Raw genomic sequence first — 72,089 nt, 5'->3', positions numbered from 1 at the left:
CGAAAAGGCAAAAAAAAAAAAGAAATGAAACATCATGTTTGTTACAATTTCGCCAATATCAGGAGGGCAAACGAAGAGGCAGCACACACTGTATTCATTTTAATAGAACAGTGAACAGCAGATGGAGTAAGTGAAAACAAAATCGACATGAATACATAAATAAATAAATATAATTTACTTTTCTGGACATAAGTGTCATAATAAACTATTAAGGCCTCCATCCAATGAATTACTATAGTCGTTTAAGGAATGAAACACTGCAGGCAAAAAATAAGCTGGGCTCTGCCATCTATGGAAGAGGTCTCTGTAAATACAAATATTTTGTTTTCAGTTGTCTACAGTCCAAACCTTTGTTTCTTCAAATGGATAAAACTGGAACTGTAATGACCAGCACAGACCGTTTAATGTATTTAATTACTATTTGGGCAAACACGACTTTTGAACGTTTCTGGTTTAGCAGATTTAAGTGGTCCGGCAAATCACCCACACTGCAAATCTGTGCACTTTATACTGCAGGACGATGTTCATAATTTTGAAGAGGCTCTGTGGAAGGAAGAAGAACCGCACTTCTCTATTCCTTCCTCCATTTCCATTTGCGATTCATGAGCAAATGGGCTGGATTGCTTCTGCGCTGGAAGAAAAGACCTCTTTGAATTCTGCCAAAATGGATTTGTTTAGGTTCACAGAGCTCTACTATCTGCTCTGAAACGCTCTGTCTCCTCCCATACGCATTTCCTGTCTGGCTGGTTAGCTGGAGCTGCAGTTTCCATTTAGTGGATCTCGCTGTGGTCAATAGAAACCATTGATGTTAGCTTGACATGACTGGGGGTGACTGATGCAAGACAGCGTGTGCTCCTTCTCATTCATTTACATCCCTTTTTTCTTTAATGTTTCACTTTAAAAACATGCAGTTGCTCTAACAGCACCTCATTCCAATAATGTTTACTTTTCCTTGTTTTATCGCATTGTTTTATGTGCCTCTCCTAATGGAGTTGAACATTAGCAGCAAAGCGCACCGTTAGGGGAAATCAATGTTCGGCTGTCGAGCTCGGTGCTTACTGAGACGGGAGCAATATCCTGCACCAAGTGAGCCCCATGACATTCAGAAGTCCAAATGATTTGTCAAACCACCCTTAAATTGTAACTGAGGACTGTTGTGTTTACAGCACTCTTCATATGTAGCCAAGTACAATCCAATTGCACAGAACACATTACGTTCATTCTAGAAAACGAAGGGGTTTGTTCCAATTCTGATCTGCATCTGGGAAGGGAGTGAAATATCGCAGACCCACCATGACTACACTGTTCACAGTATATCATGTCTAACCTAAACGCATAGTAAAACCATTGCGCAGCAGGCTTACAGATAACCCAAAAAAACATGTCTAGGCTTGAGTAATAATGAAAAACCCTTTGATTTAGAGCAGGTGATAAATCTAGTGGGAATCCACTTTCGTAATTTCCTTTTAAGGATCTGATTTAGTAGAGAATAGGAATACAAAATAAGCCATAAAATCAGCAGATTACCTGCCAACATTTGACAGTATAATCAATCAATCAAGGCTCTCATTACAAGTCAGGTGGAGCAGTGTCGTTGGGGGCATACTGCCCCCTCTGATTCCAAGGAGTTGAGGCAGGGCAGCCCGGGTCCCCACCCAAAACACTACCACAGCCATTTCATGTTGCCCCTAGTCTATGAGAGCCACACCCTCCCCATCTCTGACTAACAACCTCTGGCCCACTGTGGCCTTTCACTCAGATTTACCACCTGCTCAGCGCAGGTAGTACAACTAAATGGTAATGTGTGCCAGGAATCAGGGACGACCAGCACAAAAGGACCTGGGGCCAACACAGCCAATGCAGCAAGACAACTGTGACATGGACAGAGCAGAAATGTGCCATATTTACCATTATATGGTGCATTCCTGCACCCTCCTTGCGCTGGGGCAGTATGTGCTTCCCAGCCCAAATGCAGGGAACAAAGTGCAATGGTGCCAGGGTGCCTGTGTTGCAGACTGGATTTATTTTTGTGCGGGAAGGAACACCTTCCTGCACAAAAACAATCCTTAGAGGATTTTTTCGTCTTTCAAAATGTGCTGTCCAATGCAGCACACTTATAAAGAGGAAAAACACAGAGAAATAAACATATTTCTCCTCATTACACCTCCCCTAGGAAGGTGTAGCATTTTGACAAATTCCCAGGTTTACCAGTCATGGTTAATCTGGGAATGTGCTAAAATTCATGGGGGGATGCGTGAGAACATCCACGCTCCACTCATGGAACACCTTCCCAGGGCAGAGCGACGCAAACCAGAACATGCTAGGACCTGTATACCCCAGTCATAAACCTATTATGCTTGTAAGGAGCCAACAAAGTGATGAAACAATGCTGGTGAACACTGCCCCTTATTCCATTGTTTTTCACTATGGCACACGAAGCAGAGAGCAGCATTAGCCAAATCAGATCAGTCCTCCCCCAATGTGACCAATTCATCCCTAACTACCACGCCAGGTTTCATCCAAATGGGAAAAAAAGTAACCACAGAGTGCTTTCAGCCTACTTTAGGCCTCATCCAGAACAACTAGGTTGACTCCTGTGTCACAGTGAGCACTGGCCCAATCGGGGAAATAAAATGTTTGCTCGCTATTTGGATATCTGAACAAAAACTATAGCCGATTATTCATCCAGTCCTGTTGCCCTATTCAGCTTCATTGAATCACTCTTTGTTTTAAACTATGTTGATGACATTGATTTCTAGTTCTGGTTCTACATAAACGGAGACTAGATAGTTTATGTGGCAGGAATTTGGAATGATGCATTGCAACAAGAAGGACAGTGAGGGTTCAAGTTCGATCCATCTTCTAAAACTGCCTATTATCACCATTTCATATCACTTCTTACAATGTTTTGCAATTTGCAGTTGTGAGCTAGAATCTTTCCCTCTTTAAGGCAGCACTTGAAACTACTCTCAGTTTTATAAATCCTCAAGCCTTTCTCATTGCTGTTTAACATACAGTCATGCAGTTCTATGTGACATCAGAAGTATAGTTAATCTTGCATTCCTGGTTACGTGGTATGCTTATCTGCCCCACTTTACCTTCTGTGAAGCCAGAAACCTCACAAATCACCTACAATCAGGAGCCCACATTGCTCCCCACATTGCAGTAAATTGCTTTTCCTTCAAAAGAACCAATCACTCAGCAAGACACATGGTCTAGCTGCTACACAGGGCACCTAACATTTATTATTTAACCTCCCTTGACAGTTCAGTAGGAGAACTAAACACTCCAGATGGTCTAAGTCAATTACTTAGGACAATTGGTTCCCACACCTAGCAGCTGCAATGCAGCAGGTATTCTACTGGAAGGGAGGCAATGACTCAATTATTTTTTGGGGCATTTGGGTTCATTCACCTCCATGCCTAATGTTATTAGTACGTTTGATTGTTTATTTTCAGATTCCTTCCTCTTAAAGTCATAACCAATCAAATGAAAAAACAGGCAAAGGTCAGGGGATCCCTGATATACACCCCTTGCTCAGGGTATTTTGGAACAATTGAGATCTCTCAAAATGGACACAGTCACCTCATTGCTACAAAGGAGATTGTAAATTATATGTGCAGCCAAGTATTTAGAAACATTTACAAAATTAGATTTGAGTAGAAGACTTTGGAATTTTACAGCATCACCCTGATACAAGGGGCACAGCAGAGACTAGGAAGAAAGTTAAGTGCACATCAGCACAGTGAACAAGAAATCACTGCAGGTTTCAACCTAACACAGTTACAGGAAAGCTAGGTTAAAAAGACAGTTCATCCGTGTAATTAATTATTGTTTGGAGTAGGTGGTAGTCCACCACAGGTAATACAGTCACTAATCTGCTAAATCCAGGTACTAAAACAGTTAAAAAGTCAAAGACGCAACATATTAAATACCCCACACCAGTTTATAAAAATAGCGAAAAAAATAATAAACAAAATTACAATAAAACAATTAAAATGTAATAAGGGTTACTGGAGGCATGATTAATTTTAACATCTAAGTGAAAATAGAGACAAAAAGTGGAAATATGCCGTACGGGACCTAGGCACAATTTGAGGCTGACCCCTGTGGATCCTTGGTCTGATACACCTAGTGATTGGCTCTGGTGTTGTCTGGAAGTCAAAAAGTTTTAAAAAGTGCTTTGAAGTACCACTTTAAAAAGGAACTTTTTGACAAGAAAAATCCTCACTGAAAGGACAGCTGTTGAAATTGTAGCCGCTGCCATGAATCTGAAGCCTAGATAACTTAAGCTGGTTGGTCCAGCTGGAGCTCTGCAGCTTTAGAGATTTCTTCCTGAAAATAGTCTGAGTCCTGATGCAGAGGTGCTGAGAGCCATCTGAAATTCAATCTGATGCAGTGGAACTGCTGTTCGGAAACTTTTTCCTGCAGGTCATTCTGGAGCTCTGGAGGAAAAGTTTTCAAATGTTTCCAAATTTTCTTTTGGTGCCCTTCATAGGACTTCACATAAAGGCAGTTGGAGAATCTCAGGGTGTCAAGAAGAGGCCAACAGCCAAGTCCAGTGTCTAGGTCCAGTTTCCACTGGTCAGCTGGACACTTAACGAAAAAGGCCTCTTGCAACTTGTGTTCCTGTAGCCATCTGACCCTCGAAGTTTTGGTGTGTAATTTTATTAAACATGATATAGTTACTTAAAACTTACATGATATGATAAAACAAAAGTCAAGTTTAAAAACCAACAAGGCAAAAATACAAATGCTTCACTTGTCTAATGTTCTTTCGGATCTCTGAATAAACAAACCAAATTAATGAAATGAGACAGTGCAAGGCTATACAAACAGAGTTATGCTCGACCTTCTTTTCTGGGGAAAATACCCTGAGTCGAGCATATGGCCCGGCACTAAAGCTAATTCTACATTTAGTGATGAGTACGACCAAGGAAATGAAGGCTAAAAACAAATAAGCAGCATAAAATAAATAAATAGCAGCCAAGATCGTGCAAATTGCTACGGTTCCCTGAGACCTTTCAATTTGACTCCCTTGATATTTCTAAGTGCTGGTGCATGTAGAAGCGCTGATATACGCAAGGATAAACTATTTAAAGTGCGCTCCCTCCTGTTGAGAGGGCAGCTGATTTGTACTGCTGTTCTACGATGATGATACATTTTATCAAGCAATCCACTGCCTGGGGTTTTTGACCCCGCAAACAGAATAACATGTCTTGGCAACATGTTTTAACACCATTTGCACTAAACAACTTCCATGGGAGCTTTCTGCTTGTGGTTAGCAACATGGGGCTGTTAGAAATGGGGTCTTTGGTTGACAGCTAGGTTACCCCCTGTTCAAGCAAGGACCCTCACTCTAGTCAGGGTAAAAGAGAATCACCCTCAACTAACCCCTGCTTACCCCCTTGGTAGCTTGGCAGAGCAGTAGGCTTGACTTCAGAGTGCTAGATGTAAAGTATTTGTATCAACACACACAGAAACTTCATGAAAACACTACAAAATGACACACCAGTTTAGAAAAATAGGAAATATTTATCTAAATAAAACAAGACCAAAACGACAAAAATCCATAATACACAAGTCGTTATCAATTAAAAAGCAAAAAGAGTCTTTAAGTAGTTTTAAACACACACTAACACTGTTACTGTGAAAATGTACCTTGGCTGCATCAAAAATAACCCCGCACGGGCGAGTGTGCATAAAAAAAGGCTTGCGATGCGTCGATTCCATTCACGAGCTGGACCTTGTGTCGTTTCTCCTTTCGTCAGGTCGGCGTCATTCCTTCTCTCCGCAGGAGAGCGATGCGTCGATCAGGTCAGCACTCCCGGGTCTGGGCATGCCTTGCCTTGTTTTCACACCCCAGGAGGTACTTGCGTCAGAAATTCAGCCGCTTGATGATTAAAAAACCGCGCAGCACAGGTTTCAATCTCCGAGTCTCTATCATCGATCCTGCACGTTATTTCTCCTGCTCCATGCGTTAATTCTTTGGTCGCATTCCCGGCGAGCGTAGATTTTCAGCAACGGAGCTGGCGGTGCGTCGGTTCTTCAGCTGCAGATCAGAGTTGCGTCAATCTTTTCCCCGCGCGGCGCTCTGTATGTGGATTTCCTTTTCTTTAGGCTGCCAGCTTCTCCTTTCATGGTCACAGGAACTGGATGGGCACCACAGGGCAGAGTAGGAGTATCTCCAGAGTCTCCTTGTGCTGGCAGAGAGAAGTCTTTGCTGTCCCAAAAACTTCACACAACAGGAGGCAACCTCTAAATCAAGCCCTTGGAGAGTTCTTCTCAAGATGGAAGGCACTCAAAGTCCAGTCTTTGCCCTCATCCTCTGACAGAAGCATCAACTGCAGGATAGCTCCACAAAGCACAGTCACAGGCAGGCCAGCTCTTCTTCCTCAGCTCTTCAGCTCTGCTCCAGGCAGAGGTTCCTCTTGTTTCCAGTAGGGTTTCTAAAGTCTGTGGTTTGGGGTGCCCTTCTTATAGCCAATTTCTCCTTTGAAGTATGCCTACTTCAAAGTAAAGTCTCATTTGAATGTGAAATCCTGCCTTGCCCAGGCCAGGCCCCAGACACTCACCAGGGAGTTGGAGACTGCATTGTGTGAGGACCGGCACAGCCCTTTCAGGTGTGAGTGACCACTCCTCCCCTCCCTCCTAGCACAGATGGCTCATCAGGAAATGCAGACTACAACCCAGCTCCCTTTGTGTCACTGTCTAGTGAGAGGTGCAACCAGCCCAACTGTCAAACTGACCCAGACAGGGAATCCACAAACAGGCAGACTCACAGAAATGGTATAAGCAAGAAAATGCTCACTTTCTAAAAGTGGCATTTTCAAACCCACAATCTTAAAATCAACTTTACCAAAAGATGTATTTTTAAATTGTGAGCTCAGAGACCCAAAACTCCACAACCAGAACTGCAGGTCCCCTAGTAGCATTTGATTTACAGGCCCTGGCACCTCCAGTGCACTTTACTAGGGACTTACTAGTAAATCAAAATATGCCAATCATGAATAAGCCAATTACCTACACATTTTGTAAAGGAGCACTTGCACTTTAGCACTGTTTAACAGTGGTAAAGTGCCCAGAGTAACAAAAACAGTAAAATCAGAGTCCAGCACACCTCAACAACCTGCGGAACCGAGGCAAAAGGTTAAGGGAGACCACAAAAGGTATGAAAAGTCTAACAGGGGCAAATGGATATTAAACGGATAAAAGATACCTGTGGCTCATGGCATAACCTGCACGACAAAGAGGCTGGCTTTGGAGTCCATGATGGTATTGTGTCCTTTGTTCGAAACAGGCCGAATATTAATGCTAGAAATTTGGACTTGTAGTAGCCATTAATGCCTTCAAAGAAATAGCTCTGCAGGGTTAGATTTTTATAGGTGTAACCCAGGGCTCTGTTTCCCATAGGAGGTGTTGTGCTAGGGGCAGCCATGCAGGAAAATTGCAGGCCAATTTGGGCATGTGCTCCCAGAGGATATACTGACTGAGAACCAAGTATCAAATCTAGTAGGAACAGTTATTTTGAAGTTTTGTTTTACATTTGTTGTGTTGCTTAGTGGCCCTTTAGTGCCTGTCAGTGTTGAAGTAATTTTTACGGTATCTGGCTTGTTATGAAGCTGGTGCGCTAAGAAGTGAGGATCCTTTTCTGCCACTGGCGTACTTACTTGAAATCCCAATTCCTCCCTCAGAACTCTGTAACAGAGAATGTTGCCCTTAATTTTTGTGTCACTGAGACATATTTCAGAGAGTTCCCTGCACTCCCTGGCCCAGGGGGCAGGAAGTGTACTCGGTCCAGGTCTGAGCTGGTTATTTTATCGAGGCCTGGAATAGACGCACAGATTTTGAGAATATTCGCCCTGTTCAAAATATCCCAGGGTCCCCTAGAATTGTAAGTGGGTTGAAAAATTAGTGTAGCCCTTGAGGCTGATGGTAATTCTGCCTTAATATTCTGCTTCTTATCTTCCTGTAGATAGCTTGTGGCTAAACATCTATGTGCTGATAGCGTTTTTTGCACTAAGGAGAAACTCCTTTCTGTGTCAACTTGAGAACAGCAAACGCCTGCAGCTGAGGCGGGGAAAGAATGAGGCGCTTCCCCTTAAGGTTGCTTCTTTGTCCTGGGTACAAGATGGAGCAGATTCAGTCCTCCAGGGTTCACCTCTGGTGACAGGCAGCAGTTCCAGTCCTCTTCAGATCTTGTGGAGGTCCAGAAGTGTTCAGAGGAAGTTCCTTGGGCTTCCGCATTTATGCCTGGCATCAGTTAGAGGGTGGGGGCGACTACTGAGCACTCCTTAATGAATGAGGTAAAAGTTCCTGGGGACAATCCTACCAACTTTTTTCTGCAGTTCATGTTTACTGTACTGCTAACATTCCCACAGTACCCATCAATCTAAAAATCCAAGATGAAAAAAGTCCTATTCACTTGTGTGAGCCCAATCAGAAGAGTGGCTAGGGTAATAGGCAGTGCCCTCCTTTGTGTTCACTCAAAACCGATTCTGTAGTTACTTTCCCCACTGAGTTTGCTGCCTGGCTGACTAGGGAGAAGAAGAGTAGGGATTTTTCAGGTTTCACTTAACTGTAATTTTTAATTTCCTGGACCCCCCCAATTGGTCATCCTACCAGGGAAAGAAACTACCTCCCCAGTCCCAGACCATTGTTTCTGTTCCGGGATGGTTTTCTCACCTCCTTCACAGCTCATTCATGCCATGTACAGACTGAGAAATAGCTGAGCAGCTAAAGTAAATTAGCCTCCATTATGTTTTAGCCTGGGTAAGGTAACTACCTAAAAGTTACATTCACCATGTAGTTAATAAAATCCGAATTTACAAGCAGGTTAGATTTGTATTACGTATAACAAGTCTTTGACTAAAGTCTGTAGTTGGTGCAGGTCCAAAGTTACAAAGTGTATGATCCATACTTTGACTTTGTGCCAGGTACAGCTGGGACACTTACAATGTTGTTTTGGGCCTAGTCACTGGGGGAACATGCCATTTCTAATGTCACACATGTTCCACTCTTAAATATTATGTGCACTTGCTTGTGGAGCACAAGGTATGCTTAGGAATGACGTATTTAATATTTATAATCAGGTTTTCCTACCTATCAGAAGAGTGCTTTTGGCACATCTGTGAAGCACGGTTCAGGCTGAGCTTGAAGCTATATTTTCATTTTTACACTAGTAGATGGTGCAATATGTGCTGCAGTCCACAAGTGACATTTAACTTTATATGCCATTGCTGTACTTTCTATAATACATACTTTGACTCTACAATAAAGTTATATAAGCCAGTCAGGCACTAGACAATTTGCACATGTTTTAGGGGTCAGAGCATTAGACAGCAGATTCCCGAACCTGCAATAAAAGCCAGCTAAAAAAGGAGGGTATTTTCTCCCAAAAAGCTTATCCTCAAGTTGTTAAGAAGGAATTGCTGTCAAATCCTTAGTCGAGTATGATTACTTTTGATACGTTTTTCTGAGAAAAATACTATGACAATCCTTCCATGGAGGGACCTAATTTTAATTGGTCACAAAACTGATTGCCTCCTTCAGTTCAAGAGGTTTTGGTGGCTGAATAAAAGTTGACTTTGTCATTAACTGGAAAGTACATGATATAAAGAATCTAAGGTGGGATAAAGATAAACAAGGGAGTTGTGCTGCTGTGCAAATACAAAATATGACAGTTAAATACTTTTTGTGAATTAATAAGGGCCTGTTTTTTTATAATCTGCTTTCTTACTAGAAACTAAGCGTGGCATTGGTGTTATATCATTTGCTCTGTGTAGTTGGGGGGGGAGGGGGTGACACAATCATTGATACAGATAATGAGGTATCAATACAAGATGAAGCTAACACCAAGTGCTCTAAAGAAACCCAGTTGGAGAGAAGGGATTAATTATTTAATAAAGAATCGATGTGTGTGCTAATTCCAAACATGCTACAATGCTACAATGTCCAACACATCCCATAGTGCAGTATTTGTTTTTACGTTTGTGCACAATGTCATCCTAAGCATGGACATCCCTCGAGGGTGCGTATTTTGATACTGGTTGTGGACGCATCTTGACAAATGTTACAGATCATACAAAGTGTTTTTTGCTTTTATTGAAAGGCTGGGAACATTTCTTATTGTTTAGGATTAATATGAAGTCTCGCTTTGGGGCGCAGCGAATAGATATTTCAAGGATAAGAATTGGAAAGTACATTTTGTGTGAAGTGACATCACTATTATTGAGACATAGGATGATAATTTGAGACAGGTTGTGTGCAGGAAGAAAGGGTAAATCATAGAAGAAAAGAATTCCAATGTTGGAAAACCAAAACCAGCAGAGCACTGACAGAGTCCGATCCAAGAATATTTGGATATATTAATTATTAACTGAGAATACATTCGAAATAGAGAATAATATTTCTAGATTTTCAGATTACTTTGTAGAAAAAAACATTTACCAAAAAGCGGTGATATGGGGGAAATTAAGTATTCCCAACTTTGAAGCAGGCTTGTCAGGGGTGCTGAACCCTAGATTAAATTGGCTATTTAATGTAATGATCATCTTTTCAAACTAACTAAATTAATGGCACCCAGTGTATTGTCAGTGAACATCTTAAACCCATAGAAAAACCACTCATGTCTGGTACCGCCATGCCTAGAACACCATGTGGAATACGGATGCAGGTTAAGCTTTTGTAGGGATATGTTCCTGTGCAAGGGAGATGAGGGATACTAGAGGAATTACAATGTTTCCTTAAAAAAATGCAAAAAATCTAACAAATGCCATATTCTGTGCATTGTCTGGGCCAGCCAATCAGAATGAGGGAGAAACCTTTGGCTGGTCAGATGTTGAAACTGTATGATTCTGTTAGGTTTCTCTCAGCTGTAACATCTGCAACTGAAAGACAGGTTCCCCAGACTGGCATTTCGCTTTAAATTGTGTTTGAAATTTCACAAACACACTCCACCCTGTATCTCGCATATAAGTACTCCAAATCCATAGAAGACCCCTACACGTCTGGTACCCACATGTTCAGGGGACCCAGTAGAACACAGACAGGGATCTTGTCCTGGTAGGGATATGCTACTATGCTAGGAAGAGTGGAGGACATTACCAAATTCTAGAAGAAATGTGCTAAACATCCGTCAAATTTGATTTTCACCACGTTCCCTGGGACAGACAATCAAAGTAAATGAGGTCTGGGACCCCATGAAAGGAATCTTAGGATGTTTACATCGTGAAACTATGTGATTGTGATACAACAAAATTCTGAAAAACGTCTTTAAAACATTAAATATCCCTACATTTTTCATTGTATCTTCAGGCTGCAATGAAATATTGACAATGGCTTAGCACCAATTAATAGATCTGAATGTACTGAAATAAAAACATATAGAGCCAGATATACAAGGCCCTTGCGCCTGCTAGCGCCACATTTGCGGCAAACAAAATTTCCACTTTCATAGTGCCATATTTACAAGGTGGTGCAAACTAAGTTTGAGCCGCCTTGTAAACCCTTTGCGCCACATCATTAATAATATATGGATGATGAATGCAAAGGGGGCATTCCCTCATTAGAGGGTTGCTACAAATGGCGCAATGGAATCCACAAGATTCCATTGCACCAGTAGTTCTACTGTCATTTTTAATGCCTGCTTAAAGCAGGCATTAAAATGAGGCTCCCATTGATTTTAATGGGCCTCTTAAAACTGTATCAGATTAGCATAATTTTTTTTACTCAAATCCAGTATAGCGTTACAAAAAACCTGATGCTATGGTCTCTAACATGTACCATGGTGCGCCTTATTGTAAATACGGTGCTACCATGGTGGCATTAGGGGACGCAAGGGTCCCGCAAGAAAAGTGGCGCATCACTAGTGTAGTGTAAGAGTTTCGAAAGGGTGATTCACAACTTCCCTGAAGATTCAAATTTGAGCAGAGAAAGCCATTCTACCTTCTTCACTCCAACAAGATTGGGAAATGTTTCATTAATTGTATTTAATTTTCTGTGGATTATGGATAGTTAATTTGCTTAATATGGAGATTGGGAGATTGTTGAAAGATGGCTTATATTAAAACGATGGTAAATATGACATGTTTGTCTCATTTATTAGCTCTGCTGACTTTAGCGACATATACTTGTGCCAGATGTTTAGGGTCTAATTTAGAGTTTGGCAGTGGGTTACTCCATCACAAACATGACAGATACTCTATCTGCCTTATTACAAGTGCCTTAGGATAACAAGCACTTGTAATAAGCTGCACCGGATACCTCTCATGTTTGTGACGGAGTAACCCTCCCCCAAACTCTATATGAGGCCATTGGTTTCTAATTACTTTGGTGTCCAACACCCTGCTCTTGACCTTACTACGCCTGGCACATGTACACATTTTACATAGGTCAGTTAGGTCTTCAGATAGTTATGGTTTCATTCTGCTCATGCAGTGCCTGTAATGCAAGTGACCAGTCCCACTTGGATTATAAAACCCACAGCAAGTCAACAGAATCAGTGCAAATCAATTCGCCAAACCTTTGTAATGGGGAATAATTAAGCCTCTCCTGGAGTTACTGATGCCTGTGATATTGGTATTACTCTTATAATGGCCTCCATCAAGTCAACCAAATAAATGCATATACTTTTAAAAATGCAAATTTATAATTCAGTGGCGAGCATACCTGAGTTTGGTAACATTAAACGTCTACTACCCATCAATAGTTCGAAGAAAAGTTATCATGCTGCAGATACTGTTGTGTTGTGTTGTATTGTGTTGTGTTAGTTACCATCTGCCAAAGGCAGTCAGTGATCCTTTGTCAGACGTTGTCTTGTCTTTCTTCTTGAATAATATTGAGAAGTCTTCTGCACCTCTCATTACACATAGTTCCTGGTTCATGGACCTAATTAACAAATCGCACATAAGGAAAAGCACTGGACCTCTCTCAATGTTGAGTTATGCTAATGATGAACAACACTCCAAGGTAGTCACTTGGGACATTCGGCCCGGAGTAAGGTGGACTGTACCAATATGCTGCTGTAACTGGTTTGACATTTGTCACTTTGCAAGACAATTCCCCATTGACCCACCTATTTCTGACTTAATGAGGAGGATACCAGAATTGTAAACAATAGAGCCTACATTCAATGAAATATTCAGGAGAATAACCTAGTTACAACTAAGCAATTATGCTTTAGAATGTATTCTTGAAGCTTTGAATTCAGTAGATGGAACAACTCAGTGGAATCAAAGAAAATGGCTGCTTTCTGCTACAGTGTTCAACACTGCTGCCCTTGATTAATCTCATTAATCCAATCCTCGCATCCAGTGCACCTACGGACTAATGGTTAATCAATGAGGATTCCAAATGGGCACAATAATCTGTTATTGACTCTTTATTGTTACTTTTCCCCATAGAGGAGCAGGCACATCTATTTCCTGTCCAATATGTGCTGCTACATCAAAAGGTATTGTGCTGACCTAAGAGTAGCCACAGAATGCTTGGTACAACTGTTATTTCTGTTTCAAGTTTCCCTGTGCAAAAAAAAAAAAAGTATAAAACTGTGGATCGAGCGTTTACGTACCTTGCATTTTGTAAAATCCAGAAAAAATTGATTTAAATGTAATAAACAGCAATATCAAGTAAGTTTTATAGGATTAGTCTTGGAGCAGTGTGTGCTTTAAACGCATTCGTGGCCTGTCAGAGACCCTTAAAAATGCTGTTGCTACTTGAAATATACAACGGGTGTGGCCAGGTAGTGATGCTCTGCTCGCGAACTAATCTAATCCGCTTTGGGCTACTGTGAATTTTCCAAAAGATCAGCATCAGGGGAGCCTGGTGCTCGTTCCCTAGCAGGGCATTACTCTATGGGATACTAGTAATCATAACGGCCATTATGGATGTGGTTTGACATGCAGAGGCACAGCCAGGACAACTGGAAGCGGCCGTGCAAGAACCTTTGGGTTGAACGGACAATTCATCCTGTCCCCATCCCCAAAACGGTGGTGCCCTGAAACACTGCTAGTGGAATAAGGGATGCATAATAAGCACCTATCACCGGCAATTTAAACAGAGAAAGTGATATGCCGGAAGAATTCTGCCTTGGAAATGACATGCCATTACAACATGAATATTTGCAGTGGTTTTATTTTCTTAGTGGTGTGAAACCAATTATAAAGTGCAACTTAAAAAAAACGATATACCATCGAGACAAAAGGGACTTGAAGTGCTAGCTAAATGCAATTACAAAATATGCCAAATATGTGAATGTGGATAAAGGTGCCTTTTACGTAGAAGTGGGCGAGTCAGCAAATTACCAGGCAGAGCTGAATCGAGCCAAATGTCTGCTTTGACCCCAAGAGCCTGTCACGATCCAAGCAATGAAAAAGTTTGATCTGTACATCGTGCAGCAAACATCATGTAAATATATGCTAAAGTTATCCAAAATGTAAATGCGGAAGTGTTTCACTCTAGTACAGCAGAATATATCACTTCATTAAGGAGTATTAATTACTAATGATAGCTTTATTTGTAAACTTAATAAACATTCATTCCACCTTCCACCACAACGGCAATGCCAATAGTGAACTAAGGGGCAGGACAAATGTCATGAACACCCTAAATGTGGCCTAGGTTCTTTTATACATGTAGCAGAGTTACAAAAGTCAAACTAAATGTTGTTTTTGTAAAGTACACATACATCCTGAACTCACATATTTCAAGGTGCTGTTATGTGCCATAATGAAATAGAGAAGGCACGGTGAAATTAAACATTGCCTAGGATCACACCATGAGGTCAAGTGGGGAAGAAGGGCTTGATATATTTTTTTTCTGGTTTCACATTGGGAATTTCAGTCATCAGATGGCTATCACCTTCTCTTGTTTTACATCAAAGGTTAATGCTTTATTCTTCATTCTTGCAGCGTGAGGTTAGAGTGGGGCAGGCAGTGTGCAGCCTCATGGGAACTTGGCTCATTTTGGGCTTATAAGTCTCTAAGAGCACCTCGAGTTGATCCAGAACAAGGTAGTTTTACAGAGATCTTAAGTCCACTAGATGTGGATTTGAATTTGAATTGGAACAAGATCATCTTACTCGTTCATCCTTCTGGGATTGATATCACTAGAGAACATTTGAAATCATTTAAAACTATAACACATCCTGAATCTTGTGTAACGTAGAACACAAATTACCTATTTAAATTAAATTGTATTTATTGTAAACAGTTTTCAAGAAATATTACGTTTACAATGTGTTTTATGTTAGAACAACTATAAATAAAAGTCTTAACGATACAGAAAGGCATCAATTATGCTGCTTCTTAAAATCACAGCACTGGACAGATTTCTTACCTTTGTCATGTGCTGTGGAATATTGATGGTCTTTTAGAATTAGCATTATTTCATATGGCCCTATTAATTCTAAAATGTATGATAACAGCTGCTAGAGCACATTGGAATCACAAGTGCCACAACCCAAACGTTTTCCCAAGTATATTTCAACAGGTTTGCCTTGCCAACTTCAGCTGGGAAAAACTTTACTGGGTGATAAATGCCACTTAAATACCAGGTCATGCAGCCTTTGGTGCAAGGAGCACTAAAATCTGTATCTTATATCCAATTTTTCGGACAAAACTCATAATTGATGCTGTTTATCACACCTGATAAATAGAAATCCCCTTGGTATCTAATTTAACATGTGAAATAGATATTGCATTCTCCTCCAGGGCATTCATAATTGTGGCCTAATGAGACTTATGTTGTTAGTGCACAGTACACAATTCTGCCATCCTAATGAGCATAATTTTCAATGTTTGTTTGGAACAAAATATATGCATGCAGTATTGTTTTTTCTAAATGACCATGACCTTTTCATGTTCTACTCATTTCATACTTGTTTAGTTGCCTTATACATTTGTGATGCTCTGCCAGTATTTTCCGGAAGCATAATTTACTCTGAATTTACATTCAATGATCTAAATGTATGTTCTTTTATGTAATTGTACATTCACAGGTTCAAATTTACTTTGTTTTTTCACATGGTCATTACTTTGAATTAATCTATTTACCTTTCCAAATGTGCATTAGTTAGAGCAGACATGTAGCAGAAAAAATGCATTGTATTGTGCCTTAAAGTGGTTCTTTGTGGCTGGGTAGCAAACTACTCAGTTGGTTGTTCTTTGTTGGAAAAATTGTGGTCTGTAGTGTGACATGAACAGAAGTAGTATTGGTGACAACCATGGGGGCTACTAGGGTGTTCCTGCTATCAGGCTGCTTAAATGTATGTGGAGTTAAGCAAATTTTGCATATTTCCTATCTTTGCTGTGTGTGCATTTTCTGAAGGGCTGGATGGTGGGCTGGAGTTTTTATGACCAAAGTAATAGTCTGTGTGCATCATTGAAGCTTTGTTTAGAATAATGAAGAATGCTTTGAAGAAGAACCTCAGACCAATTATTCTGAGAGCAGGAGTAAAGTGATCTTCTAGGTATAGGTGAAGTAATTGCCTTGCTTCTGCTTTTTTGTAGTCTTTTGAGTAGTAAAGTTAGTAAAGTGGTGCATCCATCCCACATCTGTAAGTATCTTGGTTTTAAATTACTAGTTTCAGGTGGCTGATTAGCATTCATTGGTCCATAGCTTTTAGGCAATGGTCTATTTCAGATCACTCTATGTCCACCTGGTTTTCCAGCTTGAGGATTATTTGGATGTTGTCTGTGGAATAGCTTAGATTGAGGGAATTGCTGAGTTCTGGGAATGGGCTGAGGTAATCATTCAAGAGGAGTGGAAAGATGAATGAATCTTGCAACATTCCTGAGTGGGGAATAAACTACCTGAGTGTGGTGGGTGTGAGATGTAGGAGGCCGTTCAGTCTAAAATGATTACTTCCATGCCAACATCTCCTAGCCCTGCGGGGGAGTGGAGCAGCATACTATAGTAAAGGTGGCAGATAGGTACAGAGCCAGTATGTGACCATTTCATTCATATCAGCTGTTTTTTGTGGATAGATACGTGGATGCATTTTGGGTGTATTCTGATACACTGTCAGAATGGAAGTCAGTGTGACAATGAGAGAGTGGGGAAGTTGGACATTTGAGCGAAAGCAGATCTTTCTTCCAGTTAGCACAGGTATGTACTATTGGAGACTGATCAGTAATTGGTAAAATCAACTAGATTAAGGTTCATCTTTTGCATGATTGGCTTTGTCTAAGAAGTACTGAGAGGAAGATGTTTGTGTTTAGGAGTATTGGTTCAGGCCTGGATAGGAGTGTTAGAGGAAAGTTGTATGTCCTCTAAAGTTGCACAAGTATCTGATGGGGGAGTTTCCTGGGTGGCTGGTTTTGAGCAATTCCTAGAACTCAGTGGGAACAAGGTGTTCTCCACCAATACAGATTGCCTTTTGCTTTGTGAACTGAGGATGTGGGTTACTGGGTGACTAATGTCTGAGGCAGTGTTCCAAAAAATCAGTTAGCATGACAAAATGGTCTGCACATGCATCATACAGTTATTGGCATAGTGTGATCTTAGTAACTCTTGAGGCCAGGTTGTGGAGTTTGTCATTGCAGTCATTTGACTTCTTATATTCATTTCTGTTGTCCTTCTTTTACATCCTTACATCTGTATTGAGCCACGGTACCTTTGGACTGTGTATTGGGAATAGGTAAGACTTCTGTGGTTTCTTTAGCAGCCATTGAATAACTATCTCTTTTTGTTATGTAATTTTGATGCCAAGGCTGCAGTGAGGAGAGAGCTGGGTCTGATGAAGTTGAACAAGTCTGCAAAAGGTATTGTTGCTCATTGATATTGAAAACATGGTAATGGCAGCCGGGTTAAATTTGAAGGAGAGGGGTTAATTGTCTTTCATTATGACAGGAAGATTTAGGGGGTCATTCCAACCTCGGCGGTAAAATGCGCTCACCGCCAGACAGAAGACCGCCATAACACCGCCACGGTCGCGGTAAACCGCCATGGTCATTCTGACCCACAACAGGCAAACCGCCAAAATACCGACATCCACAAAAGTCCGCCACACCAAAGGTCAGCGATAAACTGGCGATGACCAAACCTCCACCGTCACGCCAACAGAAATACGCCCATGCCATTACGACCCACGAATCCATGCGGCGGTCTTTCAACCGCGGTATTCTATTGGCGGTACACACCGGCGCGGTCGAAATACACATACTCGTACAAAACACTACCACATTGGCCAATTCGAAATACACACACCTGATACACATACACACACCACTCCCACACACCCAATACAATATAAACACACACCCACATCACCCACAAACTTCCACTCCTAGAGATTCGTGAACACGCACCGAGAAAAGACATCCGAGCACCCAGACGCCCAATTCACTGTCACCCTGCAATATTAGCACGCACTTCACACAACACAACAATACACATCACCACACTTAGCACCACACAATCCATCCCACACATCACCCACACCACCCCTTGGCACCTCAAAGACACCCCAGGTTCTCAGGTGATGAACTCAGGGTCATGGTGGAGGAAATTGTACGAGTAGAGCCCCAGCTGTTCGGGACACAGGTGCAGCACACCACCATTGCCAGGAAGATGGAGCTATGGAGCAGAATAGTCGACAGGGTCAACGCTGTGGGACAGCACCCAAGAAATAGGGACGACATCAGGAAGAGGTGGAACGACTTACGGGGGAAGGTGCGTTCCATGGTATCAAGGCACAACATCGCAGTACAGCGCACTGGCGGCGGACCCCCACCTCCTCCCCCAGAATTTACAACATGGGAGGAGCAACTCTTGAACATCCTGCATCCTGAGGGCCTCGCAGGAGTCGGTGGAGGAATGGACTCTGGTAAGTCTCATCTTCACTACTTTATCCCCCCCACCCCACCTGCATGCCAACTCATACCCCCACCCTCACCCCCACCCCCATCACAACTACCCCTTGCAAATGTCTCACCATCACAACCCACCCATCCCAAAACTTAGCTCTGCATGCGGCCCCAAAGCATGGACACCCATCACCAAAGCATGCCCAATGCATATACCCATCACCCACCCCCCCCAAAACACCGTCACAACAGCCCCCACAAAGGAATGCCAGCACTGGGGTACACAGGCACCCACCCATTGCACGCCATTGGCACACACAGAAGCAATAACCATACTTTTATACCCCTGCAGGACCCGAACGCCAGGTCACCGCGCAGGAGGGTCCACAAATGTCCACTCCACCCCCAGAAGAGGCCCACAGTGATGACAGCAGCTCTGTCTCCCTGGATCTAGATGACCAGCCCGGTCCATCGGGGACCTCGGGACAGTCGGTTCCCCTCAGACAGTCACAGGCCACAGCAGACCTTCCCCCCTCTGGGAACACCAGCACAGCACCCACCCAGCGGGCCCATACCTCTGTCCCCAGGACACGTCAATCAGCGGTGTGTCCACCACTACAGGGAACCCAGGTTAACCCACCACCCCAACAACAACAGGGACCTGGGGGCAGTGGTAGTGGGCACACGGTCCAGGGGACGGAGGCCCAGGGAAACAGGGGAACTGGGAGGGCTGCTGTGCGACAGGGGGGGGACAGGCCAAGGGAACCCACTCTCTACGAGGCCCTCTCCTCCATCATGGGAGCATACCACCGCTCCCAGGAGACGATGGCGACGGTCCTGGCCAGGTTTCAGGAAATCCAGCTTCTGCAGGAGCAACAGTATATGGGGTTCAGGGAGGAACTAAGAAACATCAGTTCCGCCATGGGTACCATCGTAGTGGCCCTGAATGAGTTAATCACCACATTGCTGAACACTGTGGCACCTCAAAGGGCCCCTGTCACTAGCATGGACCAAGAACTGGCTACCACCTCCGCCGGCACTAGTGGACAGGAGGCCCCGACACAAGACCAACAGGCCACCAGAACCCCACCCCCTGCAGAAGGAGAACCACCCCGCAAGCGGGCCCTGAGATCCAGGAAGAAGACAGAGTAAGATGTCAAGACCCCCGCCAGCAAAGGATACCACCCTGATTGTCAACCCACTGTCCCACATTGTCACCCTGTCCAACTTTAAACTGCCCCTGCTCCACTTTCCACAGGCATTTGGACAATGCACCTGTGATACTGATAGTCTGGACTCTGCCATGGACAATCCTCCACCATCACCCCTCACCGATTTGCAACCACCCATCCAAATTAGAGCACTTGAATAAACACACTTATTGCACATAAACAATCTGGAGTCTGTCTGTGATTTTAACAAATGTATTAGACATGACAGTGCCAAAATGTTTATTCACATTGTGATGCCAACAAACCGCTGTCACACAGCTGTAGTCCATGGGGAAACAAAGCAGATGTCACGCAGTGGGGCCCACATCTCTGAAATCGGAAGGGAAAGTCACAACACAGTTACCATACACTGGGGGAAAAAGTCAGACAGTAGAGAGGTAGGAGTCTTTAGGTAAATGTAATATGTCGTTGTCTACTCTTACCTGTGTGTCATTGAAAATACTGCTCTATTACTGTGTTCCTGTTCTCTATGTCGTCCTCTTCGGCTTCCTCCCCTTCACTCTCCACAGGCTCCACAGCTGCTACAACACCACCATCTGGACCATCCTCCTGCAGAAAAGGCACCTGGCGTCGCAAAGCCAGGTTGTGAAGCATACAGCAGGCCACGATGATCTGGCACACCTTCTTTGGTGAGTACATTAGGGATCCACCAGTCATATGGAGGCACCTAAACCTGGCCTTCAGGAGGCCAAAGGTGCGTTCGATCACCCTCCTAGTCCACCCATGGGTCTCATTGTAGCGTTACTCTGCACTGGTCCTGGGATTCCTCACTGGTGTCAGTAGCCAGGACAGGTTGGGGTAACCAGAGTCCCCTAATAGCCACACCCGGTGCCTCTGGAGTTGACCCATCACATACGGGATGCTGCTGTTCCGCAGGATGTAGGCGTCATGCACTGACCCAGGGAACTTGGCATTAACATGGGAGATGTACTGGTCAGCCAAACACACCATCTGTACATTCATGGAATGATAACTTTTCCTGTTCCTGTACACCTGTTCACTCCTGCTGGGGGGTACCAAAGCCACATGTCTCCCATCAATGGCACCTATGATGTTGGGGATATGTCCAAGGGCATAGAAATCACCCTTCACTGTAGGCAAATCCCCCACCTCAGGGAACATGTGTTTGAGCAGGGCAGACAACACTCTGGACAACACCTTGGAAAACATGGGCTGGGACATCCCTGATGCTATGGCCACTGTTGTTTGAAATGACCCACTTGCTAAGAAATGGGGTACTGACAGCACCTGCACTAGAGGGGGGATCCCTGTGGGTTGGCGGATGGGTGACATCAGGTCTGCCTCCAGCTGGGCACACAGTTCATGTATAGTGGCTCGGTCAAGCATGTATGTCAGAATGACATGTCGTTCCTCCATTGTCGACAGGTCCACCAGCGGTCTGTACACGGGAAGATTCCTCCATCTCCTCGCATGTCCTAGCGGACGGTGCCTAGGAAGGACAACAGCGAGCACAGAGTCAATCAACCCACAGGTACGTTCCCACAGCTTGCACACAACACGATTCACTATGCATTGAATGGTTTGTATCAGTGTTGAGGAAAGGCCTAGGTATATGTGACGCAGTAGAAATTAAGCCATGTGGGCCCTTGAAATGGCGGCTGCCTGACCTGTGAAGTGTGACAATGGGATGTGAGGTCAATGCACTGGTGTGGCACACCGTGGCGGTAGGCGGTCGAAGACCGCGCCGCAAAGCCGCATTGGTTAACAATGAAGCCTATGGGTTTCATGAGCCAATGACGTTGTGCGCCGGCGGTCGCGGTACGCACTGCCGCGGTACGCACCGCCGCGGGCGTGACCGCCATTTTCTATCAGCTTAATCACTCGATACCTGATCTTCCACAGGAGAGGACCTACACTGCAAGTGCTGCTGTGACCTCGGTCTGGAAGAGACAATGGCTGTTGCGACTGGGGAAAGGGCCCCTGCCTTCACTTCTGAAGAATTGGAGAAACTCATGGATGGGGTCCTCCCCCAGTATGCGCTACTCTACGGTCCTCCAGACCAACAGGTAAGTACACTGGGACCATGCTTTGTGGCCAATGCCTGGGTTGAGTCGGGTGGATGAAAGATGGTGGGGAGGGGAGCGATTGAGGCATGCATCAGACGACAGATGAGAGCATGTGCCACATGGCAAGGGTGGGGATGGGGGGCCACTCACATCGAGCATGCAGAAGGTGATGACAATTTTTCTCTCCCTGTACATGTCACATAGGTCAGCGCCCACCAGAAAGTCGCGATTTGGCGTGCCATCGCCAAGGACGTCCGGACCCTGGGGGTCCACAACAGACGGGGCACCCACTGCCGGAAGAGGTGGGAGGACATGCGACGCGGGAGCAGGAAGACGGCGGGGGCTCTGCTGGGGATGGCCTCCCAACGTAGGAGGGGTGCCAGTCGTCAATTGACCCCCCTGATGTCCCGGATCCTGGCGGTGGCCTACCCCGATTTGGATGGGCGCGTGAGGACATCACAGCAGACACAAGGGGGTGAGTACAAATACATTCTGCTGACCTTGCGCGCAGTGGAGGTGTCTGGGTGAGGGAGGAGGGCTGTGGGTATCCCTAGGCCAGGGCGATTTCTGTAGGCTAGGCCCCTCCGTAAGGCATGGCCCTGTGCCCCCGCCCCCCACCTCTGTAGGGTGCCAAGTACAGGTATCCATGGCCCTGTGTCATCTATGTGTGCAGTTGTCATCCATAGGCTTGTAGGCCATGTCCCACGGATTGCGTAGTGGACCCCAAGTGCGCGGCATAGTGCAGGGGGCTTCTGTGTCTGTCTTGTTCGCCAACGGTAGCGGTAATCCATGCACTCAACATGTCTTTATTTCTCCTCCCCCCCTTTTTTGTGGTCTTCCTGTTCATGTGTGCATTAGCATCATCAGGCGGAGGAGCGCGAGGGAGCTGCATCTCACATGGCCATGGCGGGCCATGCAACTGACTCGGGTTTCACCAGTGAGACGGAGGGCGACGGGAGCTCCACAGCGGGGACTCGTGCTGATGTCAGTGACAGCGACTCGTCCTCTGAAGGGAGCTCCCTTGTGGTAGCGGCAACATCCGTGCTCCCCGCAACAACAGGTACAGCCGCCACCCAGCGCACCAGCACCGCCCTCCCAGCAGCCCCTCAGCGTTTGCCCCCTGCCCGCTCGCCCAGGAAGGTGGGCATCTCCTTCGCCCCAGGCACCTCAGGCCCTGCCCCTGTCACCCCTGCTGCCCTCAGTGAGGAGGTCATTGACCTCCTAAGGACCATCATTGTTGGGCAGTCTACCCTTTTGAATGCCATCCAGGGTGTACAAAGAGAGGTGCACCAGAGTAATGCATACCTGGAGGGCATTCATTCGGGTCAGGCTGCCCATCAGCGATCGTTCAACGCTCTGGCCTCAGCACTGACGGCAGCAATTGTCCCTGTCTCTAGCCTCCCCCCTCCAACTTCCTCCATCCAGACCCAATCCCCTGTACCTCTGCCTATCCCAGACACACCATCAGACCAGCCTGCACACACCTCAACACCCAAGGGAAGCTCATCAAGACATAAGCACCACACATCACACAAGCATTCACACAAGCAACATCCACATGCAGACATACCAACACCCACTGCCTCCACTGTGTCCCCCTCCTCCTCATCTCCCTCCTCCCTCCCTGTGACGTCTCCACTCACACTTGCATGCACAACATCTTCAGCCACTACGTCCATCACCAGCACACCCACCAGAACACTCCGCACACGTGCAGTCACCACCCCCACTACCATTTACACGTCCCCTGTGTCCTCTCCAAGTGTGTCTGTCACCCCCTCCTCCAAACTACACAAACGCAGGCAGCCACCCACCCAACAGCCATCCACCTCACGACAGCCTCCAGCCCAAGCACCTGCACCTGCACCCAAAGACACCAGACTTCACACTCCAACAACCACATCCTCTTCCTCCACTCCCATACCCACTACACCTACCCGTCCCTCTCTTTCCAAATTGATTTTCCTTTCCAAACTTGACCTCTTTCCTACAACTCCCCCACCCCGTCCGTCTCATAAGACTCCAATCAGCACCTCAGCCACCACAAAACCGGGACCAGTTACGACTGTTGTCCATGGACTGTGGAGTCCCCCACCCTCAAGGGCATCCAGTTCAGCTAGGAGCCAAGGCACGGCCAGCCCACCACCGGAAAAGCATCCTAAGATTGCCAGTGCCCGGCTCGAGCGACCAAAGACTCCAGGGACCAAAATCCCTACATTGTCACGTCAGGAAGTGAGGTGCCACCTGGCACACCGCCAAAGGTGGGAAAGGGCCACAAGCGTGCAGGGAAGGGTGGGAAGGGCAGCACGCCCGACAAGTCCGGCAGCAGGCCAGCTGGCCAGGAGGGCCCCACCAGCCCCATCCCAAGGTGTGCAGGAGGACACACACAGGCCCGGTACTGCAGCCCAGGAGGGCCCCGCCAGCCACAGCCCAGCTGCCCAGGAGGGCCCCGCCAGCCACAGCCCAGCTGCCCAGGAGGGCCCCGCCAGCCACAGCCCAGCTGGGCAATGAAGGACCGCCAGCCACAGCCCAGCTGGGCAATGAAGGACCGCCAACTCAAGCACCGCTGAACATGGCAAGGACTGCCAAGGCAAGCACCGCTGAACAGGGCAAGGACCACCAAGGCAAGCACCGCTGAACAGGGCAAGGACCGCTGAACAGGGCAAGGACCGCTGAACAGGGCAAGGACCGCCAAGGCAAGCACCGCTGAACAGGGCAAGGACCGCTGAACAGGGCAAGGACCGCCAAGGCAAGCACCGCTGAACAGGGCAAGGACCGCCAAGGCAAGCACCGCTGAACAGGGCAAGGACCGCAGAACAGGGCAAGGACCGCCAAGGCAAGCACCGCTGAACAGGGCAAGCACCGCTGAACTGGGCCCTTCATATCAAGCACCGCTCCGCTGGGCCCTTCATCTCAAGCACCGCTCCGCTGGGCACCGCCATCTCAAGCACCGCTGCACTGGGCCCTACATCTCAAGCACCGCTCCGCTGGGCCCTTCATCTCAAGCACCGCTCCGCTGGGCACCGCCGTCTCAAGCACCGCTGAACTGGGCCCTTCATCTCAAGCACCGCTGAACTGGGCCCTTAATCTCAAGCACCGCTGAACTGGGCCCTTCATCTCAAGCACCGCTCCGCTGAGCACCGCCGTCTCAAGAACCGCTGCACTGGGCCCTTCATCTCAAGCACCGCTCCGCTGGGCCCTTCATCTCAAGCACCGCTCTGCTGGGCACCGCCGTCTCAAGCACCGCTGAACTGGGCCCTTCATCTCAAGCACCGCTGGCCCATTGGCGGAAGGGGCAGGCCCGCATCTGTGTCGGGCAGGGCTGCACGAAGCACTCTGGGCACTAGTCCCCCTCCAGTACCAGTGGAGACTGTTATCCACTTGAGAGACTGTGGCTTTGCACTCCCCAGGATTGAACAGTGGGCAAACCACCCACTGTAGAGACTTGAGAGACTGTGGCTTTGCACTCCCCAGGATGGCACAGTGGGCAACCCACCCACTGTAGAGACTTGAGAGACTGTGGCTTTGAACTCCCCAGGATATGGCAGTGGGCAAGCCACCCACTGTAGAGACTTGAGAGACTGTGGCTTTGCACTCCCCAGGATGGCACAGTGGCCATGGACGCCCCTCGTGGATCTGGCGTCGTGGACTCATCAGGCTGAGGTTCCCCCCCTTCCCTTCCCTTCCCCCTGAGGTGCCTGTAGGTTTCCTATCTGATGCCCCTGCAGTGTTCTCTCCGTTGGAGGCAGGTATCCTGTGTGGGCTTTGCCCATGTGTTTTGGCCCAGTGGCCCACGAATAATGGCTGATGGACATATCGGACTGGACAATTTATGTATATGAAGTTATAGATGTGTGATATATTTTATACTCAGTCTTACAATATAATTCTATATTTATAATCATTACCTTTTGCCTTTGCATTCTTCCGGGGGTTTTGGGGGTGTAACTGTGATGTGTTGCTATGCATTGATGTGTGTGTTGTAGTGGTTGAGGGTGAGGGTGGGTGTGTCGCATATGTGTGTCCCCGTAATTTTTTGCCTCCCCTCCCCTGTGTCGCAGGTGCAGTACTCACCGTTGTCTTCTGCGCCGGCGTTCGTGCTCCTGGTAGAGGAGCAGGAAGACAATGGCTGGTAGGATGTGTAGTTCGGGTTCCATGCTGTCCAGATTCCTCGTGGGGTGTATGGAGGCGAACGATTTCCGTTTGAAATGTCTGTTTCCGCCGTGTTTTTATCGGCGGGGCTACTGCCCCGGAAAAGGTTGCGGATTGGTGGGTTGTGATAGGGTGGGCGGTACATTGTCTCCCGCCTGTCTGTTGGCGGTGACCGCCGCGCTGTTTGTTTGTCCCGCCGTGGCGGGCGGTGTGTTAAAGTGGCGGTCTCTGTTGGCGGTTTCCGCCAGGGTCGGAATTGCATTTTTTTTACCGCCAGCCTGTTGGCGGTTTGACCGCCGCTTTAACACCGACCGCCAGGGTTGGAATGACCCCCTTAATGTCCAGTCACTGAGCCTTTGTGGGTAAATAGCTCAACATGTTGTTCTGAAGACAAAATGAAAGATGGTGAATCTTTAGTTTGACATAAAGCATTGTGTTTGATTGAGTTTTGGCTGGACATACTATATGCTCAAGCTTCTCAGGATGTAGAGGCAGTTGTATGCAGTCATATTGAAGGATGGCACCTGTGTATGTGGCATTGTTTGGTAGGGGACTCTACATCACTAGGACTGAGCAAGAGAAGTTGTGGTAGATGAGGGGCAGCTGAGAAGATAAGAGTATTCAGTAGCAGCAACATCTTGTAAACCATACAAAAGGGCACCTGGATTAAAGAAGCAGCTTAGTGCCGTAGTAATAGTAAAATTAACTACTCATGTACTGATAACAACATTTTATGATGATTGGATGAAAGCAGGTCGTAGAGCTAAGATGTGCATCCCATTATACCCATGGTTTCATCCAATTATACCTCAGGAGTTCAACAGAAGGTCAACCCACTGAGAAACTTCATGGCAAAACCCAGTTACCTTTAGACCTTTTCATGTGTCTTTAAAGTAATATTTAATGAATATGCTTAAGTTGGATGCAATTGCTAGATCTACAACCAGCTTCAATACTGTTTAATCGACCGGCCCAGTCTTTAGAGATTACTTAAAGAACACCTTTATAACAGTAACATTGTTAAGACTGATTGTTTCTTGTAAACCTTAAAAGTATTCTCATTGCTTCCCTGAATCATTACTTATTATCCTTGAAGTGTCTTGATGACTATTAAGATCAAAAAATGTATTGGGACTGCTTGGAAGTTGTTTTTCAACAAAGAGCCCTGGAAAAAGTGACAGGGTTACGAAACACGCATTGTTCAAAGCAATTACCATTAATAATTCCCTGTGTCACTAATCAAAAAATTATTTAAATCTTGAGTAATAATACAATTTTGGAAATGCTGTGGGTTCATCCCAATTTGAAACTGAATTAATAAATTAAGACTCCAAAACTAACTGCAGATTTAGGCCCTGATTTAGGGTTTGGTGGATGGATTACTCTATGAAACCCTTGACCGATATCCTGTTGTATTACAAGTGCATTATGTCTAATGACACTTGTTTTACGGCAAACTGGGTATCCATCACATTTGTGATGGAGTAACCAGTCCTCCAAACTCTACATCAGGCCCTTAGGGCCATATTTATACTTTTTGAGGCACAACTGCGCCAACGCAGTTGTGCGTCAAAAATTTGAACGCCGGCTAACGCCATTCCAAAGCGCCATGCGGGCGCCTTATTTATGGAATGACGTTAGCCGGCGCAGCTGACTGGTGTGCGTAAAAAAAAATGACCCACACCAGGCAGCACCGGCGTAGGGGAAAATGGAGCTTGGGCGTCAAAAAATGGGGCAAGTCAGGTCTGAGGCAAAATATTGGCCTCAACCCAATTTGCGCCATTTTTTTGGACTCCCAACCCCCATTGAAATGACTCCTGTCTTAGCACAGACAGGAGTCATGCCCCCTTGCCCAATGGCCATCCCCAGAGGACTTAAGTCCCCTGGGCATGGTCATTGGGCATAGTGGCATGTAGGGGGGCACAAATCAGGCCCCCCTATGCCACCAAAAAAAAAATACTTACCTGAACTTAGCTTAAGATCCCTGGGATGGGTCCCTCCATCCTTGGGCGTCCTCCTGGGGTGGGCAAGGGTGGCAGGGGGTGTCCCTGGGGGCATGGGAGGGCACCTCTGGGCTCCTTCCGAGCCCACAGGTCCCTTAACGCCTGCCAGGCATTAAAAAATGATGCAAAAGCGGTTGGACGTCATTTTTTTTTACCCGCCCACTCCTGTGCGTCATTTTTGCACAGGAGTTTAAATAAGGCGCACATGCCTTGGAGTCATTTTTTAGACGGGAACGCCTACCTTGCATATCATTAACGCAAGGTAGGTGTCCACGCTAAAAAATGACGCAAACTCCAAGATCTTTGGCGCTAGACGGGTCTAACGCCAAAGTATAAATATGGAGTTAGCTTTGCGTCTGATTTGCGTAAAAAAAAACTAAGCAATTCCGGCGCAAACAGAGTATAAATATGCCCCTTAGTTTCTACTTTGTTGAATCCTATCTTAAGGATCCTCAAATATATGTTTAACTTTTGCAGTATTGTTCAGTGCCTGAAATGTACGGCAATGAAGTAAACCTAGCCCTCGGCAAAAATCTCCTATATTATCTCTATTTTTCTGAAATGTAGTTTGTGTTTGCTTGAACTTTGCTGAAATTTGTATCTTACCTTTTAATACAAAATAGAAAGGTTGCATAGAGACATCGGATAGGGATTCAGCCTTACCTTCCTTCACGGTCTCGCTAGAATTTTTGCCTTTTTGGGTGCTGTTTCTACTGGTATTAGGACTCAGTACCACGGTGCATGTGCTGTCACTTTTATATTGTTACTGATAAAGATGCCTTTCTCTAATAAGTTGGTTTAAATATAGTGCAAAACTATGAAGATGGAAAGTGTGCCTTGTAAATTCACAGGACAGCGTGATTGTTATATAAAAAGTGTGACAATACATTTTTGAAATAGGGTCCCTCACAGTGTCAGGATGACCAAAAGCTGTTTTCAGTATTAAGGCTGGAGTCTCCAGGAACAGACCTAGTATAATTAACACTCAATTTGTATATTGCTTGGGAAAATGCAAGTAAAACTATTTAGACTTATTTTTCACTTAGTTGTCAAGATTACTACTGGGAGGATATTTAATTCCAGAGCAGAGTTAGAGAACTTTGGTGACTCTGCAATACTCTTGTAATGTGTAGTTCCTGCAAGAAACCACCAATCACCGTGTCCGGTTCGAGCAATGCAATAACAAGAACAAAGCAAGTTTTCTGGTTGCTAGGAGGACTTCCAGCTGGATTTTACGGACATGAGTGGTCAAAAGGCTGCTTCCCGAGCTGATTTTCTGCTCGAGCAGCAGCAAAATCAACTCAAAAATAGTTTTTTAGTAGATATTCCACCTGAATGGACAGTTCAGGTAGTTTTTTTTTAGCGTGAAGGAAGTCCCAGAGATTCCAACTTCATTTTCCTGTCTAGAAGGGTCTCATATTGTTTTGTCCATCCCTTGGTCACGACTTTTCATTAGGATGCAAATGGAAAGGATTTCTTTCATTGTCTGATATAGTGATACATTCATTGAAAAAAACAAAGGTTACAGGGACATTATAGTTAGGAAATAGAATTTTAAAAAAGCATAGAAATTCACTTAAAAAACAAAAGGTTACAGGGATTTTATAGTTAGGCTCACATTTTAAATGTACAAATCCATGGAAATTCACCAATTATAGTTAGAGTTACCTCAACTAACTATAACTCGTGCCCTAAGGAAATTATAACCCACACCCGCCTCTAGGTGTGAGAGTAGGTGTGGGAGCCTTCATCTGGGGGTGAGTGGGGCTGCGAGAGTGTCTGGCTGGGTGTGAGAGTGCATACATTAGTGTTTTACTGGGTGCGTCACTGTGTGCAAGGGTCTGTGAGTGGGTGCGTGAGGCTGTTAATGGGTCTGTGAGTGGGTGTGTGGAAGTCTGAGTGGGTCTTTGAATGGGTGTGTGAGGATCTGACTGGGGCTGTGAGTGGGTGTATGAGGGTCTGAGTGGGTCTATGAGTGGGTGCATGAGTGCCTGAGTAGATCTGTGCGTGGGTGCGTAAGTGTCTGAGTGGGTGTGTGAGTGGGGGAAATTGATTGAATGAGAGACAGAGAGAGAGAGAGAGAGAGAGAGAGAGAGAGAGAGAGAAAGAGGAAGTGAGAGGGAAAGAGATAGCAAGTTTTTTAGTCTTTGATGTATGATATATTTAGAATGAGATATTGATGCACAATTTAAAATAAAAATAAAAAAAAAATTTAAGGACTTGAACCCTCTATGCTCAGTGTAAAAGAGGGTGACTTTCACACAGAACTAGAGTTTTTTTCAGACCGTTATGGGCTATCCGGGACCATGAGGGAGCCCTCAAGGGCTCCCCCGTAGTCCCTCCTTATTTTTTTATTTAATTAAAAAAAAAATGTAAATGCCCTTAAGGCTTCCCTCGCTATGACATTGCTTCAGCAAGCACAGAGCTGCTTTAACAGCATCTCCCTTCTTGTTGAAGCATTTAATCTTTGTCCCCTTCATGCGTACAGGGAAAAGAGATGCAAGCTCCCCTGTTTGAAAGCGAGACCCCTCCAATATGTACATAGCTGTGGGGAGGTGGTGGTTCCCAGGGCTAATGGGTGCCTGAAACAAACCCCCTTCACATTATTTAGTATGTGCACCCTAGGTGGTGAGCTGCGCCCCCTGCTCATAATTCTTTGTAGCACCGGGGAGGTGGTGGTTCCCGGGACTGTCGGGGAAGCCATCGGGCCTTCCCCACATATAAAAAGCATTTTTGCCCTGGGGGTGCTGGTCCCTGTGGTGTGGGGGGCCTGAGCAGCCCCCCCTGCTCAAATGTTATTATTCGCCTCGGGCTGAGGGGGGACAGGAGGAAACCTGTTAAAAATTAAACAGTGCACCCGGCCCACCCAGGGGCTTTTTTAAAAACAAGCACAGGAGTTCGCACTTGTCTTTGTTTTTTAAACTTTTACCGTGGATTTGCGACCCTGTCCAATTCTGTAATAAAAAACAAATGCTTTTTAGCTCTGGGCGGGACCCTCTGGGACCCCAGCACCAGACCTAAGGGGTCAAGGTGTTCGTACTCTGGCCCCTTTTGTATTTTTTATTCTTTTTTTCTGGGACTCGGCTCAAGCTGAGTCCCAAGACGGCTGCCAATACTTCCTGGTTTGAAGTGAGGGCAGCCAATCAGATCTCAGCACAAGATCGGGAGGCGCTGCAAATCCTTTGTTTCCCTATATATTTGTATCTCCTTGATTTTCTCGAAAACTATTCAATGGATTTACACCAAATAACAAAAAGGGCTATTTCTGGACCAAGAGCTAACTTTCTGCCAAATTTGGGGCCTGAGTTATGAAACGTTAGCTCCACCTTTGCATAATTTTATGAGGCAAAAACAGCTCAAACTTACAAAATATTATATTTTGTAAGTTTGCGACACTTTTGCGTCAAAGAATGAGGCAAAGGCGGCGCTAACTTTTCATAAATCGCTATTCAATTTTTCCTATGGGAATTAACATTGGAAATGCTCTACATTCCAGCCCCCCTTTATCTCGGCCCCTGCTGAACGGATCACCCAAAACTTCCCAGACAGCAGCTCACATGACTATCATATTTTTTGGGAAGATTTCGTGAAGATTTGTCAAGCGACACAAAATAGGTTCATACTGGAGTACATTGTAAGTAGTAATAGTTTCATATTTCTTGCATTGGCATAAACATAAACATTCATAATTCATGATACTGCAGTCAATATCTATTGTTCAATCACTTCTAAAAATGCCTTGACTGCTAATAGCGAGCTGCAAAGTAACATATTATCATCACACACGTCGTTCACCAGATATCTGCCTGAGGAAAATACTCCTCTAACATCTAGTTTAGTATCCAGTATGAACCTATTGATAGCTTGCTTCGTTGGTGCATTGTGGGAAATTAAGGAATTGAGTCCATTGAATTCACATCACTAAATGACTCTGATGAATGAATAAGGCTGATTGGACAGTCGAAACTCGTCTAGTGGAAATAATTAAACATTGCCTCCTTTTTTAATAATTTAAAAATAAAGTACATAATTTTCCCAGAGTTAGGCTTCAGCCATTTTTGCTTTTTACGTGTTGTGAAAGCAGGATGCTCCGTGCCTGCGTTGCTGAAGCTGCCCTGTCAGGGTTGGGGCACCTCTTTCGGAGATAACTTGTGTTTGGTATATATAATGTTTTCTCCCTCCAGGGACTGCTATCCCTTCCAGTCTTGTTGTGGATCCCAAACAAATGGAAATAGCTGCACCACCAGATCTGAAATCCCAAATGTTAATGTATTCACAAAGTGTTTGGTTCATATAAAGAAAAATGGTGACACGTTTTGGCCAAAGCCTTCAACTGGCCATAGAGTTCATTGTGCAAGAGTGCCTTTTACTACAAAACAAACCACACCCTCTTCACACATATTGCACAACCACTAGAGCGTTAACCACCATATCTACGTTTTCCAGTGCTATTTTTGATTGCCTTTATGGGAATCAAGTCTAAGGGGGTGATTCTGACCCCGGCGGTCTTAGACCGCCGGGGCCAGGGTCGGCGGGAGCACCGCCGACAGGCCGGCGGTGCCCCGCAGGGCATTCCGACTGCGGCGGTAAAGCCGCGGTCAGACCGGCAACACTGGCGGGCTCCCGCCAGTGTACCGCTGCCCTGTTGAATCCTCCAAGGCGGCGCAGCTAGCTGCGCTGCCGAGGGGATTCCGACCCCCCCTACCGCCATCCAGTTCCCGGCGGTCCGCCCGCCGGGAACCGGATGGCGGTAGGGGGGGTCGCGGGGCCCCTGGGGGCCCCTGCAGTGCCCATGCCACTGGCATGGGCACTGCAGGGGCCCCCGTAAGAGGGCCCCTACAAGTATTTCACTGTCTGCTTGGCAGACAGTGAAATACGCGACGGGTGCAAATGCACCCGTCGCACCTTCCCACTCCGCCGGCTCGATTACGAGCCGGCATCCTCGTGGGAAGGGAGTTTTTCCCTGGGCTGGCGGGCGGTCTTTTGGAGACCGCCCGCCAGCCCAGGGATAAACTCATAATACCCTCCGCGGTCTTCTGACCGCGGAGCGGTATAATGGGGGCGGAATTCTGGCAGGCGGCCTCCGCCGCCCGCCAGAATCAGAATCACCCCCTAAGTGTTATAATCTAATACATTAAACATGTTAAACAGTTTTCTAATCATTTATGGCAAAGTACCAAATTAGAAATTGTAAAGTACCCAATTAACACCCCTAACTCACTGCTTTGTACACATTAACATTCATATTTCTCCTTAAAATATGCATATCCATTTACAAATTAATTTTTAGTAGTTTGTTCACTTATCTCTTTATCACTCCCATATTCTCTCAGAAACTCTAGGGCTGGGCCTCTCGGTTGTTGCAACACCGCTAATCTATTTATTTACAATGTTCAATTTCCAAAGATAGCATATTGAAGGTAATAAAGACCTTTCTATATATTGTTTCTAATCCATACGTTAAAGTACAAATACATAATTAGGTGTCAAACTTCTTAGATACTTCTTTGCTACTGGTTCCATCAATACATTGTTAACCATCGATCTATAATGAACAATGTATTAATTTCAAAGCATAATCTAATTTTTGTACTTGTTCTATAAAGGATGTTGGAGTTTTAAAGATTCTTATATAAATATGATACTCTAATAAACCAAGTACAGGTGCAAACAATTAAAGCACACTGCCTATCAGGTAAAAACTTTAGGTTTATTATTCCCATGGACTTTATAAGGTTAAGTACCCCGTTAAAGTGCAGGTGAAGATTCTTATATAAAATATGACACTTCAATAAACCCAGTGCAGGTGCAAACAATAAGAGCACACTGCCTATCAGGTTAAAAGTTTGTGTTATTGATCCCATAGATTTTATAAGGAAGCTCAAAAGTTTTTAGATGAACTACGCTGTTAACCCCTTTGCTGCCAGGTCTTTTCCTCCTCAGGTGACAGGCCTTTTTTTGGCTATTTGGGACAGTTCGTGCTTAGGCCCTCATAACTTTTTGTCCACATAAGCTACCCAAGCCAAATTTGTGTCCTTTTTCCTAACATCCTAGGGATTCTAGAGGTATCCAGAGTTTGTGGGTTCCCAGGCAGGAGACCAAGAAATTAGCCAAAATACAGCAACAATTTAGTTTCTTTCCAAAAAATGGGAAAAAAGAGCTGAAGAAAAAGGCTTGTGGTTTTTACCTGGAAATGGCATCAAAAAAGGGTTTGTGGCGCTAAAATCACCACCTTCTTAGCTTTCAGGCACAGACAGACTTGAGTCAGAAAACCCAATTTTTCCACACAATTTTGGCATTTTACTGGGACATATCCCATTTTTACTATTTTTTGTGCTTTTAGCATCCTTCCAGATAGTGACAGAAATGGGTGTGAAACCAATGCTGGAACCTTGAAAGCCAAACATTTCTGAAAAGAAGACAACATTCTAAATTCACCAAGGGGTCATTTGTGTAGAACCTACAAGGTGTTTCTACATAAAATAAAAGCTGAAATAAACAAATATTGAAATTGAGTTAAAAAAACAGCCATTTTTCTCCACGTTTTACTCTGTAACTTTTTCCTGCGGTGTCAGGTTTTTTAAAGCAATATACTGTTTTGTCTGCTGGACTCTTCTGTTTGTGGGGCTATATAGGGCTTCTAGGTTCATCAAGAACCCTAGTTACCCAGAGCCAATAAATGAGCTGCACCCTGCAGTGGGTTTTCATTCTATAACGGGTATACAGCAATTAATTTGGTGAAATATAAAGACTGAAAAATAAATATCAAGAAAACCTTTGTATTTCCAAAATGGGCACAAGATAAGGTGTTGAGAAGTAGTGGTTATTTGCACATCTCTGAATTCCGGGTTGCCCATACTAGCATGTGAATTCCAGGGCATTTCTCAAATAGACGTCTTTTTTACACACTGTCTTAGATTTGGAAGGAAAAAATGTAGAGAAAGACAAGGGCAATAACACTTGTCCCTCCAAGTCTCCCGATAAAAATCGTACCTCACTTGCATGGGTTTGGCCTAATGCCAGCGACAGAAAGCGCAACATGGACACATCACATTTTTACATTGAAAACTGACGTGTTTTTTGGAAAGTGCCTAGCTGTGGATTTTGATCTCTAGCTCCGGTTTCTAGCCCTAGGGAAACCTACCAAACATGTGCATTTTTTAAAACTACACACCTACGGGAATCCAGGATGGGGGGGCTTGTGGGGCTCTCTCCAGGTTCTGTTACCCAGAATCCTTTGCAAACCTCAAAATATGGCCCAAAAAAATATTTTCCCTCACATTTCACTGACAGAAAGTTCTGGAATCTGAGAGGAGCCACAAATTTCCTTCCACCCAGCGTTCCCCCAAGTCTCCCAATAAATATGGTACCTCACTTATGTGGGTAGGCCTAGCACCTGCGACAGGGAATGCCCCAAAACACAACATGGACACATCACATTTTCCCAAAGAAAACTGAGCTGTTTTTTTTCAAAGTGCCTACTGTGGATTTTGGCCTCTAGCTCAGCCGGCACCTAGGGAAACCTACCAAACCTGTGCATTTTTTAAAACTAGACACCTAGGGGAATCCAAGATGGGATGACTTGTGGGGCTCTCACCAGGTTCTGTTACCCAGAATCCTTTGCAAACCTCATAATTTGGCCAAAAAAACACTTTTTCCTCACATTTCGGTGACTGAAAGTCCTGGAATCTGAGAGGAGCCACAAATTTCCTTCCACCCAGCGTTCCCCCAAGTCTCCTGATAGAAATGGTACCTCACTTGTGTAGGTAGGCCTAGTGTCCGTGAAAGGCCCTAAAACATTATGTGGACACATCAAAATGATCAAATACCAAACTACCTGTTTTTGGGTGGGGGGACGTGCGTTTTTGGTCCTCGGCTCAGCAGCCATATAGGGAAACCTAGCTAACCCAAACATTTCTGAAAACTATACACCCAAGGAAATCGACGGAGGTGTGACTTGCATGGATCCCCCAATGTTTTCTTACCCAGAATCCTCAGCAAACCTCAAAGTTAGCTAAAAAATCACATTTTTTCCAACATTTCAGTGACCCTTGCCTAAGGGGTAGCTCCCCTTATCAATGTAAACAAATAAGAAAAATCCCTGGTGTCCAGTGGCTTCTGCCCCCACTGGGGGCAGATTGCCCTAATCAATATAGGGTCAGAAAAGGCCTAATAAAATAATTGCCCACTGGGGAGAGACCCTTTCCTAAGGGGGCGCTCCCCCTATGCAAATTTCCGAACTAAAAAAAAAAATCCCTGGTGTCTAGTGCCTTTTGCCCTCCCTGGGGGCAGATCGGCCTAATCAATATAGGTCGATCTGCCCCCAGATGGGACAGAATAGGCCTAATAAAATTATTGCCCCCAGGGGAGTGACCCTTGCCTAAGGGGATGCTCCCCTTATGACACAAAACAAAAACAAACAAAAAAAAAACAATCCCAGTTGTCTAGTGGATCGGCCAATTTCAAACATAGGCCGATCTAATAATTATTTGCCCTCCTGGGAAGCGGACCTTGCCCAAGGGGCCGCTCCCCTTATTACATAAATATAAAAAATCAAATCTATGGTGTCTAGTGGGCATTTCTGCAGCCCGATCGCATCGTGATCGAGCTGCAGAAATGCTCAGAATGACATCAAAAGAAAGGAAAAGCCTTTGCTTTCTTTTGATGTCTCGGCCTGCCCCCTCATCCCGAGTGGAAGAGAAATGCTTAGCATTTCTCTACCGCATTGCGCTGGAAGCATGCTTCCAGCGCGATGGGAGGTGACCTCTGATGAGGTCAGCACGCGATCCCATGCTGATGTCATCAGACGTCACTGGGGGATTTTGGGGGGTTGGGGGTCGAAGGGGAAGTGATTCCCCTTCCATCCCTGACAGGGGTGTGGGTGGGAGGCCCACGCGTGCCCCCCTTGGGCCAGGTGCAGGACGAGCTGGGCTCGCCAGGGCACACGCCAACCATGGCTGAGGGCAAGCCCAGCTCGTCTAAAGCACCCAACCGGTTAAAGTGCAGGTGCCTTACACTAAGCATGTTATCATAATTTCAAATGTTCCCATTACCTCCGTTTTTAAATACCAACATGCATCTCTTCTTTTATAATAAAGTGCTTATGCCCTCATTGATCATACTTAAAAGAAAATCCCTATAAAAATTGCAGTAATCAAATGAGTATAAAACCAATGCCAAGGATATGCTTGATCACATATATGAACCATGACCGGAACATCAGGTTTCAATACCATAATTCTACATATGCCATTTATTGTCAATTGTCTAATGGCAAATAATATGGCCATCCATATTATTGCTCTCTTTGATTTTCATTATTTTTCCATTGTGTATTTGGAATGTGGACATGTTTTTTTTCCAATAGAGCATGTCTTGCATTTCCCATATCTCCAAAATCCAATCTTCTTCAGTTCTAACCAATTCAAGACATGTCTATTTTGGGGGCCATATAACTCTTAGACAGGTGCTCCCCTAAAGAAGGTGCCTTTTGATATGTGATTTGTGGGTGAACTGGTAATATACCTTTCAATGTATCATCTGATCGCAATAAGTTCCAATTCTTTTTCAGCAATTTCTTAACCTCAAGGCTAGCAGTATTAAATCTCATGATATATCTAATATCTTCCTTATCAGGTGTCTCTGAGATGTTGTTTTTCTTTGGAATCAAGAGCTCATTCCGTTTGCATTTTTCACCCTTATCATTCCATCTTTCAGAACTGTATCTGGGTATCCTCTTTGGGCAAATCGAAAATACATTTCTTCCAATTTGCTTTCAAAGGCAGCCTCGTCCAAACAGTTGCGCCTGACCCTCAGGAATTCACTATACAGTATAGCCCATTTTAGGGCTCGAGGGTGACCACTGTTTGCATGCAGCAGACTATTCACACTTATGTGCTTTCTATGAATCTGCATGCATATCATATTGTCTTTTACATAGACACCGAGATCTAGATAAGTGATATTTGTCATGCTGATTTCATATGTGAATTTTAACTGTTGTGGGTTGTCACTAAAAGAAATGATGAATTTCTCTAATGCTTTTTGCTCTCCTTCCCAGATCATTGTTGTCACAGCAGATGGTTTCTGCTTCCACCATCCAATTACTAAATTAGCATACATTGGTGTAAAAGAAGTTTTATATATATATATGTTTGTTGGAGTGGGGGGCGCCCTGCCCCCCCCCCATAGCTCCCGGGACCACCACCATCCTGGGGACCACCACCTCCCTAGGATATTGATCACACTGTGTGCGGGGGCCATGCTGCCCCCAGCAGCCCTGGGGACCACTACATCCCCAGGGCATATGTTAAAAAATGAGAAGGGGTTGTTTTGGACACCCTGCATCCCCAGGGACCACCACTTCCCCAGGGCAATACACATTGGAGGGGGGCACACATTCCCCCCTCATGGAGCCACTGATGGCCCTGGGGAAAACCAGCCCCACAGCCAGCTCCTGCCATGTACCGAGACATAGCTGTTTAATGTGGCTTGGTGGCAGCTTTGACAGCTGCCGCCAAGTCACAGCAAACACTCTGCTCCAATGAAGGGAGAGCTGTTGAACAGCTCTCCCTTCATTGGAGCAGAGGTTTCCTCTGTGTGTCTTCTCACAGAAGGCAGACACACAGAGGAAACTGCTCTCACAAAGAGGGAGCTGCATGTTTAGCAGCTCCCTCTCTGTGACAGCAATGCTGGCTCCCACAGGATCTGGGGAGCTAGCTGGGACCATGGGGGTATTCAGGCTCCCCCCACAGAGCTCAACATTGTAACTGGGTCCCCTGGGCCTGGGGGGGTGCGCAGCTCCCCTTCCCCCAACAGAAATAAATAACTGGGCCGAGCCCTGGGGATGGGGTCCCCGGAGCCAAGATCTGCCTGGGGAGGAGGGGGCTGCGCGTCCCCTCTCCCTAAAAAAAAAAAAAATGTGCAGGCCAGGCCCCGTGTGTTTGGATCCCAAGGGATGAGATCAGCTGTGGGTGGGGGGGGCACGCAACACCCCTCTCCCCCCACAAAATTACTTTTTGACTCTAGGGGGATGGGGTCCCCAGGGCCAATGTCACCCTCAGGAGGGGGGCCAATCAGGTTTGGGTTTTTATAGGGGTTGGACGCAGGGACTGGCCACAGTCCAGGCCCCGTGGCCAGCCTCCGTTGAGCACCAATGGCCTTGCGTGGCAATGGTTGTTTTAATGTAGAATAATAAAAATTACTCTACATTTAAAAAACATAGAAATTCACTGAAAAAAACAAAGGTTACAGGGATGTTATAGTTAGGAAATAGAATTTTAAAAAACCACAGAAAGTCACCTAAAAAAACAAAGGTTACAGGGACATTCCACTTACGCTCACATTTTAAATGTATCAGACCATAGAAATTCACAAATATAGTTAGAGCTATCTCAAGTGACTATAACTTGTGCCCTAAGGTAACTGTAACTCGCACCCTTTCCATGCACTGCTAATTACCCCACAAATTACAGAACTCATGACATCTTTGATAATATTGTTGATAATATCACTGTTACATCTGCAGTAAAATTATTGATCAGATAACTGTGCATGGCAGGGGTGCGAGTTATAGTTACTTGAGATAACTCAAACTATAACTGGTGAATGTATATGAATATAAGTATATATATATATATATATATATATAGAGAGAGAGAGAGAGAGACAGAGAGCAGACGCCAGTAGATAGTTATAGTTAGGACTTAGTTTTCATTGGAAAAGCATTTTTAGTATTGCCAATAACTTTGGTGCTGTTTAGGGAATCTTCACAAAATGTCAAAAATGTTCAATCAGTTCAGCTGCTGTGTTGAAAGTTTTGGGGTGATTCGTATTCACCAAGCAGGGGCCAAGAATGGGGGGGGGGGCAAACTGACTTTTTCCCATGCATTTTCCATACGGATGACTACTGACCAAACTGCTGAACAGAATTACACCAAATTTGGCAGAAAGGTAGCTTTGGTTAAGAAACAACCCTTTTTGTAATTTATTGTAAATCCTTTAAGTAGTTTTTGTGATATTAAAGGGAAAAGACATTTGTATATCTTGACAATTGATGTTCAGATATGCTCTGAATGGCCAATTTAAAGCAGTCTAGTCATTCCTGATTGGTAGGTGACAATGTTTTGCCAGACATTACTAGACTCAGGGACTTGGGGCCAGATGTAGGAAGGTTCCCTTTTGCGAGGTGCAAATTGCAAGTCCCTGCGACTTGCAATTTGCACCTCGCAAAAGCGAATGCAGAAAGGTGTCTCAGACACCTTCTGCGACTCGCTATGGGGTCGCAAAAACCCACCTCCTAAATATTTATGAGGTGGGTCGCAGTTTGCGACCCCATAGCGAGTCTAGGCACTCACGGGGATGGTGGCCTGCTGGAGACAGCAGACCTCCATGTCCGTGACTGCTTTGCAATAAAGCAGTTTTTTTTTTTCTCTTTGCAGCCCGTTTTCCTTAAAGGAAAACGAGCTGCAAATAGAAAAAATACCGAAACCTTTTAGTTTCGTTTTTTTTCAAAGTAGGCAGTGGTCCATAGGACCACTGCCTGCTCTGAAAAAATATTCTTGTGAGCATTCACAAAGGGGAAGGGGTCCCATGGGGACCCCTTCCCATTTGCGAATGAGTTACCATCCACTTCAAGTGGATGGTAACTGCGAGTTGATTTGCGACCGCTTTCGCGGTCACAAATCAACTTACATTGCGGTGCGACTCGCAAATAGGTAGGGAACACCCCTTCCTATTTGCGAGTCTGAAACACATTTTGCGAGTCGGTACCGACTCGCAATATGTGTTTCTGCATCGCGTGAGGGCATTAGCGCCTCGCAAACGGCTTTTTTCGCCCTTTGCGAGGCGCTAATGCCTTCCTACATCTGGCCCTTGGTCCCTTTGTCCTGAATGTTAATTAAACAAATATGAAAGATGGCAGGGTGAGCTGGATGAGCACACCAAAACACCAAAGGGCATATGTAAGGGTCTAAGATGGTTCCCTCCTTTATTGTCTAGTGACAACATGGGCAACATGTTGTGGCAGGACTTACAGGATTCTGAGGCATGGTCACTATTGAAATGCATTGTAGTCAACAGTAGGTTTCGAGGGTCACAAAAAGGAGAATGTATAAAGGATGATAACAGATTTTAGTTACAATATAAATCATAATAACTTTAGGAATTGTGGTGTGTTCTAAGGTGATTTTGCCCCGTGAAAAAGCCTTCTGCTGGGATTTTATGAATCTTGTTTGAGAAAAAACTGTTTTCTCATGATTTTGCCACAGAGGTTATGAAAAGTGCACCAGAAGCTAATTCTCTGCAAGTTCACTCTACCTTTCTCAGCCATATGATAATGAAGCCTGACATTCACAGTAAAACCTCTACTTCCAACAGGAGCAGCCTGTCAGTTGATTCCCTTGGGACCTACTGCAGCCTCCCAGAGTGTTCCAAAGAATAACTAGAGCGATAACTATCTTACGTATGCCAAAGTCTGGCACACCTGAAGCCATCATGATTGAATCAAACTGCTAAAATTTAAAACATTTAGGGGGTCATTCCAACCTCGGCGGTCGGTGTTAAAGCGGCGGTCAAACCGCCAACAGGCTGGCGGTAAAAAAAATGCAATTCCGACCCTGGCGGAAACCGCCAACAGAGACCACCACTTTAACACACCGCCCGCCACGGCGGGACAAACAAACAGCGCGACGGTCACCGCCAACAGACAGGCGGGAGACAATGTACCGCCCACCCTATCACAACGCACCAATCCGCCACCTTTTCCGGGGCGGTAGCCCCGCCGATAAAAACACGGCGGAAACAGCCATTTCAAACGGAAAACGCTCACCTCCATACACCCCACGAGGAATCTGGACAGCATGGAACCCGAACTACACATCCTACCAGCCATTGTCTTCCTGCTCCTCTACCAGGAGCACGAACGCCGGCGCAGAAGACAACGGTGAGTACTGCACCTACGACACAGGGGAGGGGAGGCAAAAAATTACGGGGACACACATATGCGACACACCCACCCTCACCCTCAACCACTACAACACACACATCAATGCATAGCAACACATCACAGTTACACCCCCAAACCCCCCAGAAGAATGCAAAGGCAAAAGGAAATGATTATAAATATAGAATTATATTGTAAGACTGAGTATAAAATATATCACACATCTATAACTTTATATACATAAATTGTCCAGTCCGATATGTCTATCAGCCATTGTTCGTGGGCCACTGGGCCAAAACACATGGGCAAAGCACACACAGGATACCTGCCTCCAACGGAGAGAACACTGCAGGGGCATCAGATAGGAAAACTACAGGCACCTCAGGGGGAAGGGATGGGGGGGCACCTCAGCCAGATGAGTCCACGACGCCAGATCCACGAGGGGCCTCCATGGCCACTGTGCCATCCTGGGGAGTGCAAAGCCACAGTCTCACAAGTCTCTATAGGGGGTGGGTTGCCCACTGTGCCATCCTGGGGAGTGCAAAGCCACAGTCTCTCAAGTCTCTACAGTGGGTGGCTTGCCCACTGCCATATCCTGGGGAGTGCAAATCCACAGTCTCTCAAGTCTCTACAGTGGGTGGCTTGCCCACTGTGCCATCCTGGGGAGTGCAAAGCCACAGTCTCTCAAGTCTCTACAGTGGGTGGCTTGCCCACTGCCATATCCTGGGGAGTGCAAAGCCACAGTCTCTCAAGTCTCTACAGTGGGTGGCTTGCCCACTGTGCCATCCTGGGGAGTGCAAAGCCACAGTCTATCAAGTCTCTACAGTGGGTGGGTTGCCCACTGTGCCATCCTGGGGAGTGCAAGGCCACAGTCTTTCAAGTCTCTACAGTGGGTGGTTTGCCCACTGTTCAATCCTGGGGAGTGCAAAGCCACAGTCTCTCAAGTGGATAACAGTCTCCACTGGTACTGGAGGGGGACTAGTGCCCAGAGTGCTTCGTGCAGGCCTGCCCGACACAGATGCGGGCCTGCCTCTTCCGCCAATGGGCCAGCGGTGCTTGAGATGAAGGGCCCAGTTCAGCGGTGCTTGAGATGAAGGGCCCAGTTCTGCGGTGCTTGAGACGGCGGTGCCCAGCGGAGCGGTGCTTGAGATGAAGGGCCCAGTTCAGCGGTGCTTGAGATGAAGGGCCCAGTTCAGCGGTGCTTGAGACGGCGGTGCCCAGCAGAGCGGTGCTTGAGATGAAGGGCCCAGTTCAGCGGTGCTTGAGACGGCGGTGCCCAGCGGAGCGGTGCTTGAGATGAAGGGCCCAGTTCAGCGGTGCTTGAGATGAAGGGCCCAGTTCAGCGGTGCTTGAGACGGCGGTGCCCAGCGGAGCGGTGCTTGAGATGAAGGGCCCAGTTCAGCGGTGCTTGAGACGGCGGTGTCCAGCGGAGCGGTGCTTGAGATGAAGGGCCCAGTTCAGCGGTGCTTGAGATGAAGGGCCCAGTTCAGCGGTGCTTGAGATGAAGGGCCCAGTTCAGCGGTGCTTGAGACGGCGGTGCCCAGCGGAGCGGTGCTTGAGATGAAGGGCCCAGTTCAGCGGTGCTTGAGACGGCGGTGCCCAGCGGAGCGGTGCTTGAGATGAAGGGCCCAGTTCAGCGGTGCTTGAGACGGCGGTGCCCAGCGGAGCGGTGCTTGAGATGAGTGTCCTGGTCAGCAGATCCGGGCCAGGCATGGATGTCACTCTCCACCTGACCTGTGGCTGGGGGGGCCTTCCTGCCCATCTGTCTGGTGGCTTGCGGGGCCCTCCTGGGCTGCAGTACCCAGCCTGTGGGTGTCCTCCTGCCCACCTGGGACGTGGCTTGCGGGGCCCTCCTGGGCTGCAGTACCGGGCCTGTGGGTGTCCTCCTGCACACCTGGGATGGGGCTGGTGGGGCCCTCCTGGCCAGCTGGCCTGCTGCTGGACTTGTCGGGCGTGCTGCCCTTCCCACCCTTCCCTGCACGCTTGTGGCCCTTTCCCACTTTTGGCGGTGTGCCAGGTGGCACCCCACTTCCTGACGGAGCCAATGTAGGGATTTTGGTCCCTGGGGTCTTTGGTCACTCGCGCCGGGCACTGGCAATCTTAGGATGCTTTTCCGGTGGTGGGCTGGCCGTGCCTTGGCTCCTAGCTGAACTGGATGCCCTTGAGGGTGGGGGACTCCACAGTCCATGGACAACAGTCTTCACAGGTCCCGGTTTTGTGATGGCTGAGGTGCTGATTGGAGTCTTATGAGATGGAGGGGGTGGGGAAGTTATTGGAAAGAGGTTAAGGTTGGCAAGGAAAAGCAATTTGGAAAGAGAGGGACGGGTAGGTGTAGTGGGTATGGGAATGGAGGAAGAGGATGTGGTTGTAGGAGTGTGAAGTCTGGTGTCTTTGGGTGCAGGTGCTTGGGCTTGAGGCTGTCGTGAGGTGGATGGTTGTTGGGTGGGTGGCTGCCTGCGTTTGTGTAGTTTGGAGGAGGGGGTGACAGACACACTTGGAGAGGACACAGGGGACGTGTAAATGGTAGTGGGGGTGGTGACTGCACATGTGCGGAGTGTTCTGGTGGGTGTGCTGGTGATGGACGTAGTGGCTGAAGATGTTGTGCATGCAAGTGTGAGTGGAGACGTGACAGGGAGGGAGGAGGGAGACGAGGAGGAGGGGGACACAGTGGAGGCAGTGGGTGTTGGTATGTCTGCATGTGGATGTTGCTTGTGTGAATGCTTGTGTGATGTGTGGTGCTTATGTCTGGATGAGCTTCCCTTGGGTGTTGAGGTGTGTGCAGGCTGGTCTGTAGGTGTGTCTGGGATAGGCAGAGGTACAGGGGATTGGGTCTGGGTGGAGGAAGTTGGAGGGGGGAGGCTAGAGACAGGGACAATTGCTGCCGTCAGTGCTGAGGCCAGAGCGTTGAACGATCGCTGATGGTCAGCCTGACCCGAATGAATGCCCTCCAGGTATGCATTACTCTGGTGCACCTCTCTTTGTACACCCTGGATGGCATTCAAAAGGGTAGACTGCCCAACAATGATGGTCCTTAGGAGGTCAATGACCTCCTCACTGAGGGCAGCAGGGGTGACAGGGGCAGGGCCTGAGGTGCCTGGGGCGAAGGAGATGCCCGCCTTCCTGGGTGAGCGGGCACGGGGCAAACGCTGAGGGGCTGCTGGAAGGGCGGTGCTGGTGCGCTGGGTGGCGGCTGTACCTGTTGTTGCGGGGGGCACGGATGTTGCCGCCACCACAAGGGAGCTCCCTTCAGAGGACGAGTCGCTGTCACTGACATCAGCACGAGTCCCAACTGTGGAGCTCCCCTCGCCCTCCGTCTCACTGGTGAAATCCGAGTCAGTTGCATGGCCCGCCATGGCCATGTGAGATGCAGCTCCCTCGTGCTCCGATGCCACTTCTCCTCCGCCTGATGATGCTAATGCACACATGAACAGGAAGACCACAAAAAAGGGGGGGAGGAGAAATAAAGACATGTTGAGTGCATGGATTACCGCTACCGTTGGCGGACAAGACAGACACAGAAGCCCCCTGCACTACGCCGCGCACTTGGGGTCCACTACGCAATCCGTGGGACATGGCCTACAAGCCTATGGACGACAACTGCACACATAGATGACACAGGGCCATGGATACCTGTACTTGGTACCCTACAGAGGTGGGGGGTGGGGGCACAGGGTCATGCCTTACAGAGGGGCCTAGCCTACAGAAATCGCCCTGGCCTAGGGATACCCACAGCCCTCCTCCCCCACCCAGACACCTCCACTGCACGCAAAGTCAGCAGAATGTATTTGTACTCACCCCCTTGTGTCTGTTGTGATGTCCTCATGCGCCCATCCAAATCGGGGTAGGCCACCGCCAGGATCCGGGACATCAGGGGGGTCAATTGACGACTGGCACCCCACCTACGTTGGGAGGCCATCCCCAGCAGAGCCTCTGCCATCTTCCTGCTCCCGCGTCGGATGTCCTCCCACCTCTTCCGGCAGTGGGTGCCCCGTCTGTTGTGGACCTCCAGGGTCTGGACGTCCTTGGCGATGGCACGCCAAATCGCGACTTTCTGGTGGGCACTGACCTATGTGACATGTACAGGGAGAGAAAAATTGTCATCACCTTCTGCATGCTCGATGTGAGTGGCCCCCCATCCCCACCCTTGCCATGTGGCACATGCTCTCATCTGTCGTTTGATGCATGCCTCAATCACTCCCCTCCTCTCCATCTTTCATCCACCCGACTCAACCCAGGCATTGCCCACTAAGCATGGTCCCAGTGTACTTACCTGTTGGTCTGGAGGACCGTAGAGTAGCGCATACTGGGGGAGGACCCCATCCACAAGTGTCTCCAACTCCTCCAGAGTGAAGGCCGGGGCCCTTTCCCCAGTCGCATGAGCCATTGTCTCTTCCAGACCGAGGTCACAGCAGCACTTGCAGTGTAGGTCCTCTCCTCTCGAAGATCAGATATCGAGTGATTAAGCAGATAGAAAATGGCGGTCACGCCCGCGGCGGTGCGTACCGCGGCGGTGCGTACCGCGACCGCCGGCGCACATCGTCATTGGCTCCTGAAACCCATAGGGTTCTATGTTAACCAATGCGGCTTAGCGCTGCGGTCTTCGACCGCCTACTGCCGCGGTGTGCCACGCCAGTGCATTGACCTCACATCCCACTGTCGCACTTCACAGGTCAGGCAGCCGCCATTTCAAGGGCCCACATGGCCTAATTACCAACTGCGTCACACATACCTAGGCCATGCACCAACACTCATACAAGCCATTCAATGCATTGGGAATCGTGCTATGTGCAAGCTGTGGTTACGTACCTGTGGGTTGCTTGACTCTGTGCTCGCTGTTGCCCTTCATATGCACCGTCCGCTGGGACATGCGAGGAGATGGAGGAATCTTCCCGTGTACAGACCGCTGGTGGACCTGTCGACAATGGAGGAATGACATGTCATACTGACATACAGGCTTGACCGAGCAAATATACAGGAACTGTGTGCCCAGCTGGAGGCAGACCTGATGTCACCCATTCGCAAACCCACAGGGATCCCCCTCTAGTGCAGGTGCTGTCAGTACTCCATTTCTTAGCAAGTGGGTCATTTCAAACAACAGTGGCCATATCATCAGGGATGTCCCAGCCTATGTTTTCCAAGGTGTTGTCCAGAGTGTTGTCTGCCCTGCTGAAACACATGCGGAGCTACATCGTTTTCCCTGAGGTGGGGGATTTGCCTACAGTGAAGGGTGATTTCTATGCCCTTGGACATATCCCCAATATCATAGGTGCCATTGATGGGGCACATGTTGCTTTGGTCCCCCCCAGCAGGAGTGAACAGGTGTACAGGAACCGGAAGAGTTATCATTCGATGAATGTACAGATGTTGTGTTTGGCTGACCAGTACATCTCCCATGTTAATGCCAAGTTCCCTGGGTCAGTGCATGACGCCTACATCCTGCAGAATAGCAGCATCCCGTATGTGATGGGTCAACTCCAGAGGCACCGGGTGTGGCTATTAAGGGACTCTGGTTACCCCAACCTGTCCTGGCTACTGACCCCAGTGAGGAATCCCAGGACAAGGGCAGAGGAACGGTACAATGAGGCCCATGGGTGGACTAGGAGGGTGATCGAGCGAACCTTCGGCCTCCTGAAGGCCAGGTTCAGGTGCCTCCATATGACAGGTGGATCCCTAATGTACTCACCAAAGAAGGTGTGCCAGATCATCGTGGCCTGCTGTATGCTTCACAACCTGGCTTTGCGCCGCCAGGTGCCTTTTCTGCAGGAGGATGGTCCAGATGGTGGTGTTGTAGCAGCTGTGGAGCCTGTGGAGAGTGAAGAGGAGGAAGCCGAAGAGGACGACATAGAGAACAGGAACACAGTAATACAGCAGTATTTTCAGTGACACACAGGTAAGAGTAGACACCGGCATATTACATTTACTTAAAGACTCCTACCTCTCTACTGTCTGACTTTTTCCCCCAGTGTATGCTAACTGTGTTGTGACTTTCCCTTCCGTTTTCAGAGCTGTGGGCCCCACTGCGTGACATCTGCTTTGTTTCCCCATGGACTACAGCTGTGTGACAGCGGTTTGTTACCATCACAATGTGAATGAACATTTTGGCACGGTCATGTCTAATACATTTGTTCTAAATCACAGCCAGACTCCAGATTGTTTATGTGCAATAAGTGTTTTTATTCAAGTGCTCTAAATTGGATGGGTGGTTGCAAATCGGTGAGGGGTGATGGTGGAGGATTGTCCATGGCAGAGTCCAGACTATCAGTTTCACAGGTGCATTGTCCAAATGCCTGTGGGAAGTGGAGCAGGGGCAGTTTAAGGTTGGACAGGGTGACAATGTGGGACAGTGGGTTGACAATCAGGGTGGTATCCTTTGCTGGCGGGGGTCTTGACATCTTACTCTGTCTTCTTCCTGGATCTCAGGGCCCGCTTGCGGGGTGGTTCTCCTTCTGCAGGGTGTGGCGTTCTGGTGGCATGTTGGTCTTGTGTCGGGGACTCCTGTCCACTAGCGCCGGCGGAGGTGGTAGGCAGTTCTTGGTGCATGCTAGTGTCAGGGGCCCTTTGAGGTGCCACAGTGTCCTGCAATGTTGTGACTACCTCATTCAGGGCCACTACGATGGTACCCATGGCGGAACTGATGTTTCTTAGTTCCTCCCTGAACCCCATATACTGTTGCTCCTGCAGAAGCTGGATCTCCTGAAACCTGGCCAGGACCATCGCCATCGTCTCCTGGGAGCGGTGGTATGCTCCCATGATGGAGGAGAGGGCCTCGTGGAGAGTGGGTTCCCTGGGCCTGTCCCCCCCCGTCGCACAGCAGCCCTCCCAGTTCCCCTGTATCCCTGGGCCTCTGTCCCCTGGACCGTGTGCCCACTACCACTGCCCCCAGGTCCCTGTTGTTGTTGGGGTGGTGGGTTAGCCTGGGTTCCCTGTAGTGGTGGACACACCGCTGATTGACGAGTCCTGGGGACAGAGGTATGGGCCCGCTGGGTGGGTGCTGTGCTGGTGTTCCCAGAGGGGGGAAGGTCTACTGTGGCCTGTGGCTGTGTGAGGGGAACCGACTGTCCCGAGGTCCCCGATGGACCGGGCTGGTCATCTAGATCCAGGGAGACAGAGCTGCTGTCCTCACTGTGGGCCTCTTCTGGGGGTGGAGGGGACATTTGTGGACCCTCCTGCGCGGTGACGTGGCGTTCGGGTCCTGCAGGGGTATAAAAACATGGGTATTGCTTCTGTGAGTGTCATAGCGTGCAATGGGTGGGTGCCCGTGTACCCCAGTGCTGGCATTCCTTTGTGAGGGCTGTTGTGACGGTGGTTGGGGGGGTGGGGGGATTTGTATGTGTATGTGCAGTGGGCATGCTTAGGTGATGGGTGTCCATGCTTTGTGGACGCATGCAGGGCTAGGTGTTGGGATGGGTGGGTTGTGATGGTGAGACAGTTGCAAGGAGTAGGATGTGATGGGGGTAAGGGTGAGGGTGGGGGTATGAGTTGGCATGCAGGTGGGGTGGGGGGGAGAAGTAGTTAAGATTTGCCTTACCAGAGTCCATTCCTCCGCCTACTCCTGCGAGGCCCTCAGGATGCAGGATGTTCAAGACTTGCTCCTCCCATGTTGTAAATTCTGGGGAGGAGGTGGGGGTCCGCCGCCAGTCTTCTGCACCGCGATGTTGTGCCTGGATACCATGGAACGCACCTTCCCCCGTAGGTCGTTCCACTTCTTCCTGATGTCGTCCCGATTTCTTGGGTGCTGTCCTACAGCGTTGAACCTGTCGACTATTCTGCTCCATAGCTCCATCTTCCTGGCAATGGTGGTGTGTTGCACCAGTGCCCCGAACAGCTGTGGCTCTACTCGTACAATTTCCTCCACCATGACCCTGAGTTCATCATCAGAGAACCTGGGGTGTCTTTGCGGTGCCATGGGGTGGTGTGGGTGATGTGTAGGGTGGATTGTGTGGTGCTAAGTGTGGTGATGTGTATTGTTGTGTTGTGTGAAGTGCGTGCAAATATTGCTGGGTGACAGTGAATTGGGCGTCTGGGTGCTCGGATGTCTTTTCTCGGTGCGTGTTCACGAATCTCTAGGAGTGGAGGTTTGTGGGTGATGTGGGTGTGTGTTTTATATTGTATTGGGTGTGTGGGAGTGGTGTGTGTATGTGTCTCAGGTGTGTGTATTTTGAATTGTCCAATGTGGTTGTATTTTGTAAGTGTGTGTGTATTTTGAGCGCGGCGGTGTGTACCGCCAATGGAATACCGCAGTTGAAAGACCGCCACGTGGGTTCGTGTGTCGTGATAGTGTGGGCGTATTTCTGTTGGCGTGACGGTGGAGGTTTGGTCATCGCCAGTTTCTCGCTGCCCTTTGGTGTGGCGGACTTTTGTGGATGTCTGTATTTTGGCGGTTTGCCTGTTGTGGGTCAGAATGACCGTGGCGGTTATCCGCGGCGGTGTTATGGTGGTCTTCTGAACGGCGATAAGCGCCTTTTACCGCCAAGGTTGGAATGACCCCCTTAGTTTAGAAAGGAACAAAATGGGGGAGGTCATTTTGTCATGGAAATTATGGTTAGTGCTGTAGAAAGAAAAAATAGGACACGTTTTTAGTGAGTTCTCAGATATCTTCCTCTTCTATTTCATTAAAACATTCTGACATGCAAACTGAAACATGCACTTTCAACACCAGCAGCAGACTGCTAGTTAACTCCCTGGAGATCAGAAGCTTTACTACAGTGTTCTAATGAGCAACGTGATTGCTAACATTCTGAATTTAAGGCAAAATGGTGGCACATCTGAATGCCATCTTGATAAAATTGAAGTGGAAAACGGAAAGCATTTTCTACTGAGGATACTGCAGTACATGAGGAAAATGGGGAGCTTCATAACAAATAAGTCTCCCAAGATGGCCACCAGATAAAGAAAAGAGCTCAAATTTAGTACAGATATTACCCAAAATGTAGCAAGAGTATAGCCCAGTGACAGAACTGTGCAAAACACTTAACGTTTCTTTGACGGTTTATATAGCGCAGAGTTGACCCGAAGGTATTGGAGTGTTTTAAATGAGCATCAGTTACATGAACAGGGACACATTCATTTTGGTTTTCGGCATGGGGAGATCACATGATTTGCCCAGAATCACAGGATATTAAGTTGATGCTGAAACTCAAACCTGGTTCACCAGTTGCAAAGTCAGCAGCTCTGGTCGTAACACCACATCTTCTCCCCTAACTGTAAAATATAATCAAGTAATCAACTGGATAAAAAAAACTAAAGATAACCAATAATTTAAAAGTGCTTTGTCACTATTTGAGAATTCAGAAAATATGTCTCTATTTTAGATTTTTAGAGCACTAACCATAAATTTCTGTGTGAATAAGACCCTCTTATTTTTATAATTTCTAAAGGAAATGCTTTAGATATTTCATTATTGATTACACCAAGATGACGTCAGGTCTGCCACGCTTTTGTAATAAATATGGAATGTTAGCGATCTAGATGTTCATTAGAATACAGTGGGGAAGCAGATATCAGGGGCACGGACTTGGATAACTGAGGGCAGAGAGGAGGCTGCAGAGGCAACAAGTTGACGACACTGGGTAGGTGGGAGGGGCAGTGGCAGCACAACAAACCATGGAGGGAAGGGGAAAAGGGGGCAGGGGCAACAAACCAACCATGCAGGAAAGGCATGAGAGGCTGTGGCAATATGACAGACCATTGAGCGCAGAAGGAAACCATACAACCATACATGCCAACAGACCTGATTCAGACAGGAGACTCCTGATGTTTTAAAGTCAAAAGAGTTTTGTTTTATCTGTCTCCTGCCTAAAATGTTCTCTTTTTCAATGTAAGTCAACGGGGAAAATCAATTCCCCTGTTTTTGTTTTCAAAATCTCCCTCTTGCTAAGTTCAAAATGTTAGCAAGTATGGTACATTGTATCATGGAGGAATGGGATAGGGACATGGACTTCGATAACAGAGGGAAAGAGGAAAATGGGCAGGGGCACCAAACTGATCTTTCAGGGCTTGCATCAGGGGTTGCAGCAGCACAATACACCACTCAAGGCAAATGGGACCACATAGGCCGCACAATGGACCATGGGAAACAATAGGGAGGGGACAGGGCTATGTAAATGGACAACAAAGAGCAGAGGGAAAGAGACAAGGCTAGCAAGCTGACCTTACTGGACAGACAGTTACAGCATAATGGACCATGAAGGACAGGGGGGAGGGGAAGGTGCACAACAACACACCAGACAAGGCATGAGGGAGGGGGATAGGTGCCTGTACATGGAACTTCCGAGGGCAGCGAGCAAGGGGGCAGGGTTGTATCAGCAAGCTGACCATAGAGTGCAGGTGGTATGGGCAATGGAAGCACAACACACCCTGAAGGGCAACAGTGAGACTATAACAGCATACATACTGACAACATAGGGTAGGTGGGAGGGGGGAAGGGGCAGCAAGATGACCACACAGGTCAGCTGGAAAGGGCTGTGGCCACACAGAAGACCATTCATCGCAAGCAAGAATGTTAGTGGCAGGAAAATGGCCATGATGTGGCAGGGGTGACAGGGGCAGGGTCTGAGGTGCCTGGGGCGAAGGAGATGCCCGCCTTCCTGGGTGAGCGGGCACGGGGCAAACGCTGAGGGGCTGCTGGAAGGGCGGTGCTGGTGCGCTGGGTGGCGGCTGTACCTGTTGTTGCGGGGGGCACGGATGTTGCCGCCACCACAAGGGAGCTCCCTTCAGAGGACGAGTCGCTGTCACTGACATCAGCACGAGTCCCCACTGTGGAGCTCCCCTCGCCCTCCGTCTCACTGGTGAAATCCGAGTCAGTTGCATGGCCCGCCATGGCCATGTGAGATGCAGCTCCCTCGTGCTCCGATGCCACTTCTCCTCCGCCTGATGATGCTAATGCACACATGAACAGGAAGACCACAAAAAAGGGGGGGGGGAGAAATAAAGACATGTTGAGTGCATGGATTACCGCTACCGTTGGCGGACAAGACAGACACAGAAGCCCCCTGCACTACGCCGTGCACTTGGGGTCCACTACGCAATCCGTGGGACATGGCCTACAAGCCTATGGACGACAACTGCACACATAGATGACACAGGGCCATGGATACCTGTACTTGGTACCCTACAGAGGTGGGGGGTGGGGGCACAGGGTCATGCCTTACAGAGGGGCCTAGCCTACAGAAATCGCCCTGGCCTAGGGATACCCACAGCCCTCCTCCCCCACCCAGACACCTCCACTGCACGCAAAGTCAGCAGAATGTATTTGTACTCACCCCCTTGTGTCTGTTGTGATGTCCTCATGCGCCCATCCAAATCGGGGTAGGCCACCGCCAGGATCCGGGACATCAGGGGGATCAATTGACGACTGGCACCCCTCCTACGTTGGGAGGCCATCCCCAGCAGAGCCTCTGCCATCTTCCTGCTCCCGCGTCGGATGTCCTCCCACCTCTTCCGGCAGTGGGTGCCCCGTCTGTTGTGGACCTCCAGGGTCCGGACGTCCTTGGCGATGGCACGCCAAATCGCGACTTTCTGGTGGGCGCTGACCTATGTGACATGTACAGGGAGAGAAAAATTGTCATCACCTTCTGCATGCTCGATGTGAGTGGCCCCCCATCCCCACCCTTGCCATGTGGCACATGCTCTCATCTGTCGTTTGATGCATGCCTCAATCACTCCCCTCCTCACCATCTTTCATCCACCCGACTCAACCCAGGCATTGCCCACTAAGCATGGTCCCAGTGTACTTACCTGTTGGTCTGGAGGACCGTAGAGTAGCGCATACTGGGGGAGGACCCCATCCACAAGTTTCTCCAACTCCTCCAGAGTGAAGGCCGGGGCCCTTTCCCCAGTCGCATGAGCCATTGTCTCTTCCAGACCGAGGTCACAGCAGCACTTGCAGTGTAGGTCCTCTCCTCTCGAAGATCAGATATCGAGTGATTAAGCAGATAGAAAATGGCGGTCACGCCCGCGGCGGTGCGTACCGCGGCGGTGCGTACCGCGACCGCCGGCGCACATCGTCATTGGCTCCTGAAACCCATAGGGTTCTATGTTAACCAATGCGGCTTAGCGCCGCGGTCTTCGACCGCCTACTGCCGCGGTGTGCCACGCCAGCGCATTGACCTCACATCCCACTGTCGCACTTCACAGGTCAGGCAGCCGCCATTTCAAGGGCCCACATGGCCTAATTACCAACTGCGTCACACATACCTAGGCCATGCACCAACACTCATACAAGCCATTCAATGCATTGGGAATCGTGCTATGTGCAAGCTGTGGTTACGTACCTGTGGGTTGCTTGACTCTGTGCTCACTGTTGTCCTTCATATGCACCGTCCGCTGGGACATGCGAGGAGATGGAGGAATCTTCCCGTGTACAGACCGCTGGTGGACCTGTCGACAATGGAGGAATGACATGTCATACTGACATACAGGCTTGACCGAGCAAATATACAGGAACTGTGTGCCCAGCTGGAGGCAGACCTGATGTCACCCATTCGCAAACCCACAGGGATCCCCCTCTAGTGCAGGTGCTGTCAGTACTCCATTTCTTAGCAAGTGGGTCATTTAAAAACAACAGTGGCCATATCATCAGGGATGTCCCAGCCTATGTTTTCCAAGGTGTTGTCCAGAGTGTTGTCTGCCCTGCTGAAACACATGCGGAGCTACATCGTTTTCCCTGAGGTGGGGGATTTGCCTACAGTGAAGGGTGATTTCTATGCCCTTGGACATATCCCCAACATCATAGGTGCCATTGATGGGGCACATGTTGCTTTGGTCCCCCGCAGCAGGAGTGAACAGGTGTACAGGAACCGGAAGAGTTATCATTCGATGAATGTACAGATGTTGTGTTTGGCTGACCAGTACATCTCCCATGTTAATGCCAAGTTCCCTGGGTCAGTGCATGACGCCTACATCCTGCAGAATAGCAGCATCCCGTATGTGATGGGTCAACTCCAGAGGCACCGGGTGTGGCTATTAAGGGACTCTGGTTACCCCAACCTGTCCTGGCTACTGACCCCAGTGAGGAATCCCAGGACAAGGGCAGAGGAACGGTACAATGAGGCCCATGGGAGGACTAGGAGGGTGATCGAGCGAACCTTCGGCCTCCTGAAGGCCAGGTTCAGGTGCCTCCATATGACAGGTGGATCCCTAATGTACTCACCAAAGAAGGTGTGCCAGATCATCGTGGCCTGCTGTATGCTTCACAACCTGGCTTTGCGCCGCCAGGTGCCTTTTCTGCAGGAGGATGGTCCAGATGGTGGTGTTGTAGCAGCTGTGGAGCCTGTGGAGAGTGAAGAGGAGGAAGCCGAAGAGGACGACATAGAGAACAGGAACACAGTAATACAGCAGTATTTTCAGTGACACACAGGTAAGAGTAGACACCGGCATATTACATTTACTTAAAGACTCCTACCTCTCTACTGTCTGACTTTTTCCCCCAGTGTATGCTAACTGTGTTGTGACTTTCCCTTCCGTTTTCAGAGCTGTGGGCCCCACTGCGTGACATCTGCTTTGTTTCCCCATGGACTACAGCTGTGTGACAGCGGTTTGTTACCATCACAATGTGAATGAACATTTTGGCACGGTCATGTCTAATACATTAGTTCTAAATCACAGCCAGACTCCAGATTGTTTTGTGCAATAAGTGTTTTTATTCAAGTGCTCTAAATTGGATGGGTGGTTGCAAATCGGTGAGGGGTGATGGTGGAGGATTGTCCATGGCAGAGTCCAAACTATCAGTTTCACAGGTGCATTGTCCAAATGCCTGTGGGAAGTGGAGCAGGGGCAGTTTAAGGTTGGACAGGGTGACAATGTGGGACAGTGGGTTGACAATCAGGGTGGTATCCTTTGCTGGCGGGGGTCTTGACATCTTACTCTGTCTTCTTCCTGGATCTCAGGGCCCGCTTGCGGGGTGGTTCTCCTTCTGCAGGGTGTGGCGTTCTGGTGGCATGTTGGTCTTGTGTCGGGGCCTCCTGTCCACTAGCGCCGGCGGAGGTGATAGGCAGTTCTTGGTGCATGCTAGTGTCAGGGGCCCTTTGAGGTGCCACAGTGTCCCGCAATGTTGTGACTACCTCATTCAGGGCCACTACGATGGTACCCATGGCGGAACTGATGTTTCTTAGTTCCTCCCTGAACCCCATATACTGTTGCTCCTGCAGAAGCTGGATCTCCTGAAACCTGGCCAGGACCATCGCCATCGTCTCCTGGGAGCGGTGGTATGCTCCCATGATGGAGGAGAGGGCCTCGTGGAGAGTGGGTTCCCTGGGCCTGTCCCCCCCGTCGCACAGCAGCCCTCCCAGTTCCCCTGTATCCCTGGGCCTCTGTCCCCTGGACCGTGTGCCCACTACCACTGCCCCCAGGTCCCTGTTGTTGTTGGGGTGGTGGGTTAGCCTGGGTTCCCTGTAGTGGTGGACACACCGCTGATTGACGAGTCCTGGGGACAGAGGTATGGGCCCGCTGGGTGGGTGCTGTGCTGGTGTTCCCAGAGGGGGGAAGGTCTACTGTGGCCTGTGGCTGTGTGAGGGGAACCGACTGTCCCGAGGTCCCCGATGGACCGGGCTGGTCATCTAGATCCAGGGAGACAGAGCTGCTGTCCTCACTGTGGGCCTCTTCTGGGGGTGGAGGGGACATTTGTGGACCCTCCTGCGCGGTGACGTGGCGTTCGGGTCCTGCAGGGGTATAAAAACATGGGTATTGCTTCTGTGAGTGTCATAGCGTGCAATGGGTGGGTGCCCGTGTACCCCAGTGCTGGCATTCCTTTGTGAGGGCTGTTGTGACGGTGGTTGGGGGGGTGGGGGGATTTGTATGTGTATGTGCAGTGGGCATGCTTAGGTGATGGGTGTCCATGCTTTGTGGACGCATGCAGGGCTAGGTGTTGGGATGGGTGGGTTGTGATGGTGAGACAGTTGCAAGGAGTAGGATGTGATGAGGGTGAGGGTGAGGGTGGGGGTATGAGTTGGCATGCAGGTGGGGTGGGGGGGAGAAGTAGTTAAGATTTGCCTTACCAGAGTCCATTCCTCCGCCTACTCCTGCGAGGCCCTCAGGATGCAGGATGTTCAAGACTTGCTCCTCCCATGTTGTAAATTCTGGGGAGGAGGTGGGGGTCCGCCGCCAGTCTTCTGCACCGCGATGTTGTGCCTGGATACCATGGAACGCACCTTCCCCCGTAGGTCGTTCCACTTCTTCCTGATGTCGTCCCGATTTCTTGGGTGCTGTCCTACAGCGTTGAACCTGTCGACTATTCTGCTCCATAGCTCCATCTTCCTGGCAATGGTGGTGTGTTGCACCAGTGCCCCGAACAGCTGTGGCTCTACTCGTACAATTTCCTCCACCATGACCCTGAGTTCATCATCAGAGAACCTGGGGTGTCTTTGCGGTGCCATGGGGTGGTGTGGGTGATGTGTAGGGTGGATTGTGTGGTGCTAAGTGTGGTGATGTGTATTGTTGTGTTGTGTGAAGTGCGTGCAAATATTGCTGGGTGACAGTGAATTGGGCGTCTGGGTGCTCGGATGTCTTTTCTCGGTGCGTGTTCACGAATCTCTAGGAGTGGAGGTTTGTGGGTGATGTGGGTGTGTGTTTTATATTGTATTGGGTGTGTGGGAGTGGTGTGTGTATGTGTCTCAGGTGTGTGTATTTTGAATTGTCCAATGTGGTTGTATTTTGTAAGTGTGTGTGTATTTTGAGCGCGGCGGTGTGTACCGCCAATGGAATACCGCAGTTGAAAGACCGCCACGTGGGTTCGTGTGTCGTGATAGTGTGGGCGTATTTCTGTTGGCGTGACGGTGGAGGTTTGGTCATCGCCAGTTTCTCGCTGCCCTTTGGTGTGGCGGACTTTTGTGGATGTCTGTATTTTGGCGGTTTGCCTGTTGTGGGTCAGAATGACCGTGGCGGTTATCCGCGGCGGTGTTATGGCGGTCTTCTGAACGGCGATAAGCGCCTTTTACCGCCAAGGTTGGAATGACCCCCTTAGTTTAGAAAGGAACAAAATGGGGGAGGTCATTTTGTCATGGAAATTATGGTTAGTGCTGTAGAAAGAAAAAATAGGACACGTTTTTAGTGAGTTCTCAGATATCTTCCTCTTCTATTTCATTAAAACATTCTGACATGCAAACTGAAACATGCACTTTCAACACCAGCAGCAGACTGCTAGTTAACTCCCTGGAGATCAGAAGCTTTACTACAGTGTTCTAATGAGCAACGTGATTGCTAACATTCTGAATTTAAGGCAAAATGGTGGCACATCTGAATGCCATCTTGATAAAATTGAAGTGGAAAACGGAAAGCATTTTCTACTGAGGATACTGCAGTACATGAGGAAAATGGGGAGCTTCATAACAAATAAGTCTCCCAAGATGGCCACCAGATAAAGAAAAGAGCTCAAATTTAGTACAGATATTACCCAAAATGTAGCAAGAGTATAGCCCAGTGACAGAACTGTGCAAAACACTTAACGTTTCTTTGACGGTTTATATAGCGCAGAGTTGACCCGAAGGTATTGGAGTGTTTTAAATGAGCATCAGTTACATGAACAGGGACACATTCATTTTGGTTTTCGGCATGGGGAGATCACATGATTTGCCCAGAATCACAGGATATTAAGTTGATGCTGAAACTCAAACCTGGTTCACCAGTTGCAAAGTCAGCAGCTCTGGTCGTAACACCACATCTTCTCCCCTAACTGTAAAATATAATCAAGTAATCAACTGGATAAAAAAAACTAAAGATAACCAATAATTTAAAAGTGCTTTGTCACTATTTGAGAATTCAGAAAATATGTCTCTATTTTAGATTTTTAGAGCTCTAACCATAAATTTCTGTGTGAATAAGACCCTCTTATTTTTATAATTTCTAAAGGAAATGCTTTAGATATTTCATTATTGATTACACCAAGATGACGTCAGGTCTGCCACGCTTTTGTAATAAATATGGAATGTTAGCGATCTAGTTGTTCATTAGAATACAGTGGGGAAGCAGATATCAGGGGCACGGACTTGGATAACTGAGGGCAGAGAGGAGGCTGCAGAGGCAACAAGTTGACGACACTGGGTAGGTGGGAGGGGCAGTGGCAGCACAACAAACCATGGAGGGAAGGGGAAAAGGGGGCAGGGGCAACAAACCAACCATGCAGGAAAGGCAGGAGAGGCTGTGGCAATATGACAGACCATTGAGCGCAGAAGGAAACCATACAACCATACATGCCAACAGACCTGATTCAGACAGGAGACTCCTGATGTTTTAAAGTCAAAAGAGTTTTGTTTTATCTGTCTCCTGCCTAAAATGTTCTCTTTTTCAATGTAAGTCAACGGGGAAAATCAATTCCCCTGTTTTTGTTTTCAAAATCTCCCTCTTGCTAAGTTCAAAATGTTAGCAAGTATGGTACATTGTATCATGGAGGAATGGGATAGGGACATGGACTTCGATAACAGAGGGAAAGAGGAAAATGGGCAGGGGCACCAAACTGATCTTTCAGGGCTTGCATCAGGGGTTGCAGCAGCACAATACACCACTCAAGGCAAATGGGACCACATAGGCCGCACAATGGACCATGGGAAACAATAGGGAGGGGACAGGGCTATGTAAATGGACAACAAAGAGCAGAGGGAAAGAGACAAGGCTAGCAAGCTGACCTTACTGGACAGACAGTTACAGCATAATGGACCATGAAGGACAGGGGGGAGGGGAAGGTGCACAACAACAGACCAGACAAGGCATGAGGGAGGGGGATAGGTGCCTGTACATGGAACTTCCGAGGGCAGAGAGCAAGGGGGCAGGGTTGTATCAGCAAGCTGACCATAGAGTGCAGGTGGTATGGGCAATGGAAGCACAACACACCCTGAAGGGCAACAGTGAGACTATAACAGCATACATACTGACAACATAGGGTAGGTGGGAGGGGGGAAGGGGCAGCAAGATGACCACACAGGTCAGCTGGAAAGGGCTGTGGCCACACAGAAGACCATTCATCGCAAGCAAGAATGTTAGTGGCAGGAAAATGGCCATGATGGTCGAGAGGAAGGGGCAGGGGCAGGCACAAAGGACCATGGTGGAAAGAAGGGGGGTAGGGGCTGGACAGACAAGAGAGGAGAGAACGCACTTCACAACAGACTATTCAAGGCAGGCAGTGGGAGCAATTGCAGCACAGCAGAGCATAGAGGGCAGAAGCGAGTGACTGCAAAATGGACTACGGAGGACAGGAGAAAGGGGATAGGGGTATGGAACTCAGACAGGCTGGGTGAATGTGACAGGGACAGGCGGCAGCCATTTGAACATTCTAGGCAGGTGGGAGGAGCAGTGGCAGCTCAACAGACAACTCAGAGTAGATAGGAGGGGCCGTGGCAGGTCTGTGAAACATGGTAGGCAAAAAGGAAGGAGCAGGGGCATGCACACAAACAACGGAAGGCAGGGGAAGGATGGTAGGGGCAGCAAGCTAAGCACAGAGGCTAAGCAGGAGGGCAATGATGCAGCATAGAATTGGGCAACGGAGGGCAGGAGGAGTGGGCAGGGACATCAAGTTAAATGGAGGGCAGTGGCAGTACATTGGATCATGCAGGGCAGGAGAGAGGGGGCTAGTGCATGGACTCGGACAACAGAGGGTAGGGAGGAGGTGAATGAGGCAGCAAGTTAACTGCTCAGAGCAGTCAGGCAGGGCAGTAGTTGGTAGTGCAAGAATTAAAGAAATTGGTCCATAGAAAACATTTGCATAATGATAATTTATTTCTGATATAACAGGAAACTGTCAAAAATATTCAGAAGGATACAAAGATTGTAATAAGGCAGTCTGATAAGGGGGGAAATGTGATGATTCTTTCCAAGGCCCTTTACTTGAAGTAGGGGTATCATCAGTTGAATGATTTTGACTGTTAAGAACTACCTGATTACAATGCTATCTGTAGATCCAAAGCAATTTATTATGATAAGTTGGTGGAATGGAAGGAGTGAGGCTTGATTGAGTGGGAGGTGTACAAATGTCTTTATTGTGAATACCCAAGAATGCATATTTGTTACATCCTGCCCAAGGTACACAAAGATCCAACAAATCCACCAGGAAGACCATTTGTATCATCAATTAATTCTCTACTACAAAACACATCACGTTATGTTGATAACTTTTAAAAAAACATTTGTACAAACCCTCCCTTTTTTGTACAGGACAATAGATATTTGTTAATTGGATTGAAAGAATTGCATGGGAAGAAGACTATCTGCTGATGAGATTGGATGTTACAAGTCTCTATTCTAGCATTAAGCATTAAGATGGAATAATAGCTGTTAAGCATTTTTTGTGAGCACACACATTCTCAGTTTTTTCACACAGACATGATTTTACAGATGATAGAGTATTGTCTGGAGAACAACTTTCTTTCTATTTGAGGACAAATACCAGAAACAAGGGAATGTGATGGGTACCTGCTTTGCTCCCAGTTTTGACTGTCTCTTTATGGGGTGGTGAAAGGAGCAGGTATCAGAAACTTTGCATGAATTTGAGTCCAATGCCGTCATATGGTTAAGATGCATTGACAATATCTTTGTTGTTTCGAAAGGTACACAGAAGGATGCATGAGGTTTTGTGCAATGATAATGAGTATACCATCAATCTAACATCACATGTAGACCCAGTAATGGGTGAATTCCCTGATATGCAAGTGAGGGTGAAAAACGGCAAACTAACTAGCAACATATACAGGAAGCCTACATCAGGTAACACATTACTTAATGCTTCCAGCACCCATCCTAAGAAGCTAATTGAATCATTCCCTATGAGGAATTTTTGTGGATGGGAAGGAGCTGAAGAAATAGCACTACAGTTACAGAATACAGTCCACCACTTACAAAGACCATGATTACCATTAGTTCTTATAGTTACAGAATACAGTCAGCCACTTACAAAGACCATGATTACCATTAGTTCCTATCAAAGTTGCTTAAGTGACTATACTGTATGTGCCATGAGATATCCTTGCATATTATTAAGATTTATTGGTAGTGCCATCTATGCCACTAGGAGATGTATACTTGAACATATGAAAGCAGTATAGCTGGTTGATCCCCATTACTCAGTGGCAAGGCATTTCAATTTGAAGCAGAACAGGGACACATTTAAACTGAAATATTTCGTTATTGATAGAGTACCTTCTAACAAGCATGGGGGCAACAGAGAAATACAATTGAGGAGGCTGGAATTCCAATACATTATTGTCCTGAATACGAAAGTGCGGTATGGATTGAATAAGGATGAGGAATCGGAGGTACATTTCGAGTAATTACATGATTTATGTTTGAGGGATTCAGTTTGAGAATTAGGATATTTGGCCCCCTGCTTCCTCCCCCTACATTGGTTGCTATAAACCCCCCTTTTTTGTTTTGGTTTTACTTAGAGTTTTTAATGGTAGACTTTATTAGTTTAAGTAGTTGAGTTTCACAGTCTAGTGGTGTTGTAAGCACTTGTTATCCCCTTATGCATAGATGATGTGGAGTATTAACTGCTGTCTTTTTATTTGTTTTTCTCCCCTAACTCTTTTCTTTTCTTTTCTTTCTTTGTTCTTCTGAACTTTGGGCAAAGCAGAAGTAACATTGTGGAATGAACAGTCAATGTGAAAGTGTGACATACTGAGATTCAGCTTCTCATGGACCCAGCCTCTAAACAACATGAACAATAGTGTAGAATTTATGTTAATTTATGTGTGGACAATATATAGTTTTGTTCTGTGGCTCTACTATCTGAAAAAGTACAACTTCTGTATTTGATTTGATGAAAGTACTATGCAACCAACTTATCGATTGGTTTTGGTTGTACATATGGGTTGATATTTGGCTACTGGAGCTATATTTGAAGCTGGGTCAATTTGCCCACTTTAGCTTGATTGCCGGTTGTGACTAGCAGGTTGTAAAGGTAATATATTATTGGATGAGTGTTATTGTAGAGAAAACCATTATGTATGTATATGGGGTCATGTGCTAGAACAGAATTGCATTATTTCCATTACTGTTTGAAATTAGCATATAATTGTGGGTTTGGGAGTACAATGTGAAATATGTATTTAGATCTTGATTTGAGAACATTGTGTGTCAAAGATGGCTACCATATCTTGGATGAGAGAGGGCCAAGTTATTTAAGTCCTTTGTTGATTTTCGCAATTTTGGTGTTAAAATAGAGCACCAAGTTTAGCAATCCACCTATGAACAAGCCGTTGCTCCCCAAAACGTCTCTGAGAATGCTGTTAGTATCACAATACGAATATTTATTAAAATATGTTGCTGTGTAGGCTTGGGAGTGCTTGTGTTTCTTTTTCCGAAGGAGTTCAAAACAGTGGAAACAATATATGCATATCTATATACATTCACTGAAAAAACAAAGGTTATAGGGACATTATAGTTAGTAAATAGAATTGAAAAACCTTAGAAATGTACTTAAAAATACAAAGCTTACTGGGACGTATATAGTTATGTTCTGAATTTACTCGCACAAAACCAGAGAAATTCAACAGTTATAGTTAGAGTTATTTCAAGTAACTATAACTTGCGCCCTAAGGCAACTATAACTTGGGCCCTGCAATGCACAGTTATCTGATTAATGATTTTACTGCAGCTGGTACAGTGACATTATCAATTATGTTATCAAAGATGTCATGAGTGCTGTAATTTGTTGGATAATTAGCAGTGCATGGCAAGGGCACGAAATATAGTTACCTTAGAGCACGAGGTATAGTTACTTGAAATAATTCTAACTATGACTGTAGAATTTCTCTGGTTTTGTACAAGTATATTCAGAACATAACTGTAACGCCCTTACAAGCTTTGTTTTTTTAAATGAGTTTCTACGTTTTTTTAAATTTGATTTCCTGACTTTGTTGAAGGCCAAGCCTAGCACGGAGCTGGGTGGTCGTCAAGCGGCAGCAAAGTTATTGGCAAAACAAAAAATGTTCTGCCTATGGAAAAGTATGGTCCTAACTATAACTACCTACTGGCGACTGCCAGTATATATATGCATGGATTTCAGAAGTCCTCAGTGCCATTAGCCTCACCGCATTGGTGAGCACCTAGAAATTAAAGCAAACCACCACTCCCTCAACAGAAAGTCATGCACACTCACCAGGGTAGTAAAGTCCACAATTCGGTCAGTACTAATGCATCTTTTTATGGCAGTGCAGCTTGCAGCGAAACACAATGCATTTTAGTGGTCAAGACAGGTGGGCCAGGTCCCACGAACAGGCGCAGTATAACAAAGTTAGGAGAGGCACACATGGCCCCACCATCCTCAGGCTCTTTGGATCCTGGGAGACCACCATCTCCCAGGGCTTTATGTCAATATTGAAGGGGGGCCATGCAGCCCCCCCCAGGCCCTTTGGACCCAGACCCCTAATAGAAAAAATGGGAGGGGAACCCCCACTTCTCTCCCTGTGAACGAACCCAGGGATCACATCTTCTATGGCGCTTAAGTAATTTATTGGAGGGGCCATGGTGGACCCAATCCATAACCCTATAAGGCCCCAGGGGCCACCCCCTGAAACTTAGGGGGAGGGGGCAGCGTGACCCCCTCCATGTCATTTATGGCCCCAGGGACCACTAACTGCTTGGGAAAGGCCTGTGCAAAGTGACAGGACGTGGGCCATGTGGCCACACTCCTGGAGCCAAAAATGGCCCCAGGGACCACCACCTCCAAGGACTGTCTACCAATCTCCTGAGGTACCCACACTCGGGAGATAGCAGTATGTTTTCACTTAACACGTGCTTTAACAGCTCCCACCAAGCAAGAGCAAACTGGAAGTCCACTCCAACTAGGCGGGAGCATGAAAACCTTCAACACTCCCTGGGAGCAGACTTTTCATCTGTTTTCCTGCCCTCTGCCAAGCTGGCAGGCTCCCGCATGCCAGGAGCATAATTTTTTGCTGCTCCTCCGCAGTCACCATCTGAAGTCGTTAATGGAGGATTTTGCATCATTGCTCTTTCAGGTACAATATCTTATGTAGTGACTGTGGCGAGTGGGTTCTTACTTTACATCTTCTGTTGAAAACAGATCTCAGTGTTCTACCTTTTAACCACTCCGAGTTTGTAAAATGACCTAGAAGCCCTGCCTGTTTGGTCCCGCCACACATACGTTTGTGGTATGCAACTTCTTCCTGCCTTTTTCCAGGTAATGGACACCTTATTAAAAGGACCCTAGCACGCTTCCTATTGATTTTGGGGATGCGTTCTTGATGCAGAGGAATAGGAGACCATCTCCACCAAAGAAGGAAGCAGTTACTTCATATAATTAAGAGAAAAGACCCTTGTTTGGTGGAGGTTCAACTCGTAGTCATGTTGTCTTCTCTACACGAGGATTCATGTTATTGCATATTTCTTTATGAAGACACTTGAGGAACAATTACATTGCCAAAATTACGGACACACAAGTCACTGGAAACATTACCTCATGGTCCTTTGCACAGCTGTAGTGTAGGAGGTGCACTATACATTTACCAAAGAGGCAACATTTACTAATTAGGCAGTAGAAAATACTTCAGTTGGGTAAACATTTTGCACAAAACTATGTCCTTTTCTTGGATAAATGAACATGATGCATTCTGGCACAGAAGCTCATTTCCTAATCTGGATTCAGGAGCAACCACAACACCGAAACAGCACTCCTTGAAGCCACCGAAGACATATGCACCATACTAGACCATGGAGGCACAGCCGCACTCATCCCCCTCGTCCTCTGCAATAAACACCATCTCCCACTCCACCCTCTGCATCAGACTCCACTTCACCAGCATCAGAGATGAAGCACTGGAATGGATCAGGTCCTTCCTCACAGGAAGAACACACAGTGTCAGACTACCGCCGTTCACATCAGAACGCAAAGATTCTTGCTGCGGAGTGCCCCAAGGATCATTACTCACCCAGACCCTTTTTAACATCTACATGGCCCGCTAGCCAAGATCATCAAACAACATGGGCTAAACATAGTCTCCTACGCCGATGATACTTGATCCCCTCCTTGTCCAAAAGGAGGTCTATAAAGACCAAGAGAAATTTCCACAATGAGATGAGAGCAGTCATCACCTGGATGGAAGTCAGCTGCCTCAAACCCCAACTCAGACAAGGCACTCCTTCTGCTTCGAGCGATCCCTGGTGGCCCACTGCACTGAGAAATGCCCCTGCTCCCACGGACCTCACGCAATCTTAGAAGCATCCTGGACTCCTCTCTATCCATGACCGGCGTAGTCAACACATTCTCCTCGTCATGCTTCCACACCATCCGACTCCTTCGAAAGATCTTCAAGTGGATCCCTTCCATCACGAGGAGGACAGTCACCTACACCCTTGTCACTGGCAAACTGGACTAGGGCAATGCACTCTATGCTGGCATAAAGAATCCAGAATGCAGGAGCCAGACTCATCCTGAGCATCCAAGACACAGCCACATCTATTTCCACCTCAGAGACCTACACTGGCTCCCAGTCATCAAGCGCATCACATACATACTCCTGATCCACACCTACAAGGCACTACACAACATAGTACCATCATACCTCAACGGGTGATTAGCTGTGCTTTAGAAATCACTGATTGATTGATTGATTTCACAGAAATTAAACCTCAACCCAATCTTAGGGTGCCTGGGAATGTTGGCCACTGGGCCAAGATGCAGACCGACCCTCATCGTGCATGGCCAAAGGCCATGTGTGGTGCATGTTTGAATGCTTACGGGGTTGGCTACAGGACCTGGCCACTGAGCAGGCTCCTCGGCCAACTCCCACTGCGGATGGCGTTGGAAGCCTACGGGGGCTGGTGGTAGGGCCTTAATGCAGGTCAGGCCCTGGGGCCAACCAGCCTCTGCGAAAAACAAACCATAGAAATTCAATGAAAAAAACAAAGGTTACAGGGATGTTACAGTTAGGAATTAGCATTGGAAAAACCTTACAAATTCACTGTAAAAAACAAAGGTTACAGGACCGTTATAGATTACCTCAAATATTACATCAGTCAATGGCATCATTTATATTATCACTGCAACATTTGAAATAAACGTATTGATGAGAAAACTGTGCATGGCGGAGGCGCGAGTTATAGTTACTTGATATAACTCTATAACAGCTGAATTTCTATGGTTTTGTGCACGTAAATTCAGAACCTATGTATAACATTTCTTTAACCTTTAGTTTTTTTCAGTGAATTTTATACATATATATATATCATTTGAATGTGACGTCAAAGGGCCATAACTAACCAATAGGGATTTATACAATGTATAGGTAAATCCATGCTCTCAAGCTACTGAGGTTTTAAAAACAGAATGTAAAATATATACTTGATCAAACTATTTGTATAAAATATAACAGAAGGCATTATCAAACATATATAGATGAAGCATAAAACAAAAGCAGTCATTAAATCATGGATGTAAATAGCAAAAATGATATACATAATATGTATAGGGAACCACAAATATCTTCAAGACCTGCGTTATTTCAGATATTCAAATTATACATAAACATTTTTATACGCATTGATGATTAAATATAGCAGTAATGATATGGACTAGGCCTGATTTAAAAATGTGTGGTTACAATCTTTTTTTAAATCATGGTTCGTCTAGGTTTTTGTGGTATACATGAAAAAAAATATTGTTTGCCCATTGGCCTACTCATGTAGAGTTCTTTCCTCATCCAAGGACATATAGACATCATTAGGTGCACTTGCAGCATACATGTGAGCTATACAAACACCACACATAGCATGTTTATAGTTGACAATCTGTGTATAGAAAGGACCAGCAATTGGTTTCACATCTGAGGCACTCAATGGTAATTGCGCTCCTCTCCAGGGGACTTGAAAGATAACAGCGAGTCAACTCACTCATTAAGAGCTGTGTCAAAAAGTACCACTAATGATATTGTTGCATAGGTTTTCATTATGCTAATGAGGCTACTGGATTTGGGTGGCAGAATCACATAGATCGTGGGTGCTAAATACAAATCCCCACCATATGACGCCTGTCAGCCTAATCCAGAGTTTCTGCCTAACTAGCAGCTCCTCCTCTCTGTCTAAGAACAGGGATGATTGTGGCAACCGGGCGCATAACAAGAAAGACTCGTCAGGGGAAACATGGTCAATCAGATCTCATCCCTTTCTCCCCAGTACCCAGATCTCACACAGACAAAGACAACAGAGGCAGAATAAAGTTCAATAAGGATTTATTGAATTAACTGAATCTTAGATAAAAAGGCATGTATTGCAATACCTAGGATGATGAAACACAATAAAAGCAAGCAGGTGACGAGGAGAGTGAAACACAAAAATAGTCCTACCATCCTGTCACTAAGAATAATGTTGTATATATGTTTTCTCCCTACGCTATGATTGAGCACAGCACAATAAGCCTAATCTGCCCTTCAGGTTTCCCCCCGGGGGAGCATCATGCCTCATACCTGGATAACGTAGCCTGTAGTCTAGGAAGACATGTCCCCATGTAGATCAGGGGTTTGGCCATCTAAGTAAGTAGCTGTAGTGATGCAATCAGCATACAGTTGTGGCCATCTTGCTGGTTCTCCCTAACGTTATTGGGACAAAGGAGTGTTTTTATACTAAAACAGTTGACTTTCTAGGAAATGGCCCCCACGTATGAGTGTGTGTTTTTCTGTGAATGTTGGAGACACAGAATACCACGTTTGTCGGCAACCCTATCTGTCTGTAGCCTTGGAGAAAGCACAGAGTGGAATAAATGTTCTACTAAGGTCATAGAACCAGATGTACAAAACTTTTTGCACGTCGCAAACAGCGTATTTTGCAAAAGCACATCGCGATGCCCAATCCCTGTTTTGCGAGTCAGTAACCTGGTTACCGATTCGCAAAATGGGACTGAGAGTCGCAATTAGGAAGGGGTGTTCCCCTTCCTAATTGTGAGTCGCAGCATGATGCTGTATTGCTTTGTGACCGCGAACGCGGTCGCAAAACAATCGCAGTTACCACCGGTGTCACACTGGTGGTAACCCATTCGCAAAAGGGGAGGGGTCCCCATGGGACCCCTTCCCCTTTTTGAATGGTATGAAAATCTTTTTTTCAGAGCAGGCAGTGGTCCTATGGACCACTGCCTGCTCTGAAAAAATGAAACGAAAACGTTTAATTTTTTAGTTTTGTAATGCATCTCGTTTTCCTTTAAGGAAAACGGGCTACATTACAAAAAAAAACGGCTTTATTTGAAAGCAGTCACAGGCATGGTGGTCTGCTGTCTCCAGCAGGCCACCATCCCTGTGAATGCCGCCACTCACAAGGGGGTCGCAAATTGCGACCCACCTCATTAGTATTAATGAGGTGGGCCTTTGCGACCCCCCTTGCGAGTCGCACATGGTGTCAGGGACACCATCCTAAATTCAGAATTGCAACTCGCAAATTGCGAGTCGGTCTGACTTGCAATTTGTGAGTCGCAATTCAGAATTTTACTACATCCTGCCCATAATGCTTTGCTAGGTGAAAGGACTATGAGACAGAGAGAAATAAAACAGCACTGTAAGAATGTAACTATTGCTAGAAAATAAAGCAATGCTGAATAAAGGCACAGGCCTAGTGTGCTAAAATGAAATATGGCTAAAATAGCTATACAACAATATTGCTCTGTCACAGGTAACAGCCTGTAGAATGGACAGAGGAAGTTTTTGGCCTTGTTTCTGGTGCTCATGTCGAGATTGAATAATCACTTCCATATCAAGATAAACTGCTGGACGCTGTCCTGATGTTGAAGATATTTCCAATCAGACAGTTTATGCCCCAGAGCACAGGTTTTACTTGTGCAGCATTTATTTTACAAAATGTGAGCATCCAGTGCTCTCTGAGTTCAGATAGCCAAGCACGTCCCATGTAGAGTGCCAGCGTCTCTCTGCAGATTTTCTTTCAGCTGGATACGTGTACTCCATGTTGTTGATTTCATTTTCGGGACAGAAGAAAGGTGATAATACCACAGCTGATTAGCAGTATGAGGATTGAAAATATTCCAAAAAGGCTTGATGGCAGAGAATGAAAAAAATGATGGAATCAATCCAAATACTGCCTTAAATTCAGTCATCGGACCAAAGCCAATGTTTTTTAAAAGATGCACACCACCAGTTGTCACAGACAAATTAATTGTTTGTACAATATCTGCAAAATGTTTTGGGTAATGAGTATGTAACAGCCTCTGAATTTCTGAAGCATTTCTGACTGTCTGCAGATTATGAACTTCAATGGCTCGAGTCACAATGACTTCTTTTTGTAACAGAAAAGTCAATAATTTGTTTGAATTGTCAAAATGCATATATTTCATACTTATACTAGGCCAAAGGATGTTCCTAATGCTATTTTAATGTAGAGGACACAACATCCTTCCACAACAACTGCTGTCAGGTATAACTGACCTGGTTCCAACCGCCAGCAACATTAAATGGGAACTATTATTCAGAAGTTCATGATGTGTGGGAATGGACGCAATTGGTGAAACAGATAAAATAGAACTTAACCCTGGCATCAAAGCACAACAAATTCCATGCAATGAAATGGGGTCACACAGAAAGGCGTGGCCTAAGGGATTTCTACAATTTGCTGTACTACTGTGCACATGGTTGTCTTCATTTTCATTCAAACAGATGTGGGAAAAAGGAACTTTCCATGAATGGAGCAATTGTAAATTGTGATTGGTTTCATACCAGCCAATGGATTTATTTTTTTGACAGTCATTAAAATGAAAGGTTGTAGTGGGAAATTATATAATATTGAGTGTTAACCAGGCAATAGGTGGATTGTCATGGACTGTAAATTATGTGTCTTCAACTTGTTCTATACTTAATAGGCTGTATGTAGATTCTTTTTTGGGTTTTGCTCTTTGTGTGAGCATTGAATATGTTTTAAACTGGGCTGTTTCATTGAGAAGGTACCAAGGCACGAAATCCGTTCTAGTGTTTGTAGAGCCGAATTTACTTGTATAATTGCTTTTACCTGACCCTGCCCATGTTGTAATCAATTTAGGTATCCTTTCAGGAGGTCTATGGCTGAGGGAAAAATTTGATTGTATGAGTACACTTTTTCAGAAAGTGTGTGCATTCCATTGCCTATAACTTGTGTTTGCATGTTTTATTGGTCTATTTGCAAAATTCCTTCTACAGCTTAGTTCTCTGAATATTTGTTTAACTCATTGTAAATTGCATATATTCCCCTGGCAAGGAATCTTTTAGGAAGCAGTCCGAGAAGGAAGCCAGAAAAATCCATGTTCTCATTAATTGAGGGAAAGTGTTCTTTCACAGCTGAAAGACTAAAGTATTCAAACCATTGCTAGCATAGCTTACGTGTATTATGTGTAGTAACTACTATAGGTGTTTATGTCTTGTAACATGGATCAGGACAATTCATTTTGGGTCTAGGAGTGTTGTAATGAAAATGCTGCATACATGTTTCAGAATCATGAGGCCATAAGGTCAAACCTTCAACAGGAAATTGGGTTGAATTATAGGTTCCATTCTGTATTATATCATTTATGTCTAATTCAGACATATTCATTTGGAGCTGCCAACTACTAAACAGTCAAACTGACTTTTGGAATGGAAGATTTATTTAAGAGCTCCATTGTTCTGAATACCAGACAAGTAGACTGCTAAATAGTTTTGTTTAGAAAGATAATTTCTTTCAGTATAATACAGGCTTGAAATAAGGATTCTTTTCTTTGGATCTGCCACAACAATTGTTCACCAAATGCTTTTCTCATCCAACGTTTGCTTTTCAATACACATATCCTTGAAGAGCCAGGTTTTGACCAAACACACTAGAGTAAATCAGCTTGTTGGTAGTGATTAGATGTTTTGGAAGCTGCTGTGGCTTCTGTATGAAGTAGAAGTCTGAAGGGTATAATCTATCAGCACTGCAAATGTAAGGGAAGAAATTAGAATGGCTTTCAGGAGGTGTGCCTCACATTGTTCCCATAGTGTGTAATTGTA

Source organism: Pleurodeles waltl, chromosome 8 (genome assembly GCF_031143425.1).
Source record: "Pleurodeles waltl isolate 20211129_DDA chromosome 8, aPleWal1.hap1.20221129, whole genome shotgun sequence".
Lineage (NCBI taxonomy): Eukaryota > Metazoa > Chordata > Amphibia > Caudata > Salamandridae > Pleurodeles > Pleurodeles waltl.
This window is presented reverse-complemented; position numbering follows the sequence as displayed.